This window comes from Monodelphis domestica, chromosome 1, assembly GCF_027887165.1.
Source record: "Monodelphis domestica isolate mMonDom1 chromosome 1, mMonDom1.pri, whole genome shotgun sequence".
Taxonomy (NCBI): domain Eukaryota; kingdom Metazoa; phylum Chordata; class Mammalia; order Didelphimorphia; family Didelphidae; genus Monodelphis; species Monodelphis domestica.
This window is the reverse complement of record NC_077227.1, coordinates 174,948,436-175,020,524: the sequence shown is the minus strand read 5'-3', so window position 1 is coordinate 175,020,524 and position 72,089 is coordinate 174,948,436. Positions and strand designations below refer to the sequence as shown.

At 37.8% G+C, this 72,089-nt stretch overlaps 3 protein-coding genes and 1 non-coding gene across 4 annotated transcripts; 3 read left to right on the top strand and 1 right to left on the bottom strand.

Moving 5' to 3' along the window:
* Positions 1–13,566: 13,566 nt before the first annotated feature.
* LOC100029972 (olfactory receptor 10G2) lies at positions 13,567–14,523 on the top strand. The gene has a single exon (XM_001379556.4). The coding sequence runs from the start codon at positions 13,567–13,569 to the stop codon at positions 14,521–14,523; it is 957 nt and encodes a 318-aa protein (XP_001379593.3).
* Positions 14,524–37,193: 22,670 nt separating this feature from the next.
* Positions 37,194–39,110, top strand: LOC100029962 (olfactory receptor 10G2-like). Its single transcript, XM_001379547.4, has 2 exons — positions 37,194–38,114; positions 38,717–39,110. The coding sequence occupies exons 1-2, from the start codon at positions 37,194–37,196 to the stop codon at positions 38,855–38,857; spliced, it is 1,062 nt and encodes a 353-aa protein (XP_001379584.3). The 3' UTR covers positions 38,858–39,110.
* A 12,856-nt stretch (positions 39,111–51,966) lies between these two features.
* Positions 51,967–52,025, bottom strand: MIR12297D (microRNA mir-12297d). The gene has a single exon (NR_162822.1). It is a non-coding gene; the product is annotated as a microRNA mir-12297d (primary transcript).
* Positions 52,026–61,037: 9,012 nt separating this feature from the next.
* Positions 61,038–62,103, top strand: LOC100029949 (olfactory receptor 10G3-like). Its single transcript, XM_001379535.4, has one exon. It carries the CDS (start codon positions 61,095–61,097, stop codon positions 62,034–62,036), a length of 942 nt encoding a protein of 313 aa, XP_001379572.2. The 5' UTR covers positions 61,038–61,094; the 3' UTR covers positions 62,037–62,103.
* The last annotated feature ends 9,986 nt before the right edge of the window (positions 62,104–72,089 follow it).

Sequence of the window (72,089 nt, the reverse complement as noted above, 5' to 3'; positions counted from 1 at the left end):
CAAGTATTATTTTTCACATTTTACAGGTGAGTGTAGGGTTCAAAAAGGGAAAATCACTTGCTGAAGGTCATACAACTTGTAAGTATTGAAGCTAGCTCTCAAATCATTATATTCCTATTATTATCATATATGTAAAAACAAGGAAGTGAATTAAGTGAGGGAGAAGACAAATGGGAAGAAGAAAGAGTATAGAATAGGTACAATGGTTTTTTTCCCATAATTAGATTTCTTTTTTTTCTTTCATAAACAATGAAGTAGAGGTAGAAATGTCAATAAGGTTATGTCACTGTGTTCATTTGCATGAGGCAGTCTTAAGGGAGTTACCAGGGAATTTTTCTTATCTGTTTCTATTTTGTCCACAAAACCCTACTTCTACAGCAAATTGGGTTCCATTATGGGATGATGAGATATAGAAATGTGCTTCAGAAGCATTTTTTACATTACATTCTTTCTTCAGAAGAATCTGAAGAGAATTATCTCCTATCTTTGCTATTTATTTTATTTATTATGATATTCGGTAAAAACACAGCATACATCTTGTATTAGTCCTCTAAATAGTTCAATGGCTTTAATCATGGATAGAATGACTTTAACCTATGTGATACTGACACCATGGGGCCATGTCTGGTACTACATCCTTAAAGAATCCAAACATTTTCTGACTTTGAAATCATAAGATTTTAGAGAAAGTTAATACCAAAAGAAATTTTCAGGATCATCTGTTACATACTCTTCAATTTATAATTGAAAGAAATGTGATCTTAGGAAGTTAAATGGTATATCTAAAATTATATTTCATTATGCTTTCTTATCATTTCCTAAAATCAGACATGATAATTTGCATGTGTTTTGCATATGCAAATATTTGCATACATACTCCTGTAAGGTTTACAATGTACTTTCTCAAAAAAAAATCCTATGGATAGTATATTATTATCCACAAATAGCAATACTCACCCAACTAGTAACTACCAGACCTATGATTTTACTCCAAATTTTCTTAATCTAGATCTAAGGTTCCTTCCGCCAAAGAAAACTACCATTAAGGACATAAATGATGTTGAGAAGTCATCTGCTTTATGGCTGTCAGAAAATGCTCATTGACTTCCATGAGGTCATTAAATCTAATTCCTTTTTATACAGATTCTATGTCATTCAGTTCAGCAAATATTTATTACATGTCTACTATATTCAAGGCATTTTGTTGGTATTGGGGAAATGAAGACAAAAATTAAATGGCCCCAACCCTCGAAGTGTTTATATTCTACTGGGGAAATACAACAGAAGTAGGAAAATACAAGATAGATAGATAGATAGATAGATAGATAGATAGATAGATAGATAGATAGATAGATAAAGTGATTTCAAGAATGAGTGAATGCTTCAAACTGGGTAGAATAACCAGAAAAAGTCTCATAAAGGAATAATCACAAAAACTGTGTTTTGAAAGGAGCTAGGGATGCTACAAGGCGGAGATAAGTAGCAAGTACCTTCCAGAAACTGGGAAACACTACACAAAGAATAAGGCAGAAGATAATATTGTATGTATAAGGACCAACAAATAGCTGGCCAGTTTGACCAAAACAGAAGGTATATAAAGGGAAGTGATATGAAATTACAGTTTAAAAATAAGAGAGACTGATTGTGGGAAATGTTTCTTTATAGCCATTGATCATTTTTGAGTTGGGGTGGAGTGATATGGTCATATATCATGTTTTAGGAAAATCAATTGGCATTACATGGAGAGTAGTCTGGAGAGAAAAAAGATTGGAGGTAGAAAGAGCAGTTAAAAAGCTTTTATAATATGTGATGAGTAATTAAACTAGAGCATAGGTTATAAGAATGTAGTGAAGGAAATGGATGGCAGAGATACTTGTTCTTCAAAGACTGGAGCAAAAGAGGAAAGGGGGTAAGAAGGTTGATGTGTGAAGGAGTTGAAGAGATGATTAGCAATAATAGTAGGCAAGTTCTTCTATTAAGAGTCAGAGGAAAAGAGGTGGTGTAAAAATTGAGAAAGATTTTAAATAGCCATTGTATAAAGTAAGATTGAGTTCATCTGGAAAATAGAGAAGGGTCAATATTTATTGAATGTCAGTCATTTTGTGAGGGTCCAGTTGTGATTAGAAACATGAATTTGTCATAAGTCTAATCAGCCTGGTTGCATGACTTTCTGGAATTTTCAGATGAATGGCAACAGAAAATATGAATAGTGGACATAAGCAAGTGATTAAGAGATTCAAGGGTAACTTGTATGGAAAATATATGGTTGCATTATTGAACCATAGATTTAAGAAGGTGAAGGGAGAGGAGGAAGTCTAGAACAGTGGTGATGGACTAAGAAAAGGGAGAATGGATAGAGAGATTCATTGACAAAGTGTGCATAACAAATAGGTTTAGGAGGGTTCAAACATAGGGAGAGATAGAAAAATAAGAAGTTATATTCAAAAATGAATTTCAGAGTTTTGAATGAAGGAACCAGAGCAATTATGGGTAATTATTCCATTCAGAATATGACAACCTCTGTAAATGGCTAATGTGAAATAAAGATGGAGGTCATAGAAGTTTGGGAGTTTGATGAATTGGGAAGCCAAGGTATTTGAGGTTTATTGAAATTTATATCCCCAAATATAAGAGTTGAAATAGAAAGCAAGATTAATATCCAGCCATTGAATTACTCAAGGAAGGAAAAATATCTTAGCTGTCAATAAATTACTTTAAGGAGAAATTGAACTGGATAATAAAGATGGATAGAGTGACACTAAGAGGAAGAAAAATCACTGAGTAGTGGGAGCAAAAGGCCAACTTGCAGGCAAGAGTTATGAACAAGGAGTAGAGCTACTCATATTCTTGCCTTGGTGTCAAGGGTTGACAGAGAAAAAGCTACTGGTACTGGAAAGGAATCTCCTAGGATAAATTCAGGAACTGAAGTCCAAAGGCATTGGTTTAGTAGTATAAGATCACTCTACTAGCTAGAAGCAGAGACAGTCTTAAAATCCAGATTTCCTGTCTTCCAGATCTGTGTGGTTGTCAATACATTACACTGTCTCTTATACTAATAACATGTTCAAAATAAATATTTCTAACATAGTCCTTCTCCCCTGATTCTAACATATCTTTTGTTAAAGGGAGAGGTCTCAGAAATTAGAATCAGACACAAAATTATTTTAGCCTATATAATTGGTTCTAGAAAAACAGACCCAACCTATGGGTAGATTCATACTGGAGACTTTCTAGAATATTAAGACTCTCCAGAGCATACACTTGTCAAACAAAGCCTTACTCAGGATTAGGGTTTCTGGGGTGTTCTGGGAAGACTAGCACCTCTAGTGTGAATGCTCACCAAGCCTTTTTCAGGACTGCTCTCCTACCTTTTTTTAAAACCTTTACCTTCTATCTTAGAATCAATACTGTGTATTGGTTCCAAGGTAGAAGGGCAGTAAGAGCTAGGCAATGGAGATAAAGGGACTTTCCCAGCATCACAACATTAGGAAGGGTCTGACACTAGATTTGAACCCAGGACTTCCCATCTCTCAGTCTGGCTCTCAATCAACTGAGCCACCTAGCTGTCCCTTTGGTGTCTACCTTTAATCCAATTCTCACCTGTGGCTATAGCAGCCACTCCCAAGTAAAATGGCCTTGGCAGATGAACTAAAACAAATTTAGGGTAGCCAACAGAGCTCCTACACATCAGTTAAGTTAGGGGGATGTCTACTCCAAGCATATGAAACCTTCCTCTGTGAAATAGGCAGAGAAGAACAATTCATTCCAACAGTGGCCAAAGCAGGCACTAATGGAGTGCTTGGTCAGACATCAAAGGCACCAAGGTCATCCACTGCATTCTAAGCCATGACCAGTCATTCTGACTTTTGTCTTGCCTTTGGACTCAAACAACTCTGAAAGAGAGAGTTAGGCTGAAAACTTCGTATAACTCTGCCTCACTTAAGTCCAAATCATACACGATAGGACTTGATGTGATATCCCTAGTCCTCTTCAAAATTAAGGATGAATAACATAGGATTACCTCCATGCCATGATAAGGCCTTGGAATTTGACTTTGAGGGATCCAGAACTATTTAAATAAGAAACTGGCAGTCAAAAATGAAAAATGGACAACAAAAGATATCTACACTGATTTTAATAATTTTGCAGATATTTAACCAGTATAAGCAATTGCCATGACAAAGAAATCAAATGACTCTTGTGAATTTCAAAACTACTCAACCCTGTTCAAACCATTCTTTAGAGGATGGGATTTGGCTGTTTCCTGATCAATAACAATAGAGATACTTGGAATGACAGAATCAGGTCTTGGAAACTACAATCTCCACCCTACTCAAGGTAACAGGATTTAGAAAGGGCTGCAGCAAAGCTCAAGATTTAATTATTTGAGAATATGACCTTCAACAGACATGTGCAAAGGGGACAGACCTCTGGGTGGTCCTGGGTTAAGCTAGAGCCACCATTGGCACAGGTGAGACACAGGAGGTAGAGGAGAGCTCAGGAGTGCTGGAACTTCCTGTGTGGAGGAGAGTGTGGTTGTTGGAGCCTGGTGCTTGGAGTGGAGGCCCTCAGACTGTTTCTCCATTTTGGTCACATGAGTGATAGGGACTGATCTCTTTTCTTTGCCTCGGCTATCCAAGGCCTTAGACCTTTGGCCCAGCCTAAGCAGAGTGGGTATTTAAGCCCTATTCCCTTCTCTCCCCTTTCTCTCTCTCTCTCTCTCTCTCTCTCTCTCTCTCTCTCTCTCTCTCTCTCTCTCTCTCTCTCTCTCTCTCTCTCTCTCATACCTTTCTACTGTTTGTAATTAAAAACTCCATAAAAAGTTGACTGCTGACTTGAGTTTTAATTTAGGAATTACATAGCTGAATTCCTTGGCGACCTTAAATTAATATATATCAGTCTTTTAAAGTGATTTCCATATCACACTCTGGAACCCACAAAGTCAAATTCCAAGACTTATCATGGAGGTAATCCTGTGTTGTTCATCCTTCAGGAATAGTTAATATTGATTAGTGATTCACTCATAATCTAGTTGAACCAAAATAGCATAAATCCTTAAGATTTGGTTACTCATGAGATAAAATTCTAATCATTTAAGATATAGGAAGATATTCAGTTAGAATATGTGTTATAGATATAATGATAGATATTAAATGAAATTAGAGATCATGTTTTAGTTCTTCTTTCTGATAGCTTACTGCTAAGGGAAAACCTATTTATTTCAGCAAGACCAGCAGCCTCTAAGACCTGCAATAAACCATAGTCAGTATTAATTCCCTTGCAGCATCAAGCTTCTGAAATCACAAAATTCCCCTGACATGCTCACAAACTAAATGTGGGCAATGGTAGAAAAGTTTAATGTAAGAAACCCAGGAAACAGCCTGATCAAAGTTACCTATTTTTGTCCCTGAAAAAAAAAAGGTTAAGATTTTTGTCATTTTCCATAACTCATAAGTTCTTCTTTTTCACCATAAAATTAAGCTCCATAAATTATCCATTTGTCTGTGACTAAAATGGGAAGTCAGATGACTATTGATCTACTGTAACAGCTAGCCTTCCATTGAATCAATTATGGAAGCCCATTTTCCCAGTTTTTTTCCTTTCTAAATAAAGAAAATTATTAATAATTCCTTTATGAAACCTTATGAAGAACAGTAAGGTGGAAAATTATAAATAATATTGTCTCATAAAGCAGAGGAAAAAAATGAAGGATAAAAACAAGTTAAAGAAAGGTTGATGAGTTGTCCACAAACCAACAAGAGACACAATGATTTGTGGATGAAAATGAAAGGGCAACAATAAAAAATGAAAATGTTTGTAGAAATTTTTACTATAACAAAATGTTTTCTCTATTAAAAACTCTGCAACCAACTTTTTTGTCATAGCATAAAAGTGTTGTTCATTTGAGGAATGGCCAAATAAATTCTGGTATATGAATATGATGGAATATAATTGTGCTGTAAGAAATTATGAAGGAACAATTTCAGATAAACTTTGTATATAAAATAATGCAGAATGAAAAGAGCAGAACCAAAGAACAATTTCTATGGTAAAACAACAGTGTAAAGAAAAACAATTTCAAACACCCTACAACTATAATCAATGAAAGGAAAGATCCCAGAAAAACAGTGATGTCCACATTCAACCCACCACTTGAAAGAGAAAACATAAATTCAAGAAACAAACCAATAACATATATTTTTGAATGTGACGAATTTGAGAAATTATTTTATTGAGTATACACATTTGTTGCAAGGGTTTTGTTTTTATTTTTTGTTTCTTTTGGAGGAGGAAGAGTCAACACAATTGTGAAGACATTTGAGTGCTTGATATCTATCTGAAGGAAGGGCCAAAATCTCTGACTTTATTAATAACAAAAAAATTTACATCAGTAACTACTGACTTTCCTGCTTTCCCACCAGTACAAAATCTTTGAGTCATATATTCATAAACTGAGAGCATCCTCAGCATTATCAAGGACAAGAAGGCTTTTAGAGACTATATGCCACAAACTGCATCTTTATTATTTCACAATTAATTGGAAGCATAGGGCAGATACATATGGTATATGTGGCAGAAACATATGGGCACATACAGCCAATAACACTCTCCAAGTGTGATCCAAATAAAATTAGAATGTAATTGGAAAATATCTAACAAAATTAATATAAAATAAAACATAGAGAATATTGCATTTTAAAATGTCACTATGTGACTTGCAAGGATGTTTATGTACAGATTAGTAGTCTTCGTTTATGTTTGAGTTTGACACCCATGATGAATATAAGATCCCTCTAGGCTTATTGTTTGTTGATTATGAAAAGCATCTGATTCAGTTGATTAAAACTTCCTTTTCTCAAATTCCTTTCCAAATTTCTCAAAAAGAGGCCTTTTCCAACAAGATGTTGAATATATGTCCATAAACCAAAATAATTCAAAATTGCTTAAAAGATATAACAATAGAAATAAACTTGTTCAATAGCCTTTTGATAAATAAATATTAAAATAAAATAAAGCAGGGAAATGTAAGCACACCATGGGTATTTATCACTGTGATGGATTTCAAGAGGGATTCCCTGAAGGTGGTAAGGTCTTCCAGAAGCTCTTATTCATGGACAATCTTGTAGTAATTGCATCAAGCCCCAGAATATTGCAAAGACTCCTGGAAGACATTTATAACCACATAAATAAGTTTAGCCTGACTCACTATGCAAGAAGGACAAAGTGAATAAAGAATTAGATTTGCTGAGATTACAACACATATTTGAATGTCTATAGTCAGTCTATAGAGCTTGTCCATCTGTATGTATATCTGGAATAGATAGTACAAATAGACAACAAGATAGGTTCAGAATTGAGTAAGAGGATGGAAATGGGCTGGATTGTCTTTGGGAAAATGCTAACCTTAAAAAAAGTTTACCCTCTGTCTTCAATATAAGTATCTATTCCAAGGCAGAAGAGCAGTAAGGACTAGGTAATTGAAATTAAGTGACTTGCCCAGGTCACACACCTAGGAAGTGTTTGAGGTCAGATTTGAAACCAGGTCCTCCTCCCAACTCCAGGCCTGGAGTCTATGCACTGAGCCACCTAGCTGCCCCTGGAAATCCTAAGGACAAAACTTTCCAAGAAAGAACAATGGTACAACTGTTTAATAGAAACATTTGTTGATGTTGCAACTGGTTTTATTGAGAAACTTCAGCACTAATCTACTTCTGACACTAACTTAGCATGCAACCACTCTAACATTAGATCATCTCTATAAAATGGGCATAATAATATCTATGATACTTATCTCAGTAGACTATTATAAGAATCAAATGACATATGTAAAGCATTTTGTAAACCTTAAACACAACAATCCCCAAAGAATTAAAATAAAAATCGCACATAGAGCAAAAGAAAGGTACATGGTAGATGTGATCAGCCTGAAACATATAACCAAAGAGGACCTTCAAAGAAAACTCAGAGTAAAAGATGCCATCAAGGAACTATAAATAGAAAGAGAAGATTGTTTGACAATGTGTTATGGGTGAGAAATAATGAGTAAGCAGAACTAAGTAAGATCTGAATTAGAAAAAAGAAAGCAAGAAGAAATATGAGGAAAATGGTGTATAATTACACTGAATAACCTAAATAATGTTGCAGTTATTTGTGTATGTGTCTAACTTATTAAGTCAAAGATTTGTTGAAAGTAGAGACTGCATTTATTCCATCTTTGAAAGCATAGTGTCATGTACATATTAGATATTATAATACATAATTTTGAAATTGAATATGTGTTGAATCTTTCAATCAGCCTTGAGTAAAAATTCAATTGCCACCTCTCCCCTCCTGTCTGTCTTCTGGTTTGGGTTGCAATAATCACCACTAGAGAGAACTTTGGAATATATAAGATCACAAATCCATTTGAGGACCCTCATTTCAGAATGTCAGTGGAAAGGACTTTCAAGTAGATGAGATCAAAATATGTTTGAGGGGCAATTAGGTGGCTTAATAAATAAAGAGCCAGGCTTGGAGATAGGAAGTCCTGGGTTCAAATGTACCCTCTAATATCTCCTTGCTGTGTGACCTTGGGCAAGTCACTTAACCTCAGTTACCATTCTTCTACCTTGGAAAAATACTTAATATCAATTCTAAAACAGAAGGTAAGATTTTTTAAAAATACATTTGAATATACAATGCAAAAGAAAGATACAAACAAAATGTTATGACAGATGAGAAGAGAAAGACATTATTTTCGACCAGAGGAGGGATACACCTGTGATTTCAGAGTTAGGAGGAACTCTCAGTATGGAAAGTCCCTCCACAAATACAAATTTGTAACTCTGTTCTTTAGTCTTAGAGTCACTTGGGCTACTAGGAAATTGTTTCCGCTTGCCATGGTCACAAAGCTAATCTGCATCCAAAAAAAAAAAAAGGATTTAAATCCCAATCTTCCTGGTTCCAAGGCCAGCCTTTCTAGCTACTATGCCACACTGACTCCTACATACCACCACACTTCAGAAGTAGTAAAGGGAATTCAACTTTTCATTTCTCTTGTGTATTTTGTATATCCAAAGGACAGAAATCAAAGAAATAAGATATCACCTCAAACAAGTCACCTCCCAACTTCAGTTATTCCCTATAGCCCACCCACTTGGAGATCTGCTAGGAATGTTTCTTTCTGTCTTCCCAAACAGAATAACAAGGATTTAGGGAGTATAAATCTCATGAGAAAAAGATTTCAGAGTAAATCTAGACTCCCTTGAGGTGGGTGATTTTCATCAGATCCCTTGGCAGTTTTGGAAAAATCAGAATCTAGAATAATAATAATGTTGCCAGGGGAAAACTCTTGTAAACCAAGAATCAATAAATATAGAAATCTCCTTATTCAAAAAGCTGGAGATGAGGAAATGAAGTTCCCTCTCCCATGCAAAAGGAGACATTTTCCTTCATCTACAACTGGCTGAGGAAGCTTATCACAGGAAGATGGTCTAAAAAGTGCCTAGGCCTTTTAGAATTCTCTCAGAATCTTGGCCTATCAACTAATTCTTATCAAAAGCCTAGACAAGAGATTCTGCCATAACAGGTCAGAATGATTCTCTGAAGAACAGCTCTCTTTCTACCCACTGGTCCATTTGACTGGAGAACAGATCAACTTCCCTGGGGTTTCAGCAGCTATGTGAGTCTGAGGGAATAAGAAATTGTTCCTGGAATCAACTAACTCACAAAACAGGGCCATTAAATTGTAGACCTTAAGGGGCATTAAGTTGTTCTTTTTGTATCCAACCAACAGATTCTCTCTCTCTCTCTCTCTCTCTCTCTCTCTCTCTCTCTCTCTCTCTCTCTCTCTCTCTCTCTCTCTCTCTCTCTCTCTCTCTTTCTCTTTCTCTCTCTCTCTGTCTCTCTTGCTCTCTCGCTCTCTCTTTCTCTCTCTCTTTCTCTCTCTCTCTTTCTCTTTCTCTCTCTCTCTGTCTCTCTCTCTTGCTCTCTTGCTCTCTCTTTCTCTCTCTCTCTCTCTTGCTCTCTCTCTCTTTCTCTTTCTCTCTCTCTCTGTCTCTCTCTCTTGCTCTCTTTCTCTTTCTCTCTCTCTCTCTGTCTCTCTCTCTCTCTCTCTTTCTCTCTCTCTCTCTCTCTCTCTCTCTCTCTCTCTCTCTCTCTCTCTGTGTCTGTGTGTGAGTGTCTCTCAATCTCTCTCTCTCTCACACACACACACACATTATTTTTTCCTTATGACAAATAAAAGATTCTAAATTTGGGTGTTTTTAAGTAAAGGTCAAAAGTGACAAAAATCAGAAAATGTAGCAACATGTAATAAAAAAGATCCCGGGACTTGGTAATCAGGGAAGACCTCAGTATATATCTGTAGCTAACACTTTTTAATTGTATGACCATAGACAAATCATTTCACTACTCTGAGACATCAGTTTCTTTATCCATAAGACTGCCATTATAGTGCCCATGGTACTTTCCTCATTAGGCTCTTAAGAGAATCAAATGAGATAAAGTATATAAAATACTTTTTAAAAACTTAGTCATATATGTTAGTTATTTGTTCTCAGTGTTTTTGGTTGTATATGTTTTTCTCAGATGATGAAGCAAAAGCTCAGGATGATAATACAATGAATTATAATAAAATTAAAAATAAAAGGCCTATTTCATGTTAGTACATAATATTTATTTGATGATCTAGAAAAATATGCTAATGTAAATGAAGGTCAGGCCTCTAACCCTTCATTTATTCAGAAAAGAGCATTAAAATTTTAATACTTAAATTTTTAGAACACTTTATGATTAGAAAGCACTTTTCATACATTATTTATTTGATCCCCATAAGAACCTAGTAAAGTAGGCCTTATATTATTATCTACATTTAACTTATAAAGAACTGAGGCTCAGAAAGTTTTAGTGATTTTGTACAAGGTTATACAGCTTGGAAGTGGTAAAGTCAGTTGTCCTGTCTTCTGTTTCTAATTCCAACCCTCTTTCATATATACTTTAGTGCATCCAAGGTTTCATGACTAACTATCCTTCCTTGACCTAGTTCCTTACCATCTACAATAACAGAAGACAATGTCATTTTTCCTGCAGGCAACTGGTGCAAAAGTACATGTCCCACGGGTATATTAACTTTTGCCCATCTTCCCTTCTCCATTGTCTCATGCGTCCTGAAAGTCTGACACCAAGTTGAATGGAAGGAAGAGAATAGCCTTGCCTTTTGTATCACCCTTCCCCATCCTCTAATACAGATCAAGCAAAGCCACAGTGCTTTGCAGCAACACAGTATGTCCAATCCAACCCTTGATCACCAAGAATTCAGATATACTTCCTGATAGTCCAGACCACAGAGAATGCAGAGCAGATGGCCTCAGAGCCACCACAGTTACAGATGAACTCTCCAGACGCATAGCAGGGCTGCCCTACGATTAGCTTTTTGTGCTTGGTGAGGAGACATAGGAAACAGGCAATCACATGGTTCTACTCTATTTCTCTTTAAGAAATGCTCTCCTCTCCCTTTCCTAACCTCTCAGGGCAGCTCTTGTGCCTTGACTTCTCACTTGCAGAAATCATTCACAACAATATCCAGACAATATCTTCCTGGTTTGCATGAGCTGCTTTAAGAAATGCTTGCTTTATTTGGTAGTATTTATGAGTTCCCTTTTCTCCTACACAGGCTTCATATGTTCAGTTATAGCCCACTGAAGTGATGACCTGAGCAAAACTCAGTATAACTCATTTCAAACAAGGGAGAATTCAGTGTTCATTAGGAACTAGATAACCCAAGGTAGCTCTGCTTAGAATCACTTTAAGCTCATGAGTATACTTTGTGTCTGACTTTACTTCAAAGACCCAATAATCTCAGTAGCCAAAAAGAGAGTTTACTTCTTGGTTTCTTTTGAAGTGATCTCTGAGCATTCTTTCTAAACTCTCTCTAGTGTAGCCTCTACCTCTTGCAGTCACTTCCCCTCTTCCACAGATTTTCTACCACCTAACTACACTCAGACTTCCTCAAACTTCCCTCCTCCCTCCCTCACTTCTGAATCTCCTGAAATACAAAACTACTTCCTTTGCTACCTCTGACAGAGAAGATCTTTCTCCTCCAATCCATCAGTTAATTCAAACAACTTCTCTTATACCTTCTTAGGAAGGTACCCAGGAATAAGAGAAAAAGGAGGAAGTCTTCCCCTGGTGTGACATCCAACAAAACAATTACAAGTATATCTCAATTTAAGTAATGCCACCGTGTGTAAATTCAGTTGGAAAAGACAGACATTAGATCAGTATGTTTGCTTTGTTATTATTGTTTGTTTAACTTTGGGATTGATGATATTACAAAAGATTTCCCTAGGAGAGCATCAGGTAAAATGAAATTTAACTTCATAATGTCATAATTCTAATTTATCTAGGATTTGAAAATGCTGCCTTTCACATCAAATCCCCTTACTAGACCACTTAATTCAACAGAAATCATTAATTAAGCCCTTATTGAGTACAAAGCACTGTGCTAAGATCTGGAGATTAAAAAAATGTTAAAATAATATTCCCTCAGCAATATACTGATTTCTGAGCCCAAATTAAAGAATAGTTTCAGACAATCATTGATGAACTAAAGTTTAGGACAAGATGGTATTTGTGGGTTTTTTATAATGAGATAGGCTATGAAGAAGAGTGGGAAATGGTGAGGCTTTTATCCATTCATAGCTGTTGAAACAAACCAGTCTCTCAAGGTTGTTGACATTTGGTTACTAATACAGCATCACAATATAATATAATGGAAAGAGCATTGAACTAAGAAACAAAAACCCTGGGTTCTAGCTTAGCTACTTCCTATCTATGAGACTCTGAACAAGTGACTTAATTTTATTGCTTTCATCTTCTTCATCAGGCAAAGGAGGTGCTAAAAGAGATGACCTCTGGTGACTATAGACTCTTAATATCCTAAGATACCCACTCAGGAAGAGTAGAGTTCTCTCCACCTCTGGCCTCCTGAAACAAGATTTATATAGGGTGGCTTTACTTAAATTGAGGTATACTTGCAATTGCTTTGTCAGAAACCATGCTGAGGAAAGACTTCCTCCTTCTTCCTCATCTGGGAACCTTCCAAAGCAGAAATCACATAGGAGAAGCTTCTAGAACTATACTCATGGTTGAAAGGAGAAGCCTCCTTTCTGGCAGATGTCAGAGAGGAAGTAATTTTGAGTTTCAGGAGACACAGAGAGGGACAGGAAAGTAGGAAATGTCTGAGGAAGGTTGATTATCCTCAATCATTATCCCAAAATATTTCATAAAATCAGAGCTAGACTCAGAACTGGAAGGGAAACTAGACATGATCTATTTCAACTTCATGATTTTTAAAATGAAGAAACTGAGGACCAAAGAGATTAAGTGATTTTCCTATCATATTATGTTATATTATACAAGGAGTAGAGAAAAGGCTAGAATTTGAACACAGGTCATCTGACTCCAAATCCAATGTGTTCTTTCCATTGCATAATACTGCCTCCCCTTTCAACTTGACCTCTTTATTGTGCCATGTTACCTCTAACTGTATCACACCATCCTTCCACAGAAGAAAATAGTGAGGACATGGAAAAAGTCAAAAACAATTCAGTGGAGACCACAGTGACAGACTTCATCCTCTTGGGATTGGCTCATCCACCAAAACTGAGGACCTTCCTCTGCCTGGTCTTCTTGGTTATCTACACCTTGACACAGCTTGGAAACATACTTATCTTGCTTACAGTCTGGGTTGACCCCCAACTAAATGCACGTCCTATGTACATACTTCTGGGTGTCCTCTCCTTCCTAGACATGTGGCTTTCTTCAGTCATTGTTCCACTGATTATCTTGAGCTTCACTCCTGCCAGTAAGGCTATCCCATTTGCAGGGTGTGTGGCTCAACTCTACTTTTTTCACTTCCTAGGAAGCACTCAATGCTTCCTCTACACCTTGATGGCATATGACAGATACCTGGCAATATGCAGACCTCTACATTACCCTGTGCTAATGAATGGACGTCTATGCACGATGCTTGTGGCTGGAGCATGGGTGGCTGGCTCTATCCATGGTTCTATCCAGGCTACCTTGACTTTCCGACTGCCTTACTGTGGACCCAATCTGGTAGATTACTTTATCTGTGACATCCCTGCAGTGCTGAGGCTGGCCTGTGCTGACACCACTATCAATGAGCTGGTGACCTTTGTAGACATTGGGGTGGTGGCTGCCAGCTGCTTCCTGCTGATCCTGCTCTCCTATGCAAACATTGTCTATGCCATCCTACAGATCCGTACAGCAGATGGGAGGCGAAAAGCCTTTTCCACCTGTGGCTCACACCTGACTGTGGTTACTGTATATTATGTCCCCTGCATTTTCATCTACCTACGAGCTGGTTCCAAGAGTCCACTAGACGGTGCAGTGGCTGTGTTTTACACAGTTGTCACTCCATTGCTCAACCCCCTGATCTATACTCTTAGAAACCAAGAGGTAAAGGCAGCCCTAAAAAGATTAACCAGAGCCCGAGGAACCCACAATGAAAAAAAATAACTTTCCCTTTTCTCTCTTTGATTACCGACTTCTGGGACTATAATTCCCTTCAGCTATTCTATCTGACCAAGATCTCTGTTTCTTTATTAATTCTCATATGATTGGATTGACTGAAAGTGCTTAAAACAGATTGAACTTGAAGTAATACTGCCAACTTCCTCTATATAGGAAGTAAAGAAACTATAGTTATTATCTAAATTACCTTCTTAACATAAAATGCTATTCTTACTTATAACTAACATTTCCTTTCAACAAAAAGCATTTTTCTATTATTTTATTCCAGCTATACATTCCATCCTATTAAGTTTCAGTTATGCCTAATTATGAAATTATATTTATATTATTATATAAAAATTCTAATTTATTTTGTTGCTCATCCTCCAATGGTACTCCAACTACATTTTCTACCCTCTTCTTTGTTTTCTCTTCTTAAGAATTACCACACACTTTTCTGCTATGGTTCCTCTTTCTTTTGACATCTATTATTCTCCACAGTATCTGGATTTAACATTTTAGCTTGGCTTCTATTCCCCTTTTCTCAGGTTTCATCTTAAATAACAGGAACTTGGGATACATTGGGGCTGAAAGAAAAGGTAGATTCATCTGTGCCACAGACACTACAAAGAAAAGCAGATATGTGCATTCTCTGAGTCTGACCTAAGAGAATTAGGAAGTAGCCAAGCATGGTGTTGGTCTAAAGGGAGTTCACAAATCAGCCTGGTAGTAGCGCCTAAGGAGCATGGAAGAAGGGTTTCAGATTGAGGGACTCACTAATACTGAAAATTTAGTGAATTTTTGTATATCTTTTCCCACTTTTTGTGCTTCCCTTAACAAATTATTGATTCTTATTTCATTATTTTCTTGCATTGTTTGCATTTCTTTTCCCAATTTTTCCTATAAGTCTCTTATTTGATTTTTAAAGTCCTTGTTTAAGCTCTTCCAGGAGTTCTTTTTGGGTCTGACTCCAATTCACATTTTTCTTTGAAGTTTCACTTGAACCCATTTTGACATTGTTCTCTTCTAGGTTTGTGCCTTGATCCTCCCTGTCACCCTAATAATTTTCTATAATTAAATTGGTATCTTTAGTGGGGTGGGGGGAATTTTTCATTTTTCCAGTTTATTATGTAACTTTTCACTATATATTTAAAACTGGGCTCTGTTTCTGGGTTGGAGAAGGCACTGTCCCAAAATCTTCTTGTGGGTCTCAAGGGTCTCAAGTTCACATGAGCTTCAAGGCCTATTTGCTGATTTGTAATGGTGGGAAGCCTCACTGCTAGCTTGCAAAAGATAGGACATTGCTGTTGGCCTGCACACTAGGGAGTCTTGCTGTTTGTTTACACAGTGAGGGTCCTTGCTGAAGCTTCCACTGGGGTGGGAGGATAGGGACCTGTTATATAGATTTAAGTCTAGTTGAGGCTTCCCTATTGAACTTTACTGGGGTCAGGGGCCCTGCTGGCAGCTTATGTAGGATTGAGACCTTGCTGATGTGGGAGCAGGGCCTTACTGGATGCTTAGGTTTATATGAAGTCTCACTACTGACCTTTACTGAGTCCAGTCCTGATGCTGGCTTTCAGCCTATCCAATGGGGAAGAGGCAGGGGCAGGACTTCATCCTTTCCTCTCTGAGGTATCTCACCTCTTTGCTTAGGCTGCCTGCTCCAGACTGCTCTCCTCTCTCACCCTAGGGAGATAAACTTTCTTTTGCAGATTCTCTGTGCTTCAACGTTGCAAAATCAGATAAGATCTTGGCTTTATTTTAAAGTGGTTTGGAAATAAACCCACATAAATAATCAGCATTTCTATATATTTCCAACAAAACTCAGCAGCAAGAGTTAGAAAGAGAAGTTCCACTTATAATCACTCTAAACAATATAAAACACTTGGAAATCTATTTGCCAAGACAAACAGGAAATAAATGAGAAAATTAGAAACACATTTAGATCTAAACAATTGGAAAAACAATTGTTCATAGGTAGGCCAAACTAATATAATAAAAATGACAATCCTACATAACTTAATTTATTTATTCAGTGCCGTGCCAAACTACCAAAAAAAAACATTTTATAGAACTAGAAAAGATAATAACAAATTTCATCTGGAAGAACAAAAGATCAAGAATATCAAAGGAATTAATGAAAAAATGTGAAGGATGAGAGCCCAGCAGTACCAAATCTTAAACTATACTATAAAGCAGTAATCATCAAAATAATACAGTACTAAGAAATAGAATGGAGGATCACTGGAATAGATTAGGGGTAAATGATCTCCGCAATCTAATATTTGATAAACCCAAAGATCCCAGCTTTTAGGCTAAGAAATCACCATTTGGCAAAAATTACTGGGAAAACTGAAAAACATTACGGCAAAAATTAGGTATAAAACAATATCTCACACCCTCCAAGGTATGGTCAAAATTGGTATATGATTTAGACACAGAAAGTGATATTATTAGTAAATTAGGGGAACAATAGAATAGTTTGCCTGTCAGATCTGTGGAGAGGGGAAGAATTTATAACCAAACAAGAGATAGACAACATTACAAAATATAAAATTAATAATTCTGACATAATAAATTTAAAAGGTTTTGAACAAACAAAACCAATGTAACCAAGATTAGAAGGGAAGCAACAAATTGGAAAAAAATTTATAACAAATTTCTCTAACAAAAGTCTCATTTCTCAACTATATAGAGAAGTAAGTCAAACTTATAAGAATATAAGTCATTCTCCAATTGAAAAATAGTCAAAGAATATGAATAAGCAGTTTTCAGATGAAGAAATCAAAGTTATCAATAATCATATGAAAATGTTATAGATTCCTCTCAATTAGAGAAATGCAAATAAAACAATGCTGAGGATCCATCTCACACATATCAGATGGACCAATATGATATGATGATAGCAAAGGAAAATGATAAATGTTGGAGAGGATGTGATAAAATTTGGACACATACATTGCTGGTAGAATTGTGAATTGATCCAAACATCCTGGAGGGCAATTTGGAACTATGCCCAAGGGCTATAAAACAATACCTACCCTTTGATCCAGTAATACTACCACTAGGTCTGTAACCCAAAGAGATTTTTAAAAAAGGAAAAGTACCTACTTGTACAAAAATATTTATAGATACTCTTTTTGTGGTGACAAAGAATTTGAAATTTGAGGGATGTTCATCAATTGGGTAATAGTTAAACAAATTATTGTATATGATAGTGATGGAATACTATTGTGCTGTAAGGAATGATGAGCAGCATGATTTCAGAAAGAGCAAGTAAACTGATGGAGAATTAGGAGATTGTTCATAGTAACAGAAATGTTGTGGAATGTTCAACTGTGACAGACTTAGCTACTTTCAGCAATACAATGATCTAGGACAATTCTGAAGAATTTATGACACAGAATGTAATACACTTCCAAAGACAGAACTGTTGAAGTCAGAATGCAAATTAAAATATACACCTGTTTATTTGGGGTTTTTGTTTAGGGGGAGAGGGTATTTGCTGCTGCTTCTTGTCTTCTTTTTCCCCTTCCCCTTCTCCTTCACCTTCTCCTTCTTCTTCAGCCCCAAGATGTGCTCATATCTTTGACTCAAAACTCTTCACTATTCCTAATTTTCCTAATGCTGTTGAAGCTACCACCATCTTCCTACTCCCTCAGGCTTGCAGCCTAATCCTAAATTCTTCACTGCCTCTCATTTTCCAATCTACTGCCAAGTTTGTTGATTCTTTCCTATATGCCCCTTCTCTTCCATGACACTGCTACCACCTTAGAACAGGTTCTCATTACTTCATATAGGGGCTATTATAACAGCTTTCTGGTTGATCTCCTGGCTCAAGTCTTATACACACAGACCCAGATTATACTCAGTGATAAAAAATGATATTCCTAAAGTGTAAATATTGATCATATCACTCCCTTATTCAACAATTATTATTATTGTATAATTATTACATTGTTATAATATTTTATTAGCTAATCTTTATATCGTGCTTTAAGGTTTGCAAACTAATATACGTATATATGTATTATCTCATTTGATCCTCAAAACAATCCTCTAAGATAAATACTATTACCACATCCATTTTACATATGAGAAACCAACCGAAGCTAAGAGAAGTCAAGTAATGTGCCAAAGGTTACATAACTAATAAATATCTAAGGTAAATTCAAACTCAAATATTCCTAATTCAAAGTTTAAAACTTCATACAATATACCACCTGCCTACATCAATAACTCCAATGTCTCCCTATTGTTTCAAGGATGAAATATAAAACCCCCTTTTTGGCTTTTAAAGCAATTCATAATCTGCCCCTTTACTACATTTCCAGTCTTCTGACACTTTACTTCACTCCACATCTTCTCTGATCCAATAAAGGAGAAATAATATGAGAGCAAATTTCTTCTTGGATTATCTCCAATTTATTCTATAGTCATAGTCTCGCAGTAACCGAGGATGACGATTGTCTTTGTGCATTTTCATCTATGATAGATGAGTGTGCACAAAGATACTTGTGCGTGAAGGAGATTTAAGTGGAAAAGTCGATGCACAGAGGCAGTCCCACTCTCTCGGTGTTGGAAGCCTGGGTCCAGTGGCACGAAAAGTCGTTACACCTGGAGACTTCCTCAGCTGCAATGGATGGCCGTGTTGTCTTTTGTGCTCCAACACGCCCTGAGCACTCCAGAGTGCTTTGCTGTGTCGCCATCTCAGCCACTGAACCTTCTTATTGGTTTCTTCCGCCTGTTCAGCCGAAGCAGTCTTCACATGCTGGGTGAGCAAAGCCCTGGTTCACCAGGGGTTGAGGACCCAATGGCTACCCTCACAAGGTTTAGCCGGCCTGTCGAAGCCGTTCCCCGGGGTGTGACCGCTGCCGCATGCTAGCAGGTACTAGGAGCCACAAGTGAGAGCTGGGTGTCAGGTGAGGGTCAGAGGCTGGAGAGCTGCCCTAGGAGGGCACGACAAGCCCTCCATACCAGAGGTACTACACCTCCCTGAGCACCCCATACACCAACTTGGGAAGGTAGGGAGAGCAAATAGGTACAATTCCCTGGAATCAGAAAAAGAGATATCCCACTCCACCCTCATTTCTGTTAACAATCAAAGGAATATAGAAGAAGTCACCTGATTGGCCAATATGGGGTCAACTTTCAGATAAGACATATGGGTTGCTTGACATGCATAATTGTGAGAAAACCCCTTGCATCAATCTTTGGATCTCATTGGATCAGCATAACCTTAGTCCTTAGCAAAGGGCCTCTCAGCAGGCAGAGGTGATCCAGCTTCCCAGCCACATGGAGCCAGTTTCAAAAATGAACTGTAAGCATTGTGTGGATATTACAAATTTATTATATATATATATATATATATATATATATATCTTATATGTACATTTTGTTTGTTTGTTGTCAATCTTGTTAGATTAATAGGTTTTGAGGGCAGACTATCTTTCTTTGTGACATCGGTGCTTAGCACAGCGCCAGGCATATAATAGGTATTTAATAAATATTACTTTGTCTGACCCTGTCTATATTATCTGTACATTTCATTTTAAAATTTTAAGTTGGCCTATGTCCCTATGCAGCTCATTTGTTTTTTTTAGACAGTTGCCCTTTTTCTTCAACACAGCAATCATTTTTGTTAGTGATGTAAGAATGTTGAGCTTAAGAACATTGTCTTGCTTAAACCATCTTCTTTTGTAGAATTTTGGGCCATGAGATCCTATCCATCCTGTATCTGAACTTTTGAAAATTTGTGTTCCCAAAATCTAGGACATATATCAGACTATACCCAGTTTTATTCTTTTTACCTATCTAGTTGACAGAATGTCAAAGTTAGAAGGACTTTTAGAGGTCATGTAGTCCAAGCCTTGCCTAAACCCTCTCTATCAAATACCAAAAAGTAGTTATCCAACTTTTACCTGAAGCTCTAAGTGAAAAGGAGTCAATCACCTTGAGAATTAACCCATTCTAATTATTATGTTTTTTTCTTACTCAAAATTAAGTCTAGCTTTCTTTGACTCCCTCCCTCCCCCACTATTGCTCCTATTTTTAAATCCATGGGAAAGCATGACAAGTCTCATCTCTCATCTACATAAGAGCACTTAAAATACTTGAATACAATTGTCATGTTCCCCGAACATCTTTGTTTCTCTAGGCTAAATGACCTCATTTACTTTAATAGTTCTCAGTTGGCATGATCTCAAGGCCCCTTATACTAGCCACACTCATTTATACTTCTCCAACTTGTCAATTTCTGCCAGAGGCCATCATACTCTGACTGACTGACAAGGTCACAGTCTGAGAAAAAGAGGTCTGCAAAGCAGACCCCAGAATGAGGTCCCCCTACTGATCCCCCTCTGTGACTTCTCTCCCCAAATTTTCCCCACTAATGGACTTGTTATGATTATTTTTCTCTCCCCAATACAGGAGAAATAATATGAGAGCAAATACTTATAGGATCAATAAATATATATACCCTACTTTAAGCCCCCTAGGTTATTACCCCAAAGAGATTGCAGTTACAGAATTAAAGCCCAAAGATTACTGCCCATGACCCCTCCTTTTTCAAGAACAAGACATGCTCCAAGACCCTATAATAAACACTGACAAAATATTTTCCTACAGTTACCACACTCTAATGAACTTGTTGAAATAGAAGCCATGCAGCATTGCTAGGTACTTCAAAGTTACAGAAGAAAAGCAGAACTTTTAAATTGAGGAAAACCCCAAAACTGATCTGCATTAAGTCCTCAACCTAGATATAAAGATGTTTTGTTGTTCATCTCCCAAGCAATTATGATTGATAGTGAAAGCTGACCAAAAGCACAATGATCCTCTCAGCAGGTCAAGGGGTACTAACCTATAAATGGCTTTATTCACATTAACCATATCTATTACAGAGTGTTGCAGAAACTTAGTAAATGATCACAGAATTCTTTGTTGTAGTAACATCACAAGAGTGTTGTTTAGGTGATTTGATAATATCCAATCAAATTGTAGAATGTCACATACACAGAAAATTGATTGACTGCATAACAGTCATCATCCATAGCTAAGTTCTACCCTACATCAAGCCCAAGATGAATTGAAGTCACTCCAATTAAAAAACAATAAAGGGGGAGATGCTGGGAGCCATCAAAGACTGTGCTGTTTGACACGGTCCACATGGAAACCAGTGACTGCAAAGCAGCCCCCAGGAAGGATGGAAACACCCACTGAACCCCCCCAAGTGACTTTCATTATAAACATTGCCTTATTATTGGAATTGCTATGATTATTATTCTTACTTAGCCCCAGGAATAATAAGTGAGAGCAACATGCTTGCAGGGTTAATACAGATCTCCCTCTCTGTCATCCTAGGATATTACCAGGAGAGCCCACTTACAAAATTAAATCTAAGGATTTTTATATATCCACTTAGATTAGACCCTCTTTTCTAGGCATAAAAACTTCTGGCAAGTCTGTGCTCTGAATTCCCTAACCTATATCTGGGTCATGCTGATTCTACCCTCTGATCCTGTACTTAGCAACAATGTTCCGTTGACTATCTCCCTAGGGTTCCTGTCTGTTGTTAGGTTCTATGGAAACATGTATGTTGAGAATGAAACTGTGTGCTAAGTAGAAGTATGATCATGAGGATATAAAATAAAGACAGGCCTCAGACAAGGTGGGGCAGTTTTTCCTGTGAAACCTGTGCTGTGGGTTGAATGTGAAAGCTGTGTCCCGTCCATCATTTCGCCGACACCATCCCACGTCCAAGACCCCATCCCCTGTGGGAGGCTGGCCTACCCCACAGCAAATTTCCTTCCAGATGTAGTAGCCAGAATTGGATATTGTACTCAAGATTTAGTTTGATCAGAACAGATATTTCCAGAATGGAAATATCACCATTCTAGTTCTGAATACTATACACTTCATTGCAACCTAAGGTCACATTGGCATTCTGGCTGCCATAGAACTTTTTTTTCTCAGCTTTAATACACTAAAGGACCCATTTTTAAAATATACTGCTCTCTAGTCATACCTTCCCTATTTTGTACTAGTAAAGATTGTTTTCTCATCTTTAATTATTTATGTAACACATATAAGTTGTAGGCTTGTTGTGAGAAAACACATCCAAGCAGGTCTCACTCAAGAATGGGAAGCTCAAGACTATTCAATCCAGAAGTATAAAAGAATTTTATTTGAAGAAGAGTTTTTTAAGATAGTGTAATAGCCTCAGCTGGCAAAATGGCCTAGGGGCTAGTAGAGTTGTGTGGGGGCTGGTAGAGTAGCCTTAATACTGATTAGCTCTAGGAGTGATGGAGTAGTCAATAGCCCTGGGACTGAGTAGCCCCATTGGTGTTAGAGTAGCCCTGGAGATGATGGAGTAGCACCCCCACCTTATTCCCCTTGTGGATCAGGATTTGCATATTTATTGAGGGTCCTAGTCTGCCAGAGCCATTAGGGTACATGTTCAATATTTCCCTACCATTGTCCTACCTGCCATCATTTATCAACACAGGAGACATCTCATTACCCTTCTGGAACGCTCTATCGCTGAAGGAAACATGGGAAAGATATAATGCAGTAATTAATAATCTAATAGTTCAGAACTAAGGTAAATACAAAACAAAAGCAGTTAATAATACCAAACAGCACCAATCTGCTGTACAGAACAGAATAGTAGAAACCCACTACAGGTGGTTGAAAATACAGAATGGTTAACTGATTAATAATATAAATTCTTCAATTTATGCTTGACTAATGTCAAAACTATGGATTTTGCAACTTATAGTTAGCTAGTGCTAATTGATTAGAAATATAAGATTTCAGAACATGAGAGTCACTGCCCATTGCCTACTTCCATCAGATTCATTATTCCAAACCTACATTAGCAGGTCAGGTCCCAAGAGCAAGGTCATGGTTCACCTCAGACTCCTAGGGATGACTCTGTGGGGCCTAAGAGTAGAAAGATCTTTCTCTACCACTATAGCTCACATCCCCCCATCTGAAGTATTCTTCCTCAATATCACCAGTTAATTTCCTCAATATCATCTCATCAATGATTACTATCCTAACACCTATCAACCAGTTAACATCTCAAGATCATCTAATTAGTAATAATATATAATATAATATATTGATATGGTAATATAATATATATAACCCCACTATAGCCCATTAAAATCAATTAATATTTACAAAAGGTTGTTAATCAAGAAAGTTTAACAAGAATAGCAAGTACAGTAGTACAAAAACATCTACTCAAACTGGTGTTCTATCTCCCCTCTCCATCCAGAGGAAGGTTGAGTAGGTTGGGTAGCAAATAGAATGCTTAATTTATAGTTCAAAAGATGAGTCTGAATATTACCTTTTATACTTCTTACATGTATGATTCTAGGCCAGTTTCTTAGCCTCACACCCTCAGTTTTCTCACCTGTAAAATTGGGATAATAATAATAGCATCTACCTCACAGGATTGTTGGGAAGATCAACTGACATCAATTAAGTAATTTGCAAACATTATTTCCATTCAGTCCCTGAGAGTGGTAGGCTTAAATTTAAAGAAATTGTTACAAAACATTAACCTCTACCCTATCAAGTTCACCTCTGTATTTGACAGATCTGATAGATGAATCACTCCTTGCTTGCCAGACACAAAGTCTTGGTTGCCGGGTTCATTTGCTACTGAGTCTGGGTCAATCAGTTGGCTCTTCAGAGATAATTCTTCACTAGGTTCAACTACCAGAACTACCAGCGAACTTTGCTATGGAGTCCAGTTGCTGACCTGAACTTTTGAAGTTCATGAAGTCACCATCTTGTCCATTCTGTCTGTCTCTGACATATTCATCTAAGATTGGGAATGAATAGACATAATAAGAACAAAGAAATGTCATCCTAGGTAGGAAGATAAGGCAACCAGAAGCAGCACCTATTCCTATTTTTCTCCACCTTGAAACTTCTTTCAATTCTTTTCTTTCTCACCACCAGGAAAAAGAGAATTTTTCCATTCATTCAATTATTCATTGCATTATATGCACATTAGTATTTAAAATGAAAAAAATAAATTCACAATTAAAGAAAATCAAAGAAATTAGGAGCTATTTTGCCTAACTATATATCAATAAAATTGAAATTCTTAATGAAATGAATGTTTTCAAAAAGTAATTTGCTAGGTGCCTTTCCAATTAGATCAAAAGTGAAGCAAAGATGTCCAGTATCACTACTACTATTCAATACTATACTAGAAATACTAGGTAAAGCAATAAGACAAGAAAAAGAAATGGAAGGAATAAGCATAAACAATGAAAAAAATCATTCTATTCAGATGAAAAGATAGTTTGCTTAGAGAACTCTATAAAGTAAACTAAAAAACTAATCAAGACAATTAAAAACTTCAACAAAGTTGCAGAATACAAAATAAACTCCCACAAATAATTAGCATTTCCATTTATTACCAACAAAACCCAAAAAGAGAAATTCCAATTAAAAAACTATAAAACTTGGGAGTCTACCTGCCTAGATATACATGGGAACTATATGAACACAATTTCAAAACATTCTTCACACAAATAACTGGAAAAATATTAATTGCTCATATTTATCTGATATGATAAAAATTATAATATTACCTGACAAATGACAAAATTCATTTGAATAAACAAAAGGTCAAAAATATCAAGAGAATAAATTAACAAAAATGGGAAGGAAGGGGGCTAGACTAGCAGTGCCTTATTTCAAATTATACTACAAAGCTATAATCATCAGAATAATTTGGTATAGAGTAAGAAATAGAAAAGTTGATCAGTGAGACAAATAGGAACACTATATACAGAAACAAATGAGCACAGCAACTTAATGTTTAATAAGTCCAAAGAACCCTCTTGAGCAACCCTCCTTCTTAAACAAAAGCTGTTGAGAAACCTGGAAAGTAGTCAGGCAAAAACTAGGGATAAACCAACATCTGACACCATATACCAAGACAAACTCAAAAGGGGTACATAATTTAGACATTGGGTGACATCATGGGCAAATCTGAGCTTCAGAAAATAAACTACCCGTTAGATCTATGAATAGGAGAAGAGTTATGACCAAACAAGAGAGAGAGAGAGAGGTTCACAGGAAGTTAAATGGATATTTTTGATTATGTAAAATTTAAAAGGTTTTGCACAAACAAAACCAACACACTTAAAATGAGAAGAAAAGCAGGAAATTGAGAAAAATCTTTGCAGCAAATTTCTCTGAAAAGGGTCTATCTAATTTTTTTAATAGAGAACTGAGTCAAATTTACAAGAATAAAAGCCATTCCTGAAGTAATTAATTGTCATGGGATATGAACAGGAAGTTTCAGAAGTAAAAACTATCAATAGTCACATAAAAATATTCTAAATAACTAAAAATTAGAGAAATAAAAGTTAAAGCAACCCTGAGGTACCACTTCACACCCTCAGATCAGTGCGGATGAAAAAAGGGAAAATGACAAATGCTGGATGGGAGGAGGTGGGTTACATTAATAAACTGTTGAGGAGCTATGAACTGGCTCAAACCTGATGGAAATCAGCTTGGAATTGTTCCCCAAAAGCTACTAATCTGTACATACTCTTTAACCCAGTGAAACTATCTCTAGGTCTATACCCCACCCACAAAAAGAGATTAAAGAAAGAATAGAGGGACCGTTATATACAAAAGTATTTGTAGCAGCTCTTTGTGGTAACAAAAAATTTGAAACATAAGTTGTCCATCAACTAGATAATGGCTAAACAAGTTACAGTATGTGAAGTTACAGCTTAGAGCTGTAAGAAATGATAGTTTTAGAGACTGGTTTCAGAAAGACTTGGGAAAACATGCATAAAATGATTCAAAGTTAAGTAAGAAGAATCAAGAGATCAGTTTATATGGTAAGAGAAATATTTTAAAGAAAATAAACTTTTAGAGACTTAATAACTCTGATAGGCACAAGGACCAATCACAATTCCAAAGGACTCATGATTAAAACATGCTATACATCTCCAAAGTGTAGACTGAAGCATATTTTCTCTTTCTTGCTTTTTTTTTTTTGGAACATGGCTAAGGCAGAAATGTATCTTACATGTTTATATATGTACATGTATTTTTATGAATACTTATAATGGATTTTATTTTTCTTGCTTTCCCACAGGGAAGGGAAAGAATTTAGAACTTAAATTAAATTAAATTAAGTTCAAATTCTCTTAAAAATCAAGTATATAACTGATATATGTATAAATCATTCTCATCAAGATCTTATAGAGATGGGAAAGTATATACATATATTAGTAATTACTAAATGCCTCCTTGATCATTTTTGTGATGATATTTTCTCTCATTTTTCTAACACATAATCATCCTTTTTAAATTTTTTAAAATTAATTCCTGAATGCTTTTAAAATATGTCTGCATGAATACTAACAACATGGCAATGGGTTCAAGTCAAGAACACATATGATACCAGTGGAATCACGCATCGGCCACGGGGGGTGGGAGGGAGGAAAAGAAAATGATCTTTGTCTTTAATGAAAAATGCATGGAAATGATCAAATAAAATACTATAAAATTAAAAAAAAATAAAAATAAAAATAAAACAATCACAAAAAAAATATGTCTGCATGTAGCATAAATTTTTGCAGATCAAACCATTTATTACTTAATAATAACTGTTTGGAAAATCATGAAGTGGTAGGCAAAAAATGCATCTAAATAGACTATTAATGTCAAACATATTTTTAGTCTTAAAAAAGTATATTATCTATCATAATTGTTAAGAAAATATTCCTAGTTCTTTTACATGTATGGTAGATATGTTTCATTTAAGACATGGATTATATATATAGTGGTAGTCTCTCGGTGTCCGAGAATGACTATTGTCTTTGTGCAGTTTCATCTACAGTTTACCCTCATGTGGCTTTGGAGTCCAAAGGCTGAGGCGCACAGTTTGTGGCACATGGGGCCTGGGACGCCAGTTGTTACAGGAGGTGCGGCTGTGGCCTGGTGTCGGCATTCACATGCAGCGGCAAGACGTCGACGTCGCTCATCTTCAAAGGTGGTGGCGGCATGGTTAATGTGGGTTTGCCAGCTGCTTCTGACAGAGGCAGCGAGTTCTAGTTGCTTTGGTGTAATGCCAGCCCACTTCAAGTTGGACTTTAGCTGATCCTTGAATCTTTTCTTTGGTCGGTCTTGTTTCCTGAGTCCAGCTGACAGTTCACCATAGAATACCTGCCTTGGTATTCGCTGTGGGTCCATGCGGATGACGTGTCCAGACCATCGTAGCTGGGTTTTGAGGACCATTACTTCGATGCTGGTGGAGTTGGCTCTGTCGAGGACTTCCTGGTTGGTGATTCGGTCCTGCCATCGGATCCTCATGATTGACCGGAAGGAGAGTTGGTGGAATTGCTCCAGCTGTTTCATGTGCTTCCGGTACAGTGTCCATGTCTCACAACCGTACAGGAGCGAGCTGAGGACCACTGCGTTGTACACTTTGAGCTTCGTTGCAGTGCTTACACCGCTGTGTTGGAGGACTTTGGAGTGCAGCCGCCCAAGTGCCTGGCTGGCCTTTTGGATCCTGGCATTAATCTCGTGGTCTAGGGACCCGTCATTGGCGATGGTGCTGCCCAGGTACTTGAAAGTGTTGACGTTAGAAAGCTGCATGCCGTCGATTGTAATGCACGGCTGGTTAGTTGGCCTTCCTGGTGCAGGTTGGAACAGCACCTCTGTTTTGCTGAGGCTGATAGTGAGACCAAACAGTTTTGTTGTGGTGGAGAACCTGTCCACAATGGTTTGAAGATGATTTTCTTGGTGGGCCATGAGAGCACAGTCATCTGCGAAGAGAGCTTCCAGGATGAGTCTCTCTGTTGTCTTTGTTTTTGCAGTCAGGCGGCGAAGGTCGAATAGTGAGCCATCCAGTCGGTATTTGATGTAGACGCCCAGGTCTAGATCCATCACAGCATGTCATAATACTTGGGTGAAAAATAGGTTGAATAGTACCGGAGCGAGGACACAGCCTTGTTTCACGCCATTCGAGATGTTGAAGCGATCTGAAGTCTCTCAACCAGATAGGACTTCCCCTGTCATGTCGACATGAAAGAGCTGGATCAGTTTGACGAATTTTGCTGGGCAACCGAACTTGCTGAGGATCACCCACAATGCGTCCCTGTTCACTGTGTCGAACACCTTTGTCAGGTCTATGAAGACAATGTAGAGACTCAGGTTCTGCTCAAGGCATTTTTCCTGCATTTGCCTCACCATGAAGACCATGTCGATGGTGCTACAATCTGGTCAGAAGCCACATTGTGATTCAGGCAGGTTCTGCTCTGAAACAGATGACAGGAGTCTGTTGAGTATAACACGGGCGAGGATCTTTACGGCAGTGGAGAGTAGTGAGATGCCTCTGTAGTTGTCACAAGCTGCTCGTGAGCCTTTGTTCTTGTATAGGGCTACGGTGGAGGCATCTCTGAGTTCTGGAGGCATGTCTTCCTCTTCCCATATGCTGGTCAGCACTATGTGGAATGCCTGGAGCGCCTTTCCATTTAAGGCCTTGTACACCTCGGTTGGGATCCTGTCTTTACTGGGTGCCTTGCCTGCACTCATTTGTTTAATGGCTTTTTGGACTTCCTCTATTGAAGGAGGGACATCAAGTTGTTCAATGGTGCGGTTTTGGGGGATCTGGTCAAGGGCGCTTTGGTCAACTGAAGAGGGTCGGTTGAGAAGCTGACTGAAGTGTTCTTTCCACCTGTTGCTGATGCCTTTTTTATCTTTTATGAGAGTGTCACTGTCAGAGGATAGCAAGGGAGTGGTGGTGGGTTTTAATGGCCCATAGACAGTCTTGAGGGCACTGAAAAATGGTTTGTAGTTTTTCATATCAGCAAACCGCTGAATTTCTTCTGCCTTTTTTTCCCACCATAGGTCTTGCATCTTCCTGATCTCACGCTGCGCCATGGCTTGGGGAGACTTGAATCTGTCATTTTTAGGAGCAGAGTTTGGGTTATTTTGCCACTCCATAAAGGCTTTGTTCTTCTCGCTCAATAGGTGTTCAATAGCAGTGTTGTTCTCCTCGAACCAGTCCTGGTGGTTGCATTGTTTTGGGCCTAGGACTGCCTTTGATGTTTCCTTCACTGCGTCTCTGAACTGGTTCCATTTCTCAGTTGAGCTTCCAGTGAGTGGTCCCTTGGCAGACAGCTTGTTGTCCAGGCAGGACTGGAACGTTTGCAAATAAGATGGATCTCTAAGACAACTCACGTTGTAAAATGCGCGAACTGTCTGGGTGCGTTTTGGATGGCGAGGCACAATGCGCATTTGAAGAGTCGCTATAACCAATCGGTGGTCTGTCCAGCATTCAGCTCCTCTCATGGCTCTGGTGATCTTTACATCCTGGATGTCTCGCCGGCGTACAATGATGTAGTCAATGAGATGCCACTGTTTTGATCGTGGGTGCATCCACGTTGTTTTATATTTGTTGGCCATTCTGAACACAGTGTTCGTGATGGTGAATTTGAACTCTGAGCATTTGCTGAGTAGCAGTAGGCCATTGTTGTTCATTTTGCCCACGCCGTGTTTGCCGAGCACTCCTTTCTATCTTTCATGGTCCTGGCCAATGCGGGCATTGAAGTCTCCCAGTAGTATCAGCTTGTCATTTGTGGGCACTGAGTGCAGGACGGCACTCAGGTCAGAGTAGAACTGCTCGGTGGTCTCCTCTGTGCTAGTCAGTGTAGGGGCATATGCGCTGATGATTGTGGCATACCGGTCTTTGCTGAGAGGCAAACGGATCTTCATGAGCCTCTTGCTGATGCCCACAGGCAAGTCTGGCAGCTGTTTGAGCAAACTGGTCTTGATGGCCAGGCCAACACTGTGGATTCTATCTTCATTTGAGGCTCTACCTTTCCAGAAGAATGTGTATCCAGTGGTGGGTTCACTGAGTGATGGCTCTTCTGGTAAGCGTGTTTTACTTAAGGCTGTGATGTCAATGTTATATCGCACCAGTTCTTTACCGATTCGAGCTGTTCTTCTCTCAGGTCTTGGGGTATTCTCTCTATCAAGTAATGTTCTGATGTTCCATGCTCCTAGTAGGAGTTTCTTTGTATTTTTTCTTTGATTTCGACCGCTTAAAGGGATGACCCGCCAGCCGCAGTGTGCTGACTAGGTGTTTGTAGGGCAGGCAATGTTTGGGACACCTTTTCTAGTCCCCTCCCTTGATTAGGGTGAGCAGTGCTGTCCTAGAGAGGGCTTCTCAGTCGCCCAGGATGCTGCTGAACGTCCCTGCTGCCCACAGGGCCGAGGGACCACTGGTCCATGGGCCGCCTACGTGCAGGATCGTGACTACAACTGCCAGTGGTCACCTCCACCTGTTGCGTTGCCACTCCCCCATCACCACAGGTCTTGAAGAGGGTGGACGGGGTCAGGATAGATGAGTGTGCACAAAGATACTTGTGCATGAAGGAGATTTAAGTGGAAAAGTCGATGCACAGAGATAGTCCCACTCTCTCGGCGTTGGAAGCCTGGGCCCAGTGGCACGAAAAATTGTTACGTCTGGAGACTTCCTCAGCTGCATTGGATGGCCGTGTTGTCCTTTGTGCTCCATCACACCCTAAGCACTCCACAGTGCTTTGCTGCGTCGCCCTCTCAGCCGTTGAACCTTTTCATTGGTTTCTTCCATCTGTTCCACCGAAGCAGTCTTCACATGCTGGGTAAGCCCTGGTTCACCAGGGGTCGACGACCCGATGGCTACCCTCACAAGGTTTAGCCAGCCTGTCGAAGCCGTTGCCCGGGGTGTGGCTGCTGCCACATGCTAGCAGCTACTGAGAGCCACAAGTGAGAGCTGGGTGTCAGGTGGGGGTCAGAGGCTGGAGAGCTGCCCTAGGAGGGCACGACAAGCCCTCCATACCAGAGATACTTCCCCTCCATGAGCACCCCATACACCCCATTAAATTTGTCTAAATGTAGCTTATTGGAAGCACTGAGATCAAACCATCCCCAAATAAAGAGGACAACCAGCAAAATAACTGGGAGCAATCAAGTCCCAGTTATCTAGAGTTGGCTAGAGGATGCAGTGAATAGTGAGCTGGGCCTGGAGTCAAGAAGATCTGAGTTCAAATTTCACCTCAGATACTAACTAGAAGTTTTTTCATGAGAAAACCACTTAACTTCTGTTTGCCTCTGTTTCTTCAACTATAAGATGGGGATATTAACAGCACCTACCTCCCAAAGTTGTTGTGAGTGATCAAAAAAGATAATGTCTGTTAGAAGCTTAGCATATATGGTTTCTGACACATAGTAAGTGCTCTATAAATGCTAACTCTCGTTATAATTAAGCAATCTGTGGAACAACATGAAGTCATGCACCTGGGATTTTTCAGTCTCTGAAAAAGTACTGGAGTAGAATTATATCTATATATAGCCCCATTACTGGCTTATTGATACATAGTTTGAAAATAGTCAGTTTCCTGGCTGCTATAACTTAAATGGAGTAGAATTATCCCAATCTTATAACCACCAGTTTGACCCCTTCCCACAAAACAGGTAACCAACAAAGATCATTGCAAATAGTAGATAGGGAATTAATCTGTTTATCCAAGTGAATAACAAACAGAAAATCAAAGTTCTACAGATTATAAGATACCAGGAAATATGTGAATGAAGAATGTCTTTACATGGGATTGGGATGAGATGTCAACTCCTAAAAGAGAAGCCCCAATTTTACCCCAGGAAAAATTCCCTAAATTCTCTAAAGAGGCAAGTCAGAAATCAGGGATATGTTGAGGATCTGGCTTTCTCTACATGTCTGTTTCAGTCTCTTCTCATGTTTGGAGTTAGTTCTGAAAATCTATTTTAGTTAGTACAAAAAAATTTACTTTCCAACTAGATACTGTCCATGGCTTCTATGCCTCTACTCATCAAGAAGATCAAGTTTTTATTGTGAGATACCTATCAGAGGCATTGAAAGGAATGCAATTTTTCACTTCTTTTGCCTTACTCTAAACGGTCCAAGTGTAGAATTCATAGAAATTAGATATTACCTCAGATAAGTTACTGCTCAACCTAGATTATTCCCTTTAGCCCACTTTCTCAGTTTCACTAGAAAGATGTCTTCCTCTCTACCCAAACAATGTAATGAGGACTTAGGGAATATAAATCTCAAAAGATAAAGACTTCAGGATCAACTAAGAATTCTCCTAGGTATCATCAAGTCCCTGGATAATATTAGAAAAATGAGAGCAAAAGAAACTAATAATGTCTGGGGAAGGTTTTATAAATCTATGCAAAGTATGAGTCAAGAATAGAGAAGGAACTCTATTCAGAGAGCTTGACATGAGCAAGTGAAACTCAGTGAAACTCAGCCACACCATCTAAGAACTGGAGATATTTTCCTCCAGCTGAGTCAAAAACCACATCACAGAGACATGGTCTAACAGGTTTAAAATCATCTTAGAATGCTTTCAGGAACTTAGCCCATTAACTAATTACTTTTAAAAGCCCAAACCTGGATTTTGCCACCACTGGCCAGAATAACTCCCTGAAGAACAGTTCTGTTTATTGTTGAATCATTTGTCTGTAAATCAGGTGAGCCTCACTGAGATTTTGTTAGAATTTCTATGAAGGTTTGAGGGAATGAAGAAGAATTCCCAGAATCAGTTACACTCACAAAAAGAGATCAGAGTTAAGTTATAGACACTATGTTCTTTTTTTAATGGTGCCCAATTGTCTATTTAGTCAGTCTGTTTTCCTGTCTCTGTCTCTGCTCAGAGTTTATTGTCCTTGCCTTTAACTAATATATATATATATATATATACACAAAATTTAAGTTTTTTTCTTTGTACTGAGAAAAAGAATCAAAAAAGCTAAATAAAGAGAAGTACTTATCATGACTAGGAGGCTAAGGTATGCATGGAAGAAATAAGTAGATTATTAGTGTGTCTTTTTCACTGTTGAAGAACGTACATTGAAAATTAAATAAACACAAAAAAGCCTACAACTTACTAAAAGCCTTTCTATAGTGATGAGCATTAGATTAAAAAATTTTAATTCTGTAAAACAATTAACCCTCACAATAACTCCATATTGTCCCTCTTCTGTAGTTGAAGAAACCGGAAGATCCAGGACTTTAAATGACTTGTGAAAGATCATAGAGCTGGTAAGTAGCAGAATTTAAATGAAGTCAGATCTTCTGTTTCAAAGTCCAGAACTCCTTACATTCTTCTATGGTGACTCCATGATTTCACTGATAAATTAGAAGTACTACTCTTACTAAATGGCATTCCTGAACTTACTCTTTATAAGTATCATTTGTATGGGAAGCATAGGACCCCATTTTTGTTGGAATAAATGTAGTAATATATCCCACCCACACTGACCACTCTGCCTGTCTCCCTTTCTCTACCTTCTTAAGAACCTGAAAACTAACACTGAAAACAAATGGAAGTAAACAATAATTTACCTTGGATCTCTCTTCTGACCTTGAACCACTCTCCAATGTTATATCATAACACGTCAATTCTAACCAAAGGTTCTGCAGTAACCTAGCACATCCAACCCAAATCTGGCATTCCTACTAGGAATTCAGATTTACTTCCTGATGGCCCAGAAACTAGAGTAAACCTGATGTTGACTCATGTCCGAATTTCAGGTGAGAACATATTCTCCTCAGAAACAAAACCAAGCAAGCCTGAACCACCCAACTCCAGAGCTAGATTAAATTTGGGCTAGCCTCCTATGGTGAGTGGAAACAGTATATCACATTTTCTGTTCAACCTTTTTAAACATCCTTTACCTCTTGCCCTTTCAGTGTCACCCTTACTTCCTAAATTCTTTTCCCTACAAAGTCACTTACAATGGCATCTAGAATAAATAATACTGGTTTTAATTTAAATGTTTGTACTCTTTAGTAATATTTCTGGACTTTCCATTTCTTCCCATTTTTATTATATGTTTCATTCTAAACCTTTCACAAGATGATCTCAGCAAAACTCAATATGATTCCAAGCTAGGGAAAATTCTGTATGAATTAACATATAATTACAAGATATAGTATAATAGATAGAGAGCTGGACTTGAAGACAGGAAGATCTAGATTTAAGTCCAGTCTCTTGCATTTGCTAGTTTTGTGATGCTGGGCAAGATTCTTAACCTCTTAATGCTCTAGGTAACTCTTTAAAGTTATAATATGCAAGGAAGCTATTAACTTCACTGATAGAAGACTTCTTTGCCTGGGAGTTCCCTATACCAAAGAAATCACAAATCCAGTCTCTATTCCCCATCTCTATAATTGTCTTGTGGAGCCCTGTTTAAAATTATTTTTAATCTTTTGGATCTACTTTGAGTTTTCCTTCCTTACCGCAAAAGTCCAGGAGGTTCAACAACCAAAATAAGAAGAGTAGATATAAAGTTTTCTTGATTTCTTTTGAACAACATGTGAACATTCTCTTTAAATTCTGTCTCTTGGTGGGCAGATAAGTGTCTCAGTAGACTGAGAGCTAGACCTAAAGATGGGAGGTTCTAGGTTCAAATTTGGCCTCAGACACCACCTAGTAGACAGGCAAGTCACTTAACCCCCACTCCTAGCCCTTACGACTCTTCTGCCTTGGAACTAAAACACAGTACTGATTCTAAGATGGAAGGTAAGGAATTTTTTAAAAATTGTTTCTCTTGAAATCTACTACATCACCTATATCTCCTGCAAAAAATGATCTCTATCCCCTGAGTTTTCTACTCCCTAAAATCATTCTGTCTTTTCGTGCTTTAGCCTTAATAGTCTTTCTTCAAAGATACTCAGTTCCTCATACAAAACTCCAACTCACTCTTCCTAACTCGTTTAGTCATTCTCAGTTCTGTCTGACTCTTTGGAACTCAATTTGGGGTTTTCTTGGTGAAGATACTGGAATGGTTTGCCATTCCTTCTCCAACTCATTTTACATATGAAGAAACTAAGTCAAACAGGGTTAAGTGGCTTGCCCAGACCCATACAGCTAGTAAGCATCTAAGGACAGATTTGAAAACAGGAAGATGAGTCTTCCTGACTCCAGGTTCAGCATTCTATCCACTGTGTCACCTAGTTACCTCTAGTACCTACCAAAGTGCTCCCTCTATTTACTCCTATAGCCCCATCTGTTTCCCAGTGTCTCCCACCTAGGGAAGCACTTATAGTCAAAGCAGTAAAAAGAAACCTTCTCCCAACATGACTCTTGACAAAGCAAAGGCAGATGTGCCCTCCCACAAACAAGAAAGGTATGTGAAGATCTACAGGGATAAGCCAGGTACCAGTTTAGTAGGACTTTGTCATGAGATTCTTGACCTTGAAAAAAGCTGTGTAACTATGAAACTGGTAAGGGGATTGAAATTTAAGTTTATAAAATCAAAATGTTGATCATCCAAAATTAAACCTGAGAATATCCATGTTCAAAATTTTAAAAAGTACACCCTCAGAAAAAGGTCAATTTTTATATAAAATATCCAAAAGGTTAAGTTTTGTGTCAAATAGTATTATAACCAAAATCTTACACATTATAATATGCAAGCTCTCAAGGCCCAAGTCAATGGATTTTGTTGCTGCTGCTATTCAGTAATGCCCTACTCTTCATGATCCCACTTGGGGTATTCTTGAGAAAGATATTGGAATGGTTTACCATTTCCTTCTCCAGCTCCAGGTGAGGAACTGAGGCAAATAGAGTTAAATGGCTTGCCTGGGGTCACACAGCTAGTAAGTGTCTGAGATCAGATTTGAACTCAAGAAAATGAGTCTTCCTAACTCCCAGTTAGGAACCCCAGTGCTCTCTTCTAGCTGTCCAAATATTTTTTAGTTCAAGCTATTTTAAATGAAGGTAAATTCTACTAATTAAAATAATTGGAAATATCTCTTCAATTTTTGTTATAAAATTTTACTTTTCAAATTGTAATCAAGGATAAGGTTAGGTCTTTTGAGGTATTTATGCATACAGTGTTCTTTACCCAACCTTGATTTCACATTCACAAGGTAGAAAAGATAGATGCAGTCAAACAATCATAACTGGGTTCAGGATAGATGTATTCTCCTCCTGTTACATATCAACTCAACTACCTTTAATGGTTTCCCTTTTATCTCTAATTCTTTCTTACTCTACTAGTCAGACTTATTCTTATTCTATGATCTCTTCTGCTCTTCTACTGTTACATAGCTTCCATTACTAAAGAGATTTAATCTACTCTTACTGCCTGGAACTAGCCATCCTCTGGAGGATATGCCTTATAATACTGCCCTTACAGAATGAGGACTAACATGAAGGTACAATAAACCAGGAGTAGAAAACATGGGTTCTAATCCTGACTTAGTCTATGTGCCTTTGGACAAATCACATAAACCTCTTTAAGAGGTCATCTATTAGATGAGGAAATTGAGCTACAAGAATGGCCTCTGTAATTCTTCTAGCCCTAAGTTTATAATAATCATGAGGAGAAGGAAGAACAGGAGATGGCTGAAGCCATTAGAATTCCCTAAATCTTTTTCCTCATCTCTAAAAGGAAGACACTAGACTAGGTAATCTCCAAATTAAATAGTCTATGATTTTTATCACACTGACTTGGAAGAGAACCTGGGTTCATACCTCCTGAAACAGCTTCTCCTTCATTATCATTTCCCCTTCCTAAGATATACTTCCCACTTCATTGTGTTATACTGAATTATCACACCATTCTTCCTCAGAAGAACAAAGACCATGGAAAAGACCAAAAATAACTCAATGGAGTCCAAGGTGACAGAATTCATCCTCTTGGGATTATCTCACCCACCAAATCTGAGGACCTTCCTCTGCCTGGTCTTCTTAGTTATTTACATCTTGACACAACTGGGGAATATGCTTATCTTGCTCACGGTCTGGGCTGACCCACAACTCCATGCTCGCCCCATGTACATACTTCTGGGTGTCCTCTCCTTCCTAGACATGTGGCTTTCTTCAGTCATTGTTCCACGGATCATCCTGAACTTCACTCATGCCAGTAAGGCTATGTCATTTGCAGGGTGTGTGGCCCAGCTCTATTCTTTTCACTTCCTAGGAAGCACTCAATGCTTCCTCTACACCTTGATGGCATATGACAGATACCTGGCAATATGCAGACCTCTACATTACCCTGTGCTAATGAATGGACGTCTATGCACGATGCTTGTGGCTGGAGCATGGGTGGCTGGCTCTATCCATGGTTCTATCCAGGCTACCTTGACTTTCCGACTGCCTTACTGTGGACCCAATCAGGTAGATTACTTTTTCTGTGACATCCCTGCAGTGCTGAGGCTGGCCTGTGCTGACACCACTATCAATGAGCTGGTGACCTTTGTAGACATTGGGGTGGTGGCTGCCAGCTGCTTCCTGCTGATCCTGCTCTCCTATGCAAACATTGTCTATGCCATCCTACAGATCCGTACAGCAGATGGGAGGCGAAAAGCCTTTTCCACCTGTGGCTCACACCTGACTGTGGTTACTGTATATTATGTCCCCTGCATTTTCATCTACCTCCGGCCTGGCTCCAAGAGCCCCCTGGATGGAGCAGTGGCAGTATTTTACACAGTTGTCACTCCATTGTTAAACCCCCTAATTTACACACTGAGGAACAAAGAAGTAAAGTCAGCACTGAGAAAGCTAGCAGGGAGTGGAGGGACCACTAAATAAAACAGAAAACTATCTCTACCCCTACAACACTCTGGATTATTTATTTATGAGAAATTTTGGAAATTTTCTGACTGTGGTTTAGGATTTTTTCTTATAGAATCTCATTCCTTACAGTTTCCATTTATATTGTAATTATCTTGTATGTACACAGCTTTTGATATATTATCTCTTCCATTAAAATATAATTCCTTGAGGGCACAGACAATGTGTTTCCCTTTCCTCAGTCCCTTTGTTAGATTTAAAATGGTTGAGGTCTTAAACTGTAGTGATTAAAATAGTGGAAGATATAAATTGTGATAGATATAAGAGAGGGTGAGTAAATTTGACCGCAGAAATATGTTTCACTACAGTGTCTTGGTTTTTAAATCAAATATAAGGTGGTCGCCAGGGAAATATTCCCAATTATTCAATTACCCAAGTCAACTGGGTTTATAGAGATTTTAATTAATACAAATGTGGAATTAAAGAAAGAGAGAAAAAGGAAATAAGTATGAAGGGCCTTAAGCCAACATGGCCTAGACCTGAGTCTTAAGAGAGAGAGATCAGTCAGTCAGTCTTTTAACACTCACCACAAGGTCTGTCTAAGCAAGGATTCTAGTGACACCAGGCCAGCTCCATCTCAGCTGACTTCACCAGAGAGAGTTCCAAAGGGCCTCTCTCCAGAGCCTCCAGAGGGACAGAGTCCCCTCAGAGGAGCTCCAGCAAGATCTCCTTAGAGATTGTCCTCCAAGAGCTTCCCTTCTCCAGAGCCTCTCTCAAGAGATTCTTCCCAAGCAATCCTCATCAGAGATCCTCCAAAAGGATTTTTTTTCCTCAAGAGATTCTGCTTCTTATATAGGAGGTTTTTCTCCTATGTCACCTCCCCTAAGTCCTTACATCTACCAATCACTGTAGACGTTTTCCAAAGGACTTCCCATCTGAATTCTTGCTAAGTCGACAAATCTCCTCAGTAAGTCTGAACCAGTGAAAACACAGCTGAGTCAACTAATCTCATTAAAAGAAAACTTGCCCAACCCTTTTAGGTACCTAGCATCTCATTGTATCAATTCTAAAAAACAGGCATGGCTCAAAGAACTCCTTGACTTATTATAAGCGTGGGTCCAAGTACTTTCATTGTTTAGCAAGGAGTTTTCTCCCCTAAAGCAGTCTTAAGTATGGGTGGAGTAGAGGTCCTTCCCATAGCAAGGAGTTTTCTCATTAAAATGGGGAATGTTCCCAGTCCAATGGGGAAATTTTTAACATTCACAAGTCTGAGAAATTTCAAGGTTTACACCTTGCACATAATAAGCACTTAAATATTTGTTGACTCAACCCAGAAGAGTTTAACACCAACCTGAAGTATCTGTAACAAGTGGTCATCCAGACTTAGCTTGAGTATTTTGAGTAACATATAGGGTCTTACTAAGAAGCCCATTCAATTTTGGAAGAGGTCTAATGGTCAAGACATTTTTCCTTGTGTTTAAATCTGTTTCTCTACAGTTTGTTCATGTTCATCCGGGTTCTGTCCTAGGTGATCAAGCAGAATTTTGCTAATCCCTTTTTCCCATGGTAGCTCTTTTATTTTAAACCCTTACCTTTTCTCTTAGTATCAGTTCTAAGACAAAAGAGCAGCAATTAGGGTTAAGTGACTTGGCCAGGGTCACACAGCTAGAAGTATATGAGGCCAGATTTGAACCCAGCCATGCTACTTTTTTAAATACTTGAAGATAGGTATCATGCCTACCTTTACCAGTACCAAAGCCTTTGTTTCTTTACTCAAAACATACCAAGTTCCCTCACCTACTACTTGCATGGCACAGCTTCCAGTCACTTCCACATACTATTTGCCCTTCTCTGGTGGTAGTGCTGCTTTTTAACATCTCTGTTGACATATGAAGAAGCTCAGTACCAAACACTGATCCTGGATAGTGTACTTCTGTTAAGGTTGCTTAAGATTATTTTAGACAGCTAGGGAGCACACTGGATAGAGGAATAAACTTGAATTCAGGAAGACCATCAGTTCAACTCCTACCTCAGACATTTACTAGCTATTTGACCCTAGACAAATCAATTGCACATTTAGCCTCAGTTTCTTCCTCTGTATGACATGGGCATTGTACCCCCAGAAACTCAGGTAAACTATTTTCAGGGAAATTCCTTTCCTCCCTTACATCCTCGTGACTCCTAATCTAAAACATCTAATAATTCCTATAAAACCCTGAGAAGATTATCCTCCTTTGATCCTCCTTTAGATTTAAGATGAACAAGAGATGCACCTTCCGGCTATGCCTTGATACTATTGGGCTGTATCTTGGGCATCTGTCTGTTCCCTAAAACTAAAGAATCTTTTATGAGGGTCATTCCCTATGTCTCCAGGCAGACCCCAGTCAGATAACCAAACCCCTGACTGAATGCCTGAGGGTTCACCACTCTAGAGTCCTGCCCACACCATGAAACAGCATCTGTTGTAAAGAGTATAAAATCCCAGGAATTGATGTTGTCTGGGGGACAGCTTTTCTATCCATGCTGTCCTCCCAAGGAGCAGCCTTCCATCTTGCTGTTCCACCTGTACTATCCTCCTGGATATTCTCAACATTACTTTCTAAATTAATAAATTTCTCTTTTTATTTTTAAACTAAGTTTCAGAGTCTTTCATTCTTTCAAAGGGTATCCTTCCTGAACCCCAGGGGTGCACCTCTTCACCTCCACAACATGTAGAACAGGATAATAATAGAACCAATCTCCCAGGGTTGTTGTAGGAATCAAATGAGATAATATCTGTAAAGTGCTTTGCAAACATTAAAGCATTGTCACCGGCAAAGTCCACCCTTGCCTGAGACTCCAGGGTATCCCAACTGGTGGCAAACGATCAGTCAACAAAAATAACAAACGGAAGACAGCTTAATCATAACAGCCATGGGATTGCTTTGCATCTGATAGCTGCTCCACTTTCCCAATGTCTGATCTTTATTTTTATACCCATTCTCTTGTCACACATATACACAAAATCAAAGAGAGATAATTGGAAAAGTGATACATCAACTTTTAACAAATCATTTGATTAACATTCTATATTCTTGTATTGTGATTACAGACAGAATAAAGGTTGCACACAAGATAAATGATTTTTGTCACAGGTGACTTAATTTTCTCATTACCCTGTGAGAAGTTTTGAGTTGAACTGATGGTCTTCCTGAATTCAAGTTTATTCCTCTATCCAGTGTGCTCCCTAGCTGTCTAAAATAATCTTAAGCAACCTTAACAGAAGTACACTATCCAGGATCAGTGTTTGGTACTGAGCTTCTTCATATGTCAACAGAGATGTTAAAAAGCAGCACTACCACCAGAGAAGGGCAAATAGTATGTGGAAGTGACTGGAAGCTGTGCCATGCAAGTAGTAGGTGAGGGAACTTGGTATGTTTTGAGTAAAGAAACAAAGGCTTTGGTACTGGTAAAGGTAGGCATGATACCTATCTTCAAGGAAATCAAGGAAAATTATGTATTGCTTTTAATAAAATGGAATAATTAATCAGCAGTTCTTAGAAGACAATTCAACAATGATATTATGGAGGCTGAGGGGTCTGGGAACACAATTCAAATTTAGACTGGTGGCTTCTAGGGAGTTACTGATTTGTGTGATTGAGTCACTGAGGCATACTGAAGCTTGATGTACTTGTACTTATCACTTGGGCCTCTATGATTGATTTGTGTGCTGAATTCATGAGAATAGGCTTCTGTATGTGGGAAAGTATTTGGCTTGGCCTGTAGCTGTGGTTTTGCTGGGAATTATGTACCTAAGTAAAAGTTAACCCATGATAGTCTTTTTGGGATTGAGTTTAAGGGTCTGGTCTTTTGGTGATGTTTTGGAGAATTAGGGTACAGGTGTTTTGCTCTTGCATTATTTCTTTTGAGATTAGGGAGAATAATAATCATGTCAATTCATAGGTGAGGGACATTGATGAAAGGTCATGTAAAGGGGATAGAGTGGGCAGTCATATCTCACCAAGGACCACTCTGTGGTCTCCCCAGCTACCACGCGTGACTCTGTCAAGGCGTTGTGGACTGATGGCTCCCAGCAAAGCATTATACAATGCTAACTACTATTGTAATCAGCTTTTTTTAAACTATGACATCACATGGTTAATTAATACTGAACTTGAAGTCTACAAGTTCTTTTTTCATTCTAAATTTTTTTTAATAATTGGACGTAGAAGATATTTATGCTCCCACTTCATAGAGTTATTATGAGGAAAGCATTTTTCCCACTTTAAAATGATGTTTTATAAAGGGAATTGCTTTTACTGCTACTACTGAAGTAATTTATACAAATATTATTATATCTATTTTAAGATGAAGAAATGAAGATTCATAGAAATTAAGTAACTTACCCACAGTCAGACACCTAATAAGTGTCAGAGCTAGAATGGAGCCAGATATTCTGGTTTTAAGTCCATTATACTTAGTAATAGGGTATTAGACTCAGAGATAAGACTTTAATCCCTAGATACTCAAGGCATGTCATTTGAGGATCAGTTAAAGGACCTAGGGATATTTTGCATGGAGAAGAAAAAAAGGTAAAGGGGAATTAACTTTCTTCAAATATTTAAAAAGCTAGAATTTGGGACAGGGGAGAGAGAGGGAGAGAATTAAAACTTTCTCTTCTTGATTCCGGAGGGAAGAAGATGAAGCAATGAGTGAAAAAACAGAGGCAGGTTTAGGATTGATAGAAGGGAAAACTTCCTTATAATTAGAGTTATCGAAAGTGGAACAGGTCACCTCAGGAAGGTAAGACTTTTTCTTCATTTACAGTCTTCAAGCAGAGGCTAGTTAGCCACTCATCAGTGGGTTCCACTGAGATATGGGTTAGACAAGATGATTTCTGAGGACCTCTCTTCTTATGGTTAGATTAGAAACTCTTTAGAAATTTTCATGGAAATAGGGAGAGCAGGGAAAGAAAGTTATTTTCTTCAGTAGCAGGAGAGTGAGCATCAGAACTGATAATGAATATGAGAAAATATACTGAAGAGCCTCCCAAATGCTCTGACTATTCCCTCCTATGTACTATAAGTTTAAGACAAACTGAATTTGCCACCCCTTGAACCCTTCCCTATACCAAGCACATATTATCTATCACAAGCACAAACCCCGTTTAATTTTGCCTAATGACATCTCTACCAACTCAGGTGTCATCTCCTCCATAAGGTCTTCCCGAAAGCTCTCTGTCCCATTTGGAAGTTACCTATACCTTTTGTGGCATTTGTGACTTTGTGAACCCTGTATATTTTCAGGATAATACTTGATAATATAATATACAGCTTTAGTCATTCAATTTCTCTTTACCAAAATGTTGGAATTTCTGGAAGTTCATAAGGACAATGGGATAGAATCATCCATTTATAACTGAGACTGACCCACCTGGAAAATCTGGTATATATGTTAAATATGTATATAGGTCCAATTTTAGTTAATATGTCATATAGGTCAAAAGCCTGAAGAAACCAAAGCTCAAATGATAAGGTCATACAAGACAGGAAATTCAAAGCAGATAAATGTGAATACAAAAAATATACTCTGAAATAAAATCTATTCTCAAACCATACTGGATTATTCCATCCCTTGGACATCATCCTGCATGTTCAACAGGAAATCTTTCCCAGCCCTTCCTAATTCTAATGCTTTTTTTTATTGTTATTATTTCATATATAACCCAGCATATAGTGAACTTGTACACATTTGTTTACTTGTTGTCTCCCCCCATTAAAGTTGTAAGCTCTTTGAGGACAAGAATTGTCTTTTGTCTCTTTTTTATCCTCACTGCTTAGCACAGTGCCTTGAGTCTAATAGTTGCTCAATAAATGTTTATTGACTTACTTCATTTTCCTTTCTCCATCCCTTTTCTCATACTCTCCTTCCATATAATGGAATACTTCCACACTTAAAAAACCAATTCAAATTCCACATCTTTCATGGAGCTTTCCTCAATTTTCATGATTTTTTTTACATTTCTGACCTCATAACACTTCATTTTACTGTTCTTGTACATGTTTAATGTTTTGAGGAGAAGGGGAACAGATTACAACTATTTTTGTATATAGTCCATAACCCTCATAGATTATACAGTCCATGAAGACAGGAACATAAATCTTGTTGGTTTTTGTTTTTTTTAAACCCTTACCTTCCGTCTTGGAGTCAATACTGTGTATTGGCTCCAAGGCAGAAGAGTGGTAAGGGCTAGACAATGGGGGTCAAGTGACTTGCCCAGGGTCACACAGCTAGGAAGTGGCTGAGGCCAGATTTGAACCTAGGACCTCCCGTCTCTAGGCCTGGTTCTCAATCCACTGAGCTACCCAGCTGCCCCCATAAATCTTGTTTAAACTTTATATCTTCCTCAATGCAAACGACATCACTCTGGACATACTGGATGCACTTTTAAAGGCCTACTACGTGCCATGGATCTATGCTAGGTTCCACAAAAGGGATCAGTGACAAAATAACATAGTCCTTTGAAAGACAGCCAAAATGACAATAATAATTAGTAATGGCACAGACTACAAAAAAGGTAAATAAAATAATCAAAATAAGTTATTATTGTTATAGCAGTTCTTTTGTGTTGGCAAAGAATTAGAAATTGAGGGAATGTCCATCAATTGGGGAATAGCTAAACAAATTGTGGCATATTTTGGTGATGAAATACTATTGTGCTATAAAAAATAAGTAGGATGATATCAAAACAGCTGGAAAGATCTACATGAACCAATGCAGAGCAAAATAAACAGAACTAGGAGAACACTATACACAGTAACAGCTATATTGCATGATGATCAAATGTGAAAACTTGATTTCTTTCAGTAGTGCAAAGATTTGGAACAATTCTAGAAGACATGACAGGTGATGCTATCCACCATCAGAGGAAGAACTGTTGAATTGGATGGATGTGAAGCAAATCATACTATCTCGTTGGGTATATTTGTGATTTTATTTTGTGGTTTGGGTTTTGTATGAGTGTGTTCTTACAACAATGACTAATGTGGAAGTGTGTTTTACATAGTAATAAAAAAGAAAAAAGATAAGTTATTAGTCATAATGATGATGATGATAATATTGATGTAAGGAAAGCTATTTCATGGAGCTTGTGCTGAATTGACATTCCTGGCTCTAGCAGACATCCTGAGCTATCTCAGTCCTTGAGTGAGATGGAAGTCATGAATTCTCAAACCAATTCCAGTAAATGATTGTGTCTCAGTGCCGAAAAATGTGCACCTTGAAAATGATGAGAATTTTTTTCATTAACTACTGAATGAGAGAAGTCAATGACTCAATGGGCTTTTAAAAACAAGAAACAGATACCAGAGAAATCTCTTGTTCCAACTCTCCTATGCGGCAGGTAGTGCATGCTTTGTACTACCTAGTTGTAAGAATTAAATAATATTTCTACCCAGATAAATATATTATAAAGTTTATTGGAAAGGGTAGACAATTATTCCTCTAAGTAACCTGACCATGTGGTGCCTACCCTGCATGTCTCTTCTCTCCCCCCGCCACCTTCCTGCTCTATTCTCTTCTAGTTCCTCCCCCCATTCTCTCTCGATTCCCCCACTCAGAAGCCCAAAGCCTTGACTTTTATTGATGTACCCAATGTAGACTGATGCAAAACCTGGAGCAACTGTACTATCTCAGGAATGTTTGAAGGACAGGCTACTCAGGAGGGGAAGGGGATAAAACTTCCTTGACACATAATTTTCCCAAGAGAAGGATGGGAGAAAAGTAGAGAAGGATGGAGTGAATAAGCTCTCCTATACCATTTACCCCCTTACTTCTCCCATATGGATCATTAACTCAAACAAGGCAGCTTGCACCTAGTTCTCAGGCTGCCCTTTCTGCTTTGTATCTCTTTTTCTGAATAGATAAAAAAAAAAAGACATCATTATGCAGATGGATAAGTCCATCTTAGAGACAATCTTGTTAGTTCCAGAGGTCCATGGGGTGGAGCTGACTGGTGGCTACAAAATGTTTATTCAGCAAAGATGAATGAAGCCAACATGGAATTGTTTGAACAGTGAAGAAAAGCAGCAAGAATATAGATTATTTTATGTTCTGATGAGATTTAAGTATCAGCTTCCTATAATAATATAACAGCATTGTAATTATAAGTTGTAAAAGAAATCGATTTTAAATTGTTCTGTAAATACGGGTTATGAGATTTTGTGTCCATTAGCATTTCTTTTTTATGAAGGAAATTAATACTTTTCCTATTTCTAATTTTTCCCAATTTCTAATTCATATAATACATTGAGCACTTTATTACTCCACCATTTTTGGAAGACTGAAACATGAGCCAAATCCAAAACTTAAAATAGAGAAGTTATTTAACTAACTGAAAAGTTTGAGAAAATGGAGTCCAGGCTCAAAATCATTCTATCATTAAAGACCAGGCTCTGAAAGGAGTGAACTCAATTTGGACATGTGTATGGATCCAGAAAAGAGGATCATCCTAGAGTGGAGGAATGGGCACAGTCCCTTAGAGTCTTGGGCCCATCAGAGGAAGCTAATCACAATTACAAATGAGTTCAAGGTGATGGAATATTCTAAAGGAACTATTTTTTTTAAAACCCTTACCTTGCATCTTAGTCTCAATACTTTGTATTAGTTTTAAGGCAGAATAGTGGTAAGGGCTAAGGCAATGGGAGTTAAATGAGACCAGGGTCACACAGCAAGGAAGCATCTGAGGTCAAATTTGAACCAAGGACCTCCCATCTCTGGGATTGACTTTCAATACTGAAAAACTTTCCTATTACAAACAGGGGTAAAAAAAATAGAATACCCTCTAGTTTGACTACATGAATCCTCTAGATTTTAGGGCCCCAAATGTTTTACACAGGGGGCCAGTTCACTGTCCCTCAGACCGTTGGAGGGCCGGAGTATAAAAAAATATATATATGGATAAATCACTATATCGCTGTCTGGAATAGCGGAGGCTGCAGAGCTGGCTGTGATGGGCCTGTCACACCTTTCACAGGCCCATCACTGCCACCACTATACCAGGCAGCAGTATACACATTGCAGAATTCCCTCCTCCAGACTGCTTCTCACCATGCTGACATCTACCACTATGCAGCCACATAATCCTTTGTGCTGCACCTCATTCTCCTTCAGTTACTCTCAGAACAAGCCACCACACAAAGGATTATGTCACCGGAAGTAGTACTGTACATGAGTGATGCTTCGCTTTGTAGCACCGCCACATACAGTGCTCCTCTCACTGACCACCAATGAACGAGGTGCCCTTCTAGAAGTGCGGTGGGGGCCAGATACATGGCCTCGGGGGACCACATGTGGCCCAAGGGTGGTAGTTTGGGGACTCCTGCCCTAAAAGGACCTTGAGGACTCTCATAGGTGTCCAGAACACCTTTTCAAATCTTATTAAAGTAGGGTATACTACTATATTTTCCAGCCTCAGGCACTGTGTGAACCTGGGCAAGTCATTAATCAGTGTCAGTTTTCTCATCTATAAAATGGGTATATTAATGACACCTACCTCCCACAGTAAGAAACCCATTCAGTTATTTGCAAACCTTAAATACTACCTTTTGTTATATTAGATGCTAGCTATCTATACTGTTGCACTTCTTTTGTGAATTGTATTCACTATTCTGCGAGCTGCATCATTCCTGGAGTAATACAAATGGGGTCAATGGTCTAGGACACTGTGTTTTCAGGGGCTACAAGCTATTGGCACTGGGTAGTTACTAAATGGGGCAGAAGCATCAGAGAAACAGGGCACTCAAACAGATAAATCAACCATGACTTAAAAGCCATACACTGACTATCACAGAGTACTTCTATCAAAAGATTTTTATAAGAATCAAATGATTTGACATATTATATTTAATTAACATTTATTTGATTAAATAGTTAATTTAATAATTAGCATTTTATTACTGCTTATAGTATAAAAGAAAGTATACCACTATATGCAAATGGGACCTAGGGCACTATGGAGATTTTCCTGTAATAAAGGGTCAGTGATGCTGCCTATTGGTAGAACTGCACAATTCTGGAAAGACCTATATGAACTGATGCAGAGTAAAATAATCAGGACATTATACACAGGAACTAAATACTGTGGAACAATGAAATGTGATAGACTTTACCAGCAGCAGCAATGCAATGATCCAGGACATTCATAGAGACATAAAAAAGAATGCAGAACAAAAAATATGATTTTTCATTTGTTTATAGGGTATATGATTTAAAGTTTTGGTTTAATAAGATTGTTCATTTACAAAAATGAATAATAAGGAAATCTGTTTTGCATGAAAATAAGTGTATAAGCCAGAAAAAAATAAAAATAAAAGAAGTTCACAGCTCTAAATGTGATAAAAACAATTGGCCAGGAGGAAGATTGTTACCAACAAGACATCTTTTTAGATGCAGAAGGTGTCTGTCATCACCTGCCTTAAGTTGAACAGACATGTAGATGCAAAAATAATAATACCCACTGCTGAGGGCTGAAAAGAACTTAAGTAGGTTCCACAGGCTAACAAACTAGGAAAAACAACAACTATTGGAAACCTTACCCTCTATTGGTCTGTATAAGTTCTGTAGAAGGATTATCCATTGGCATATATTAACATTTTACATCATGTTTTTCTCTGAACTGTATGTTTCTTTACTTTAAGCCCTGTGAACGGGGCTGAAGGGTGTAGGATGGTGACATTTCCATATTTTCTAGGTAAAGCAGTTAGCAAGAATTATGAGAAACATACCTCCAAAGGAATAATGGTCCATCATATCACATAAAAGCCTCTGACACAATGGTAACACAAAAGATATACCCAAGATTAAAATTGTTACATATACACTGGCATTAAAAACTGCTAAAAATGACAACATATGTTCTCTGTTTGCCAGAGACAGTCCTGAGTTACTCCCTTTCTTTAATCCATTCCCATTCTCAATCAAAGGTGTTACTCAAAAAAAAAAATGGTAACCAGGAAAAATATGTACCAGAATGAAGTCTCCCACTATAGAATATAAACTTCATGAAGATATAAACTGCTTTGCTTTTGTTTCTCCCAGGGTCTAACATAATACCTGACATAGCAGACATTTAACAAATACTGATTAATTAATTAGTATTCCCAAATACTCTAAGACAACTAAAATTCAAGAAAATACTCTTTAATAAAGCTGGGGAAAAGCAATATTCTGGACATATCCTGATCTGAGCCTCAGACTAAATATAGTTACTACTGCAGTTATAGCCAGCTAGACATACAGGTCAGAGATATGCTTATCTTCAGGTCCCTGGAAGAGAGTATGAGTCTACTCATCAATGCTCCACATATAGTCAAAAGTCAAGTCACCAAGTTGTCATTGTTTACTAAGGGTGGAGGATGGAGGGCACAAAGAAAGACAAAAATAGCTCCTGTCTTCCATGAGTTTAGTCTAATGAGGGACAAAACACATCAAGAATGGAGTGGTGGGAAACTCTCTTATTTTTGTCCAGTTGACTATGCACTTAAGGAAACCAAAAGAATGGGAAGGGCACTTGGTAAACCACATGGTACCAAACAAAATGACCTACTCTACCTACCTCTTCATCATAGCACTTTTTGTTGAACCTGTAAAACTATCAGAGCAGTTTGAGGCAGACTTAGAACATGCTGAGGGAGCCTCACCACTGCCTGAAATCACCCTGAGGGTCAACTTCAGACATTCCTTAACCAAAGGAGAAAATCAGTTTGGATAACTACATTATTAAACAATTTCAATCTCCATAAGAAATGAGAGAGCTCCATCATGAAAAATATTCACTGAGTAACAATGGATAAATTTAATTTCTCCTCTTCCTTTTTCAAATCACTCATGTTTAAGGAAGAGAGTCACCAAAAAGAAAGATAAACAACCCTTGGTAAGCCCTTGATACCCAGTACCCTGGGCACAGAGCAGAGCTATTCCCCACAGCTTACTTTCTAGAAAACTCCTTTGGTTTCTTACAATTTTCTAAATACTCAGGTGGGACAATCATCCAATTCCCTAAGTTGCTATTTTGAAGCCTCCTAAAGGGATTTCTAGATAATAGGGCAACATATAGAATGAGAATTTCAACAACACCATCAGCAGACAACATAGATGTTCCCCAGTTTACTGTGGAGCACAGACGTTGGAAAGGGGCACCAACAGATGAACCGATGACCTCAAATTCACTGATTTCATTCTTCACTTCTGCACTGGGATTCAGCTAGAACTAATCAGTTGGGTCTTGGCTAGCCTCATGAGATTCAAAAATAATTTTTAAATCCCTCCAGGAACACAACATATGAAGAATCCTTCTGAGAACTCATGATGCTGACATGATGCTTGAGAATCTTGAAGGTACCTGCCTTTATCCTGTCCCATTGACCAGAACTGAACTGTGAATGATTATCTGCTGCTTAATGAACCAGGGGGGTTGAATTCAACCACAGCCACTGAAGACCACACAGTAAGTTTCTAGGAGATAGGCACATGTTGTCCACAAACATCCCCACTATTTACATTTCCAGAGCTTCATATAGCCTTCTGTGTTTTCCTCCATTTTTATGAATCTCTTCCAGTCACTCAGAAAAAGGTCTTTCAATCATTCTACCTAGTTCATTAGTATAGACTATCAAAATCTTATTAGATTACAACAGTGACAGATTCTATTTCCTCATGTTCTTCATTGATTACATCTTCTCTTAATGATAAATTTTCTTTGTGCTTGATGCTCAACAAGGTCCTATCATTAAACACTGGCTAGAAACCCAGCATATGGGAATTTTGTCCTCATTCCAATAGAAAGCAATGACTGATATTCTTGTCCTCCAAACCCCTTGCAAAATACCCTGCCCATTTTAATATCTAATGTCAGAGTGTTCCTGAAAGATTTTGCTAATCCTCTTCCTCATCATAGCTCACACAGAAAGAGTACTTTAAATTTTACCAGCACTATAATTATCTTATCCAACATTACACAAATGTTATACCCATTTTACAGATGTGAAAAATGACATCCAGAAAGATTAGATGAATTGCCCAAGCCTATGGCTTTCATCAATGGTGGGTTAAACCTTCCAACATTTCTGCTCCATAACTCCATAACTCCATAACTTAACTGGAGAAAAATTAAAGCTTCCACGGATGAAATCTCTCATAATCAGATGACTAGTAACTGTCAGAAATGGGATACAAACTCAGATTTTTTCATTTCACATTCATTGCTATTTCTTCTCAGCCATTTGCCTAAGATCAAGTGCCAAAATTCACTGCTTCTAGGCACTATGCTATCTCATTCTCTGCTATAATCCTTCTTGGAATTAGACAAGCCTACCAGTGAGCAACAAGAGTTATAATGCTTAAATGATAACTTAAAACAGTGCTTCTCAAGCTTTTTCATCTCAGTATTATTTAATACTCGTAAAAATTATTTAGGAGTCCAAAGAATTTTGTTTTGTGTGGGTTATATCTATCGATATGTATCATATTAAAAATCAAATGTTTTAGTATTATTAGTGTTATGAAAATACTTTGACTCCATGAATCCTCTAGATTTTAGGGCCCCGAATGTTTTACACAGGGGGCCAGTTCACTGTCCCTCAGACCGTTGGAGGGCCGGAGTATAAAAAATATATATATATGGATAAATCACTATATCGCTGTCTGGAATAGCAGAGGCTGCAGTGCTGGCTGTAATGGGCCTGTCACACCTTTCACAGGCCCATCACTGCCACCACTATACCAGGCAGCAGTATACACATTGCAGAATTCCCTCCTCCAGACTGCTTCTCACCATGCTGACATCTTCCACTATGCAGCCACATAATCCTTTGCGCTGCACCTCGTTCTCCTTCAGTTACTCTCAGAACAAGCCGCCACACAAAGGATTATGTCACTGGAAGTAGTACTGTACATGAGCGATGCCACAGTTTGCAGAACCGACACATACAGTGCTCCTCTCACTGACCACCAATGAAAGAGGTGCCTCTTCCGGAAGTGTGGTGGGGGCCAGATACATGGCCTCGGGGGACTGCATGTGGCCCAAGGACAGTAGTTTGGGGACTCCTGCCCTAAAAGGATCTTGAGGGCTCTCCAAGGTGCCCAGAACACCCTTTCAAAACTAATCATTAAATTAGGGTATACTACTATATTTTCCAGCCTCGGGCACTGTGTGAACCTGGGCAAGTCATTAACCAGTGTCAGTTTTCTCATCTATAAAATGGGTATATTAAAGACACCTACCTCCCAGAGTAAGAAACCCATTTAGTTATTTGCAAACCTTAAATACTACCTTTTGTTATATTAGATGCTAGCTATCTATACTGTTGCACTTCTTTTGTGAATTGTATTCACTATTCTGTGAGCTGCATCATTCCTGGAGTAATACAAATGGGGTCAATGGTCTAGGACACTGTGTTTTCAGGGGCTACAAGCTATTGGCACTGGGTAGTTACTAAATGGGGCAGAAGCATCAGAGAAACAGGACACTCAAACAGTTTAAAAGCCATACACTGCCAGTAAAGACCTGAGGCTTATTGACATCTACTGGCTCTTCAACCAGACCCAACATAAGTTATATATTGCCTTTATGTTGTAATATCTTTTTTCTTTAAGGCTAAAAATAGTATTTTAATCTTTCTCTATAGAAATAAGAGCACTGAACACTGAGTCAAAAGACTTGATTGTAAACTCTTTCACAAACTTCTTGCCTGACCTTCAACAAATTATTTCCCTTCTCTGAATCTCAGTTTCCCCATATCTTAAATTAAGGTGGTAATGGGCAGCTAAATGGCTCAGTGGACAGAGAGACAGGGCTGAAGTTGAGAGGACATGGCTTCAAATCAGATATTTCCTACCTTTATGAACTTGGGCAAGTCACTTAACTAACTTAACTAACAACTTAACCAGTTGTCTAGTCCTTACCACTCTTCTGCCTTGGAACCAATTTGATTCTAAGAAAGAAAGTAAGGGCTTTTTAATTGATTAGTTAATTTCTTAAAGAGTCAGACACAAGTCTGTCCCAATGCTCCCCCATCTTGTTTACAAATATTCTCTAAAGTTTCTTCTAGCTATATTATTTGCGCAAGGTTCATGATTCAACCTATATTAAACTGCTGAAGACAGATCATTTCAGGCTAATTTGCCTTGTCCTCATTTCCCTCATTCCTGGAGAAGTAGACTGGGGCTCCTAAATTCCTAGGAAAATAACTAGGTAGTACTATGTATTTTATTATTAGGTGTTGCAGAAGATGGCAGTAAACAAATTATTTATTCTTTCTTTCTATTCTGGGAGGAAGGGAAATAAGGAAAGGTAACTATGCCTTCTCTGCCTAATGTTATACACTTTTGCCATGAAGGGAGATTCCCAACAGATCTTCTGAAAAGTCATCACTTCTAAAAGCCATGATCACATTTTTAAAATGGAATCTCTGTCTGCTGCCACTGAGCCAACAATGGAGATGAGACAAGAAGAAAGAGTTCCCCAGTTAAATGTGTCACCATTCACATTTAACTTCCACACTGTTTTGCCTGGGTCTATTCAAGGAATCACCAACATTATTTGGGCTAGGTGTCCCCCCACACCCAATAATTTTTTTTAAACCCTTACCTTATGTAGAGTCAATACTGTATATTGGCTCCAAGGCAGAAGAATGGGTAAGGGCTAGGCAATAGGGGTTAAATGACTTGCCTGGGGTCACATAGCTGGGAAGGGTCTGAGGTCAAATTTGAACCTAGAACCTCCTATCTCTAGGCCTGACTCTCGATCCACTGAGCCACCCAGCTGCCCCACACTCACACACACACAAAATACTTGTAAAGTGTCTTTAGCATGAAAAATGGCTCCTTGGCTGCAAAGAAGAGGCTCCTATTGAACCTGATAATGAGATGGGGAGGGGGGGGAATGAAATAAAGAAAATAAAAGGAGAGAAGCTTCAACAGAGTAGAATCCCACTTGACTGGCACAAGTATTAACCAATATAGAGAATGTGAAAGATCAGGTAGTCCAAACACTTCATTTGATAAGTGAAGAAATTGATGCCCAGAGAGTTGAAGTGTTTTCACCTTGAAGGCATATGGCTATCACAAAAGATTTAATCCAAATCCTGACTCCAAATTCAATCTGTTTTCAAAACTCTTCAAAAACACCTCCTCCACAAGGCCTTTCTTGATGGCCACAATTGTTACCCACTGCCTAAAACTAAAATTATATTGTATAGAAATATACAAATTTTTTTATTCATTTATCTGTGTGCATGATCTTTTCATCCCACTAGAACACAATCTTGGTGATGACCAAATTGTGTTTTCACTCTTTATCATCCTCTCCTGAGCTATTTTATAAAACTATCCTTGAATTTTTTTTAAGTTGTATAAACTTTGAGATGATATTCTCTCATAAAAGCCTTGTAAAAGATTTGGCACAGATCCCTTTGTATGTACTTAACCTAGTAGAGATCTACTTCTTAATCTTTAAGTCTAGAATATCATTTCTACTTTTTGGTGATATGGTTCAAATGAGGTGGTTGCATTGTCATTGCTGATAAAAGATCATTATAAAAGTGCAGTTAAGTCTGTTCCATTTCCATCAACTTTTCCTATTACCATTTTCATCTACGAATACTCTTAAGAACATTAAAGGAGCTCAGTGGCTCAGTGGATAGACTGCTGGACCTGGAGTCAAAAGTTAGGAAGACCTAAGTTCAAATCTAACCTCAGATACTCACTAATTATGTGACTCTCAGCAAATCAACCAACTTCTGTTTGGCTCACTTTACTCATCTATAAATCTTCCCAAGGTTTTTTTGAGGATCAACTAAAATAATATTTGTAAAGTAATTACCATACTGCCTAGCACATAATGGGCACTATAAAATATAAAATATGATCATCATCATCATCATCATCATGATTGAGATAGTGTAGCTCAATTGAGTCATGCCAAGATTCTATGGACTAATTTCTATCCTTAATGCTATTTGACAGTTTATAATACTAAACAGTTTGTAACCTTCCATCATCTTTTTCCATAGCATTTTACATAGATATTTGTATGATAAACCAATGTTGTCCTTGGCTGCCCTATCTCTCCACTTGGCAAGGAACTTTTTTTTTGTTTTAATTGTTTGCTGCAATTAAATCCCAGTGTCTTCTTTTCTTCAATATTCTTTCTTCTAATTTATTTTGACCTTTGATTTAACCATTTGATGGATTGATCTTACCTAAAGAACTATGTCTTCAACAACTGTAATTTGTAGCTTCCTGTCAACTAAGGTATAGTCAATGTTATTTTTTCATTTGTAAAATTGATCGGTACACAAGATTATCATTTTTATCTCATATAAAAGAATATGCAAGATATTAAAGCAGAAGTCTTCTAATGAATTCACAAACATTTCTCCTTTTTCAATTGTCAAATTCAAACAATATTTTTATTCAGTCTCTCCATTACCTCCACACACCATAGATAGCATTATCGAGTAAAATATATAGATTATGTCTTTTGTCTGTCTATTTCTCAGTTGATTCTCTGAAGATAATGACAATTTTCAATGTACTTTTCATCTTCCTCCCCAGCACATTCAAGTAACTGAGTATTAAAATGTATTTGTACTTAATTGGAAAGGTGACATTCTCTATAGCTCCATCCTCTACAACAGATTGTTGGTATCATATTTACAATTAGGTGGCACAGTGGTGGACTCTGAGTCTGAAAGACCTAAATTCAAATACAGCCTCTGATACTTTCTGCTTAGATGTGTAATCCCAGGCAAGTCATTTATCTTTCATCTGGCTCAGTTTCTTCAACTATAAAATGAGGATAATAATAGTACCCATCACTCAGTCTGACTGTGAAGATAACATGAGATAACATTTGCAATGCACTTTAGAAATCTTAAAGCATTGTATAATGCTAGAAATCACTATTATTGGATGATATTTTACATAAATTCACTATAACCACACTCTTGTGCTGAAATTACCATAAGCTTATGATCATAACCTGAAGCAATTTTTGTTATTGGTTTTATGGACACAAGTCAAACCAATTCTCTGATTATATCTCCAATGCCTCAGACATGATTTAATTTACATTCTTTTTTTAATGAGGAGATTATTTAATTTTTTCCAAATTAAGGATGTTTTTTAGTGGATGAATATTTATATTAAACTAAGAACACAATCCACCCAATTCTTCAAATATTGTTTAACTTTGAGAAAATGTATTGTTGATGATGTCTCATTTTGCCCACCCAGAAAATGGACATCCCCCCCGTTGGGGGGGGGGGGGTAGGGCAAAATGTAGTAAATAATAAAGACATAAATACATATGAAATTTTGGTATAAAAGCTGTTTTGGGCTGAACTAATTAAAATATTAGCCCCTATCTTTTTTAAAAACAATATTTTATTTGGTCATTTCAAAACATTATTCATTGGAAACAAAGATCATTTTCTTTTCCTCCCCCTCCCCAACTCTCCCATAGCCGACATGTGATTCCACTGGGTTTCACATGTGTTCTTGGTTCGAACCCATTTCCATGTTGTTGGTATTTGCATTAGAGTGTTCATTTAGAGTCTCTCCTCAGACATGTTCCCTTAACTCCTGTAATCAAGCAGTTGCTTTTCCTCGGTGTTTTTACTCCCACAATTTGTCCTCTGCTTGTGGATAGTGTTTTTTCTCCTAGATCCCTGCAGATTGTTCAGGGACATTGCATTGACACTAATGGAGAAATCCATTACGTTCAGTTGTACCACAGTGTATCAGTCTCTGTGTACAATGTTTTCCTGGTTCTGTTCCTTTCGCTCTGCATCACTTCCTGGAGGTTGTTCCAGTCTCCATGGAATTCCTTCACTTTATTATTCCTTTTAGCACAATAGTATTCCATCACCAACATATACCACGATTTGTTCAGCCATTCTCCAATTGAAGGGCATCCCCTCATTTTCCAATTTTTGGCCACCACAAAGAGCACAGCTATGAATATTCTTGTACATGTCTTTTTCCTTATTATCTCTTTGGGGTACAAACCCAGCAGTGCTATGGCTGGATCAAAGGGCAGACAGTCTTTTATCGCTCTTTGGGCATAGTTCCAAATTGCCTTCCAGAATGGTTGGGTCAATTCACAACTCCACCAGCAATGAATTAGTGTCCCTACTTTGCTGCATCCCCTCCAGCATTCACTACTTTCCTTTGCTGTCATGTTAGCCAATATGCTAGATGTGAGGTGATACCTCAGAGTTGTTTTTATTTGCATCTCTCTGATTATAAGAGATCTAGAACACTTTTTCATGTGCTTATTAATAGTTTTGATTTCTTTATCTGAAAACTGCCTATTCATGTCCCTTGCCCATTTATCAATTGGAGAATGGCTTGATTTTTTGTACAATTGATTTAGCTATTTGTAAATTTGAGTAATTAAACCTTTGTCAGAGGTTTTTATGAAGATTGTTTTCCAATTTGTTGCTTCCCTTCTGATTTTAGTTACATTGGTTTTGTTTGTACAAAAGTTTTTTAATTTGATGTAGTCAAAATTATTTATTTTACATTTTGTGACTCTTTCTAAGTCTTGCTTGGTTTTAAAGTCTTTCCCTTCCCAAAGGTCTGACATGTATACTATTCTGTGTTTGCCTGATTTTTTTATAATTTCCTTCTTTATGTTCAAGTCATTCACCCATTTTGAATTTATCTTGGTGTAGGGTGTGGGGTGTTGAACCAAACCTAATCTCTCCCACACTGCCTTCTAATTTTCCCAGCAGTTTTTATGAAATAGTGGATTTTTGTCCCAAAAGCTGGGATCTTTGGGTTTATCGTATACTGTCTTGCTGAGGTCACTTGCCCCAAGTCTATTCCACTGATCCTCCTTTCTGTCTCTTAGCCAGTACCAAATTGTTTTGATGACTGCTGCTTTGTAATATAGTTTGAGATCTGGGACTGCAAGGCCACCTTCCTTTGTATTTTTTTTTCATTATTTCCCTGGATATCGTTGATCCTTTGTTCTTCCAAATGAACTTTATTATGGTTTTTTCTAAATCAGTAAAGAAATTTTTTGGAAGTTCAATAGGTATGGCACTAAATAGATAAATAAGTTTGGGTAGGATGTTCATTTTTATTATATTGGCTCGTCCTACCCATGAGCAGTGAATGTTCTTCCAATTGTTCAAGTCTAGTTTTAGTTGTGTGGAGAGTGTTTTGTAGTTGTGTTCATATAGTTCCTGTGTTTGTCTCAGGAGATAGATTCCTAGGTATTTTATTTTGTCTAAGGTGATTTTGAATGGGATTTCTCTTTCTTTTTTGCTGCTGAGCTGTGTTGGAAATATATAGAAATGCTGATGACTTATGCTGGTTTATTTTGTATCCTGCAACTTTGCTAAAGTTGTTGATTGTTTTGATTAGCTTTTTGGTTGAATCTCTAGGATTCTTTAAGTAGACCATCATGTCATCCACAAAGAGCAATAACTTGGTCTCCTCCTTGCCTATTTTAATGCCTTCAATTTCTTTTTCTTCTCTAATTGCTACTGCTAGTGTTTCTATGTACAATGTCAAATAGTAGAGGTGATAATGGGCATCCTTGTTTCAGTCCTGATCTTATTGGGAATGCATCTAGTTTATCCTCATTGCAGATGATATTAGCTGATGGTTTTAGATATATACTGTTTATTATTTTTAAGAATGACCCTTCTATTCCTATGCTTTCTAGTGTTTTTAGTAGGAATGGGTGTTGTATTTTATCAAAGGCTTTTTCTGCGTCTATTGAGATAATCATGTGATTTTTGTTGGTTTGCTTGTAGATATGGTCAATTATGTGGATGGTTTTCCTAATATTGAACCAGCCCTGCATCCCTGGTATAAATCCTACTTGATCATGGTGGATGACCCTTCTGATCACTTGCTGGAATCTTTTTGTTAGTATCCCGAGGTTTCTGTTCTTTGAGAAGAAAGAACTACACTTTAAGGGGGGAGGGATCCTGGCCTCCCTGAGCTCTGAGGGCTCCTGATGGGATTAAGTTCAGATGGGTTGGACTGGATGTGGCCCGAAGCAAAAAAAAGAACCTCCACTGCAGTCTGTGTTGGATGCCCTGAGTCTGGCCCAGGTTACTTTTCAAGGTACACCCTTCGGAGCAACCCCTTTGCCAGCCCCTAGGTTTCTGTCCTTTCAGAAGCTCTGAGGGCTCCTGATGGGATTAGGTTCAGCTGGGTTGGACTGGATGTGCCCTGAAGCAGGGACCTCCGGTGAGACTCAGATGGAAGGACCCAGCCAGGGGGCTACAGGCTCCCCCTGTCTCTCTCTGTTTCCCTGCCTTCTGTGTTGGGCACCCCCCGAGACTGGCACAGGTTGCTTTCAAGATGCGCCCTTCAGAATAGCTGGCCCTGAGGCCCTTTTGCAGGCCCTGAGGTTCCCACTGCTGCCATGGGCTCAGTGCTCTGGGTTGGGGGGGATGTGTCCTGGGACCTTCCTTCTGCCTTCCCCTTAGATCCAAGTGATCTAGGATTCTGGCTTTTGGGGGGTGTACCTTTTGATCCGAGTCCAGAAGGAGGGTTCCCCGGGTCTATCCTGTTGTTCAGTTTGAATTTTGGTGCCCTAGGAGCATTCAGTTTGTGATCAGTAAGGAAGGGTTTTCAGATTTCTGAACTTTTGCTGCCTCTAAGCTGCCATCTTGACCAGAAGTCTCTTAATTTACATTCTTAACAAAACTTTGTCTGCTGCCTTCATTTAACATGGAAATAATGATTTTCATGTTAATAATATGACAATGGACAATCTCACTGGATGTTGTCATTTTCTTTTGCACTAACTCATATGTAAAACGTAAAAAATTAACTAATTTTACATATAAAATAAAAGGGATACCTCATCACTGGAAGAAATTTTTTCCTATTGGCAGTCATTGACAAATAACTCATCACTTAGTGTTCAACTAACTGGTAGTGAGTGCCTCCAAATTTAGCAAATTTGAGCTTGAAACACAAATATAAATAAATCATTTCCAAAATCTTGGATTTTGCAGAATTTATGTGCCTTTTATGCAGTCTTCAAGAACTCAATCTCTCCTTCACAATACAAAATACTAGAGTATGATTTTTGGAAGAAAAAGAGCATCAACTCACATTTATACAAACTTTAATGTCAATCAGTAAATAAACATTTATTAAGCACCTTGTAAATGTGTCAAGCACTGGCACTGGACTCAGCAATAGATGTTTTACATAATGTTTTATGTAGCACTTTCTTTAACAATAACCTTAGAAGTCACATGAATATTGTTGTTCCCTTTTTATAGAAAATAATACTTAGAGCTAGAATGTTTGAAGTGAGTTGTCCAGGGTCACACAGCTAGTAATTAGCTTAGAGCTTTTTTTCCTAATTCAAAGATCACTGACCTCTACACTATACCACATATGCAGGACACCAATTAGTTTTATCAATCATTTGCACCATAATAAACCAAAGACAAAGAGTTCCAAATGTTTTTCAGATCTTTAGTCAAAGAATGCATATCTCTCATCTGAAGGACCAACCTTATTAAATTTAGAGAGGTATATCATCAGAGAGTTGTCCAATGAATGTTTTCAGCTACATAAGCTCACAATTAACATATCCTGAAGAATGGAAGGATTATATAGTAGGCATCAATAAAACAAGTACTGTTATAGAAAAAATCAAATCCTTGCAGTATTGAATTGATCTAAGGAAAAGTCCTAATCTACTAGTTTTGGAAATACTCCCTAAAAAATATGTTTTTTTCTTCCGGCTTGATATCTCTCTGTCTAAGTGAAGACACAAAATTTCTCCTTAAAGTTCCTATGCTTATATCATAGCCTCTTTCTCTAGGTCCTCCTCACCTCTAAAACTGTGATTTAGTTCTGTGATCGATTGCCATCCTTCTCTGGTTTCTCTTTATCTCCAGTTTTCTACATGTCTTCACCATTCTTCAGGTGAGACTACTCCAGGGGATGGAGAGAACAAATAGCACTCCAGTGACAGAGTTCATCCTTACAGGGATTCCTTACCCACCCAAGCTGAGGACATTCCTTTTTTTATTCTTCTTGGTCATATACACTCTGACACAAATGGGCAATCTTATCATCTTCCTCACAGTCTGTATTGACCCTCAACTCCATGCCCGTCCTATGTATATCTTCCTTGGTGCCCTGTCTGTCATTGACATGGGGATCTCCTCCATCATTGTTCCACGGCTCATAATGAACTTCACTCCTGGCATTAAACCTATCTCATTTGGTGGGTGTGTAGCTCAGCTCTATTTCTACCATTTCCTGGGTAGCACTCAGTGCTTCCTTTACACTCTGATGGCCTATGATAGATACCTGGCCATATGCCGACCTCTACACTACCCTGTCCTAATGACCTCAAAGATGTGCTGCTTGATGGTGACAGGAGCATGGGTAGCTGGCTCTATCCATGGTGCTATCCAAGCCATACTCACTTTCCGCTTACCATACTGTGGTCCCAACCAGGTAGATTATTTTTTCTGTGACATTCCTGCAGTGCTGAGGCTGGCCTGTGCTGACACAACTGTTAATGAACAGGTAACTTTTGTGGACATTGGAGTGGTAGTTGCCACTTGCTTCTCTCTAATCCTGCTCTCCTACATATATATCATCCGAGCCATCTTAAGAATCCGCACTGCTGATGGGAGACAACGTGCCTTCTCCACTTGTGGAGCCCATGTGACTGTGGTAACAATTTACTATGTGCCTTGTGCCTTTGTCTACCTGAGACCAGAAGCCAACAGCCCCTTAGATGGAGCAGCTGCTCTGTTCCCCACAGCCATCACTCCTTTTCTTAACCCCTTGATCTACACTCTGAGAAACCAAGAGGTAAAATTAGCTCTGAAGCGAATGGTAGGTGACCGAACAACTATGAGTAAGAACTGAATGATTTTGACCTATTTGAGACTCACTCATATCTCAAAGATTTGAATATTAAGGATAAGTGAACTTATCAAAGACAAACATACCAATATTGAATTGCGGGAATGTCTACTCAAGGCATGTGAAGACCTCGACCAGCAGAACGGGCAACTGAGAAGATTCCAACAGAGATGAAGGGAGCAAAAGTTTCACTAAACATTGAAGAAACTAACATCACTCACTGAATTCCAGGTCATTACCAGACATTTTGATTTGACTTGACATTGTCTTCCCATTGGAACTTTCTGCCTGCAGACTCTATTTGACCTACATGTTCTCAGCTTTCTGCTTCTTTCAAATACTCAGTTTCAGTTTCCTGTTTCCCTATCTCCTAATTCTAATTCCATCTGAGTTCTATCCTCATTATCATCCTCATTACTATGTTTATTTTGATCTTTACAATTTGTGCAGGAGACTATATCTTCTGTGACTGAAAGAGAAACTTACAACTTAGTGTACAACTGTGCCTCAGTTGAATATAATTTATGTTCAAAATCAAAAGGCATCAGGGATATTATTTTGATCCTCTTTGAGTACAAAGGACAACAACCTGCCAACAGAATCAGAGACCTATTAGACACCTATTAGTTTAGAGACCTATTAGTTTGGTTCTACAAGAAATGAAATCAACATTCATCAATTTAAGCAAAATTGCTCCTCCTCCTGTTAGGTTCTCATAGTGCTTAATAAATGGCATTAAAATGTAGTGTTTGGTCAATGTACCAAATGTGCCAGTTTGACAGCAGGTAATAATGACTTTTTCAGTATGAAGAAAAAAAATAAATTTTCCATTTAAAAAACTTTATTGTGGCTTTGGATAAAGTGTTTTTCAAAATGTAATGATGTATGAAAAAATACTCTTTAAGTAATCATTTGCAAAGTGTTTTCTTTCAATGCAGGCTATTTCCTAAGCAAAGAACCTGCATGCAGCAAAAGTAGAAGATGGGTTTTAATTTCATGTAACACTTAACAGACAAGGAAGCTGAAAATTCCTGTTTTGTGTATAGTTGGAAAATATTGAACCCCTAAAACTATATTAACCAAAATTCCTTTCTGTATTAACTAGAATCCTTTTCCCTTTTTCTGCTACCTCATGTTTAGGAGATGGTATTTAAGTTTGCTATGACTCCTCCCACACTCTCTTTTACTTGTACCTAGGCTAAGTTCAGGTAGTTCCTTTACTTTCATTATTATTAATAAAACTTTATAAAATATAATATTTAGTTATTGACTATTAATTTTTTAAAACTCATGTTTGAAAAACTTTGTCTCATAAAACACTTCCAGGGATTTTCTATCTCATGCAATTAATCCCTCCAAGACTTCTCATACAGGGAAATTCTTGACTATATCTTCCCCCAAATCCTCCATATACAGTCTACCCAATGTACCCTTAAACTTCCTCTAGATATGATTGGTAGGCTCATTTTGTTGGCACATTTGACATCTTGTGGGCACCTAAACTGTCTGATCATTATATTTCCCTATTTCTACATAACTAGCTCTTATATATGATTATATTTTGGTACCACTACTGTCCAAAAGATATCATTGGCAAAAGTTGTAATCTAATCATACTCTTCTAATAAGGAATAATAGTTATGTTGATGCATTCTCTCAGGATAGATATGCCCTTATGTGAATGTAGTATTGTTTTGTTTGTTTGTTTGGTTGGTTGGTTGGTTGGTTGGTAGGTTGGGTTATTTCCCTTCTGCCTAATGTAAGGGAAGGAGCAAGAGATGAGCAGGGAACTTGAAAACAAAAGGTTAGAGAAAAACTGGGGCAGAAAAACTGGGGCAGTGGCATTGAAGAGAGTTAAAAGAACCACATACCCATAAAAAGCCCTTTTTTTGCTCTAAATTAAGAAAAATCAAGGTAGATTTCCAATGGTAATGCTAATAAAAGTTCTGAATAATTTTAGGAATTAGAGTAAGTTTAGTGAGAAAGGTAATGAAATGTACCTTGGCATTTGATTTTCTTTTATGCTTGCTCCATAAAATTATTGATTTTCTTGATTATATGTTTATATTTTCACAGAGAAATTTATAAAAAATAAAAAATATTTGAATATCCATGTAGTAGAAAAATGAGCTGGATTTAGAATCAGAGTTTAAATTCATGACTCTGCCATGTGATCACTGATATACATACATATATTGGTTTCAGGGGATAGTAATTTATTTAGGCTAGTAAGCTGGTTTAGGAAGGCTACCCAAGCCCAGGGCAGGCAGACCCTGAGCTAATAAATACAGACAATTATATAACACAGGGACAGTTGGTTGTATTTAATAAACAAGGGAAGGTGAAAAGAAGGTTTGGAAGGATCTAAACTATGTTCAATCTACCTATACCCATCAGATCTAAATATCCCTTCACAGGGATTTCTTCTTAGTGAACTTCCTACTCTAATTCTCCCTAACCACCAAATCTACAGGCCTTAATCTTAACTAAAACTCTCAATTAAACCCCCTTTGTTAGATTTAAGGAAAGGATCTGTGTAAGGCTTTGATAGAGCTAGGGAAGTTCTTAGATCCAAAAAGGATCCAGACTCAATATCACAATCTCTGTAGATGGATCAGGTTCACCAGGAACTGCCCCAATGAAATACAGCAATCAGGAACCAGGAAAGGACAGGATTAGCAGCAAGGAAATTTGCAGCTACCACCTTCAAAGATTCTCCAGAGAGCCAGCTAACAGACTTGGTCCCAGTCTAACCCTCCTCCAAAGTTCCAGAATCTTCCTGCTGGTCTCATGCCACTTCTCTCTGCAAACTTCAACACTTTCCTTACAACAATACTGTATAAACTTCAACAGATCAATTCATCTCTTTGAACCTCAGCTTCTTCATTGAAAGCAACTGAAAACATTAATCTATATTGACCTCTGAGGTTCACCAAAAACTATGAATTTGTCATCCTCACAGATAAGCCACAACAGCACCATACATTGCTTAGGGCATTTGGCCACAAACTAGAAAATATTGCCACCTGGTGGCAAGTTTAACTCTTTATAAACAGATTATAATCCAATTTCTAGATAATCAATGAATATTGGTTGAATTAATGAAGTTAACAAGAGTTAAGAGCATTCTGAGTTTTTACATATGAACTTAAATATGCAACATAAGAAAAGGAGTTTCCTTTCCATCCTCATACTTGTTCCCTCAGTGGGATGTCCTAGTATGAGACTGATCTCTTTTTCCAAAGGAAGACAGAGCTGGCTAACCCTATACAAACATGAAGGAGTGAAAATATGTTAGAGAGAAAATATATTGAACAGAAAAGTGACTCATGCTGTCTAACAATTGTCAGTCTTCCACAGAGGTAGATCACATTTGTAAGAGAATTTTCTGGTTCTGACATCAGCAGCAGCATCCCACTGTATGTTCCTGCATATACCGGAAGGCAGGGAGGACAATTGTGTGATGATGGCAGAAAAGGACACAAGATTATCTCACTCTCCAAATTTCTCCACAAATATTCAAAAATAATACCTCAAATTCAACTCTAAAACAGCAGAAATAGTTAAGACTTGAGGGAGAAACAGTCTAGATAAGGACAACTTGTGTGGAAGGTCTCTGAACTCCCATTTGGTAGTTTCCCCTGAATGAAGTGCAAACATCCCTAGGAAAACATCATGGAATCAGCACAGAATAAGTCTTGGGGGCCATTGTCTATGTGAGCAGGCAGTCTCACTTTGTTAGCTTCACTAGGGAGGTTATATCCCAAAGGCAAATACCACCAGAATCAACAAGAAACCTTGGGGTAACTGGTGGCCCCAACTCTGGAGATTTCCACTAACCCATCGGGCAGGGGTTGGTGGCCAACAAAAAAAAATTTGTGGCCCAGAAATGTTGGGAAAAAAAAAGTCAATTGGAAAAAGAGATACAAAAACTCACCAAAGAAGAAAGAATATAGAGAAAAGAAAATAACTCATTCAAAATTAGAATTGCAGAAGGGAAGTTAGTGACTTCTTAAGATAAGACTGAAAAAATAAAAGAGAATATAATGCATCTTATTAGAAAGACAACTGACCTGGAAAAAAATGAGGAAAGACAATATAAGAATTGCCAGACTATCAAAAAGGTGTGCTTTTAAAAAAAGAGAGATTTCAAGAACTGTTTATAAAGAGTTAAATTTGCCACCAGGTGGCAATATTTTCTAGTTTGTGGCCAAATGTCCTAAGCAATCTATTTATGGTATTGCTGTGACTTATCTGTGAGAATGACAAATTCATAGTTTTTAGTGAACCTCCAGGCAAGGACTAATGGGTAAAATTGAAATGGAAAAAATACACCCATTACCACCAGAAAGAGACCCAAAGATGAAAAATCACAGGAAAATTATTGCAAAGTTCCATAGTTCCCAGTTGAGACAATACTATAAGTCATCAGAAAAAAAAAAAAACAAATTTTAAAACTGTGAAGGAGTAATAAAGATAGCAGCTCAACATTAAAATAATGAAAGGCATGGAAAAAATATTTCTAAGAGCAAATGATGTGGGTTACAATCAAAAATAGCATATCAGCCATATCTACATTATGCAGAATATATAAGTATATATATATATATACATATATATATAAAGTATATAAGATTATGAGTCATTCCCCAACTGATGAATGGTCAAAAGATATAAATACAGTTTTAATGAATAAATCAAACTTACATATAACTATATAAAAACACTCCAAATCCTTCTTAATTAGAGAAATGCAAATCAAAACAACCCTGAAATATTTCACACCTATCAGATTGGCTAAAATGATAAAAAGGCAAAGTGACAAATTGGAAGGATGTAGGAAAATGGGGATGCAAATATACTATTGGTGAAACAATGAAGTGATCCAACCATTTTGTAGAGCAATTTGGAATTATGCTTAAAGAGTTATAAATCTATGGGTACCATTTGACTCAGCAATACCACTATTAGGTTTATTTCCTAAGGTGATTGGAAGAAAAAGGAAAAGAACCTATATATTCTAAAATATTTATGGCAGCTCTCTTTGTGGTGGCAAAGAATTAGAAATTGAATTCCCCATCAACTGGGGAATGACTAAACAAATTGTGGTATATGATTGTAATGGAACACTGTGATACTGTAATAAATGATGACCAGATTAATTTTGAAAAAACTTGGAAAGACATACATGAAATTATGAAGAATGAGATGAGCCGAACCAAGAAAATATTACATACAGGAAGAGAAATATTGTTTGAATATTCATCCAAGTCCACCTCCAGAAAAAAGAATTCATAAATAGAAATAAGACAGTTTTATGTATATAAATATATATATATATATATACATATATGCATGCTTTTCTCAGATGATGTCTTCTCTAGTTGGGGGAGGAGTGCGAAGGAAGGGGAGAGTTAACTGGGTATTTTAATGTTAACAAATCAATAAAATTTTTTTAATGAAGAAGACTAGAAAAGTAGAATGCAAATGAGACAGTCAAAGAATGAGTCAAATGTGTGCGTACATACACACATACAAATACATATGTGTATATATCCTTCACATATATTACCAACACATATATCTATGTGTGCCTGTGAATATATTCATGCATGACTTATGACACTTCTAGACAGACTCATGTGGCGAGAAATAATCTACATAAGCAAAACACACACTATACAGCTACAAACCAAAATATTTATACCAGCCCTTTAAATGATAGCAGAAAATTGGGAAGAAAATAAGTATCTATTGATTGGAGAATGGCTGAGTAAATTATGATGCATTATATAATAAAGTATGACTGTGCTTAAAGAAATGATGAAAATAGAAAAGCATAGAAAGACTTAGATGAACTAAAGGGAAAAAGTAAGTAGAGCCAAGAAAACAATTATCCACAATAACTGCAATTTAAATAAAAACAACCGCCACTATGAAACGACTGAAAACAAATGTTGCAAAATGATAAAGAATCAATCTGACTCCAAAGGTGGGATATAATACACTTCTCCCATCCTTTACAGAAGAATGCAATTCATGAGGGCAGAACAGTGAGGAAAAAAATGTCAGATATATTTAGAAGTTTTGCTGAATTTTTGTCTCTTTTCTACTATTAATTTTTCTTTCTTTTTTTTCTCTTTTTCAAAAATCTTTGTTATAAGGGATGAGTCTCTGGGAGGAGAGAACAGAAGGGATAGGCAGGGAACTCTTAATCAATGTAAAACAAACTATAGCAATAAAAATCTATTAAGACAAAATTTTTAAAGATAGGGGCTGTGGACTATAAAAGTGGACTAGAACTTCCTCTCCCTACTTTGGGGAAAGAAGCCCCAAAGCAAAGAAGAATACTATCAGAAATGCCTAGCAATAAGCAGCATATAACAGCTCAGGTGAGATCCCCGGTAGAGGGCAGTGAGGCAAAAAAGAGACAATGGCAAAGGACTTCAGGTCATTAGAGAAATTAGCTCATCTACTGAAATTATTATAATTATTGAAATGCATTGGAAACTACAACACCTATGGCTTGAATTTCCCTGACTGTGGGCACCTATTTCCCACTTAAATATCTCTTTATTTGTATTTTTTGGCAATACATCTTCCCTGAATGTATTCTCTCCTTCGATGGCAGTGTAGATACCTGGAAGAGACTATACCCTGTATATCTGGAGGATCTTTTCTCAATGTTTATTTTGGGATGTGATTTAGTTAAATGTCTTTTGCTTTGAATAAAGTATCTTCTGATTATTCTAGTAAATAAATGCATCTAAGGGGGCTCATGAACTATACTTTTATAATTATGTTGACTCACAAGATGCTAGACTTGGAGTTAATATGGACTTGTATTCAAATCCTACTTCTGCCACTTTTTAGCTATAAGACCATGGCTAAGTCTCTTACCCTCAGTCTGTTTATTCATCTATACAGTGGGAATAATAACACTTGTGGTTCTTATGAGATATATGGACCAACAATTTCATCAATATTGAGAACTCCCAGAGAGTCACACTGAGCAATTAAATGACTTGCCCAGAGTCACACACCTACTATTTGTCAGAAGCAGGGCTTAAATATAGTTCATTCTGCTTTATAGTTGTAAGGGATAAATTTGGGGTTTTTTTTAACTAAACATAAATTTAGTTGGTCACCAGGGATTAATTCAAATCCCAATGGTGGTTTAATTAATATAGAGGGAAGGAATTAAGAAGAAGAGAGAGGGAAAAGAGTATAAGATTTCTCCGGCCTAGCCTGAGCCAAGGGGAGTTCAGAGACCTTCCAGTCACAAGGCCTCCTCCAAGACGAGGGGCCTCCTAGGAGGATGGCATTTTTAGGAAAGGGAAAGGGAAAAAAAAGGAATCAGCCTAAACTCTGAGAGAGCTCAGGGAAGATACCTTACCTAACCCACGCCAAAATGTCAATACACCAAAACACTGCCATGAGCTAAACCTGAACAAGAGCTACAGACACACCAAGATGCCAAGATGCCCAGCACACTGCCACCAGCCACGTCTCCGCCATGAAAGAGAGTCAGAACCACCTCTCCATGAAAAAAGCTGAGAGAGAGGAAATAATGCAAAATATATAGACTGTTTTTTTACATCACTTCCTGCTTCTCACATGTACCAATGGTAGCTTAAGCTTGACTTAGGACAGCCCAGGGGGTTTTCCAGTTGTTTCTTATTTGTCACTTTGCTAGCACATGTCTGTCATAGACCATCCTTCTCAACACTTAATCCTTAAGTAGAGGTGTATACATTCCTGATTGCTAGACTAAGTAGAGTGGAGTAAATCTAAAATTAACATAGTCCAGGTCTCTTAACTTCTGTGTCGTACTGACTTTCACAATACTTGTAACAAGATTTTTGTAAGGAGCAAATGAGTTAGTTTAATGTTTTTAATTAACATTTATTTGGCTAATTAATTTAATAAATAGCTTCTTGAGAATTGCACTATAACATTTTTTAAACCTTAAGGCACTATAAAAGTATCAGCTATTATTGCTACCTGTGTCAATAAGGGTTATATCCATAGCAATGAAATAATGTATACTTGAAATACCAATACCCAGTATTGACTCCAAGTCAGAAGGTAAGGGTTTAAAAAAAAAGCTACAGAGAGATATAGGTGGAAAACTATTACCTATGTCCCCTAAGCAAACTGAAGTGCATTCGACTTACTAACAAACTAGGAAAAGCTATGTCTATTGAAAACCCTACCCTTTATATGTCTGAATAGGACCTGTGGAAGTATTATTAAGTGACTGATATTGATATTTTCATTAGTTCTAAGAATATTGTTTGTTTTCTCTGAACTATAGTGGGGGCAGGATTTCTTGGGATTCTTTAAACTGGGCTTGCAAGAGAAGTTTGTGAAAACAATGAAGGTTAGTTAATATATGGTAAAATTTCCATATTTGGGGGGTGAGAAGAATTAGCAAGAAATATGATAAATACTCCCCAAAGGGTTATTGGTACTCTATGTCACATAAGAGCCCCTAACATAAGGGTAACATAAATTATATAAAGATGAGGATTGTCTCATATATATATACTATATAGGTGTAGAGTCAAAATGGTGGCTTAGGAGCACCAAAAACTGAAACCTTTCTGACAATCCTTCCATACCAATCTTTACATGCTTCAAAGAAAATAAAAAATTTAAACCCAACAAGAAAAAGAAGTCAAAGAACTCTCCTGCTGAACACAACTCAAAAGTTGGCACAGAGAGTCTATTTTCACAGGATAATGGACAGACAGACTAGCTGAACACCCTCCCCCATTCACTGTGCTCAGACCTGCAATAAGACCAAGCAGTTTGTGTGAGCCCCAGGCAGAGGCTACAGTCACAAGGGAATCTTATGGTATCTGACATACTATGCAAGGTCCAGGGCTCTGACAATTGTAAACCCTAAAATTTCACAGACTTATGAATGTTAAAAATTTTACTCCACATTGAGGAATCCTCCAATTCCCTACTTGAAATAATTCCCTACCAGATAGTGAGAACTCTACTTGAATGTGAAAACTCCTTGCTATGGGAGTATCCCTACTCCACCCCTACTTAAGACTGCGTTAGGGCAGAAAATTCCTTGCTAAACAATGAAAGTACTTGAAAACCATACTTATAAAGGAAAGGAGTTCTTTGAGCCATGCCTGTTTTTGGAATTGATACAATGGGATGCTAGGTGCCTATAAAGGTGGGGCAACTTGTAAACTACTTAGACCTAAAAGGTGAAAACTTACTCAGAGGTTTTCTTTTAATGAAATTAGTCGACACAGCAGCATTTTTTCTGACTTACTAAAGAGATTAATCTACTCAGCTGTGAATTCAAAATGGGCTGTCTTTTGGGAAAATCTACAGTGATTGGTAGATGGAAGAACTTAGGGGAGGTGACATAGGAGATTTTCCCCTTAAAAATAAGAGCTCAGAGAAGAGCTGAGAGGTCATTCTGAAACATTCAGATTGAAGAGGACTGATTCTGAAACATTCAGATGGAGGAGGGAGCTGGTGAACTCAGCTGAGATGATGCTGGCCTGGTGTCACTAGAATCCTTGCTTAGGCAGACCTTGTGGTGAGTGTTAAAAGACTGACTGACTGATCTCTCTCTCTTAAGACTCAGGTCTAGGCCATGTTGGCTTAAGGTCCTTCATACTTATTTCCTTTTTTCTCTCTTTCTCTTTTTTCTTTAATTCCACATTTGTATTAATTAAAATCTCTATAAAACCCAGTTGACTTGGGTAATTGAATAATTGGGAATATTTCCTTGGTGACCACCTTATATTTGATTTAAAAACCAAGACACTGTAGTGAAACATATTTTCTGCGGTCAAATTTACTCACCCTCTCTTATATCTATCACAATTTATATCTTCCACCATTTTAACTCACTACAGTTTAAGACATCAACCATTTTAAATCTAACACAATGACTGGCAAGGAGGAACTGGGAGTGGGGGTTGGTCATTTAGCAGGATAACCTCCCCCACCCATTGTGCTGAGACATGCAATAAGACCAGGATGCCTGTGTGAGCCCCAGGCAGAGACTGCAGCCCTGAG

What these genes read in the sequence shown, in the direction of transcription:
- LOC100029972 (XM_001379556.4), top strand. Translation starts at nt 13,567, where the DNA reads ATGGAAAAAGTCAAAAACAATTCAGTGGAGACCACAGTGACAGACTTC.
- LOC100029962 (XM_001379547.4), top strand. Translation starts at nt 37,194, where the DNA reads ATGGAAAAGACCAAAAATAACTCAATGGAGTCCAAGGTGACAGAATTC. An exon ending in AGTCAGCACTGAGAAAGCTA is followed by an intron (nt 38,115 to 38,716) that starts GCAGGGAGTGGA and finishes ACTCACCACAAG; the next exon opens with GTCTGTCTAAGCAAGGATTC.
- LOC100029949 (XM_001379535.4), top strand. Translation starts at nt 61,095, where the DNA reads ATGGAGAGAACAAATAGCACTCCAGTGACAGAGTTCATCCTTACAGGG.